Source organism: Myotis yumanensis, unplaced genomic scaffold, assembly GCF_028538775.1.
Source record: "Myotis yumanensis isolate MYYU_CA2020_CCGP unplaced genomic scaffold, mMyoYum1.0.hap1 SCAF_5, whole genome shotgun sequence".
Taxonomy (NCBI): Eukaryota; Metazoa; Chordata; class Mammalia; order Chiroptera; family Vespertilionidae; genus Myotis; species Myotis yumanensis.
Window position 1 is genome coordinate 81703215 of NW_027223756.1, and position 72089 is coordinate 81775303.

Here is a 72089-nt window from a genome sequence, read left to right on the forward strand (position 1 = left end):
TTGCCTCCTGCACGCACCCCAACCGGGGCAGGGTTCAAATCTGCAACCCTGTCACGTGCCTTGACCGGGAAACGAATCCGTGACACTTTGGTTCAAGTGTGGACGCTCTAACCACTGACCAGCACCAGCCAGGGCAGTTCCTAGGAATCTTACACAAGCATGCTGTTAGTCTACAAGCTACGTATTAGTCGGAGTCAGCATTTATAGAAACAATGCCAAAAGGATGGCGATACATGTGGGAAATTCAGTAGTGGTGGAGGTGAGACATGGAATTGGAATAAGAAGGTTAGACCCACCTATTGTGCAAAGAGAAGGCCAATTTAGAAAGAATCACTGAATCGAGATCCTTGGTGAAAAGGGAAACTTGCATGAAGAAAGGTCTCAGATCAGTGCCAGCCTGGATGCTCCAGGTGTGCCCAGCGGACACCTGAGGGCCTGTAGTCCTGGGCAGCTTCTGCTGTAAATGAGCGACAACTCCCCACCCTTCCCTTAGAAAACGCTCTTAAAGCCAATGATGTGACAAATGACAAAGAGCTTACAAAAGTCTTGATGATGTCTTACACAGTCAGAAATAGTTTTGATTTTGAAAGATAATTCCCACCATTACCCTGTTTAGGGGTCATATAATTGAGGAAACCTCATCTCAGGGATGTAGATAGAAATCAGAACCTACCAATGATCTGCCCCTGGGCTGAGCCTACCTGTCCCCAACCCTCCGCACTTCACATCTTCCCTCCCGATATGGAGAGCATGGGCGCCAGAGCCAGAGCTCTCAGGAGCAAGAGCGCCACTGGCCCGGAGAGGGGCACAGGTGGGGATGCCCACAAGGTAGGCGGCAGTTTTCCTTATTGGGCTGTTGGCGGAGGCGTAGGAATGGACTTGCCATGAGGGAAGAGATCCAATTCATTTTCCTCTACGGTAACTAGGCAACCATTTCAGGTACGTGAGAAATTCTATATTTGAAGAAACTGTACTTTAGAATTAATGAAAATGAAATTTTGGAAAAGACACAAAGTAAATGTTACTTTCTGCTTGTTATAAAGCACGGTGATTACTTTTAAAGATGAATTTGATAATAACTGTGTGGAGGGTGCCTTCCGATGACACCTAAGAGGGTGATGGTGACAGTCCAGAGTAACTTCCTAGCTTTTTTTTCCCAACCTCAACACACATGAAAGATGACGTATTTAGAACACTTCCACCTACAGAATTTCATAAAGTGAGAATTATTTATCAAATAGGAAGAGATTTGAATTTACTTTAAAAGGTAAAAAAATTGAAAAACATTGATGCTCTAGGAATTGTTAATGGCTAATGTCAGTGTACCTCCTCAGAATAGATGGCAACCCACCAATAGTGCTAATAACATGGTCAGAGAGTCCTGTTTAGGAAACTTTTGAACTCAAAATCCAGTTGAGGCCATGCTTCCCACTCCAAAAGTTTCAAGAGCAGAACTGCTCCCACTCCCAACAGTAGGATTCTGGATAGAATGCAGCAAGTTTGTTTTCTGAAAAGAAACACTTGGGGGTCATAACAGAGGATGGGACTCAAAACTACAGTTATACCTGTATGAAATGATGTCCAAGAATTCCCGCATGCACTGATGCAGACAGAGGTCCGAATGACCATGGGCTGGAACTCTAGTGTCCATACCAGGATGGAGGCCACAATGAGGGCTCACACCAGGCAAGTGGCCGGAACTCAGACCGCTGGTTAAGAGCAGCATCCTGGGAGAGCTGGCCCCGCTGTGACAAGAGCACTAGACAGTCCACATCCAGGGTCTAAAAGAGTTTGTGCCTTAGGAGCTTTGTGCATAAGAAGGGGTCTCCTCTGAGAAATTAAAACTCCATGCAAAGGTGTAAGATCTGAACCAGTACTGGTCATATGGTTTGAAATTCTGAAGGCCAGATATTAGTATAAAAACGGGAACTGAATGGGACAGAATTCCCAAGAGCTGTGACAGAAGCAGATGCACAATCTCTCTAGGGGACACTTTTATGAGTCAAGGCACATGGAATATCTAAAACACCAATGCACCTTGCTAAAGCTGTGCTCACAATGAAATCTATAGACTGCGTGAGGAAATGATCCACCATGAGGTACAGTCAGGACACAATAAATTGGAGATTGGCACCGGAGAACTTGAGATGATAGAGAATAAAATAATCAACAGACAATAAATGAGAAAACACAAAGAAGGTAAAGATGAAAGGAATTGGTTGCTCAGTAAAAGAAAGAGTTAGAATGTGATATAAATAGACATATTGGTACAACTCACTAATTTGTAATGGATTCGAATTGAAACAAAAAATTGCAGTTAAGTTTCAAGTTTTTTGATTGTTATCCTTTGGAATAAATTACCTGTAGGGGTGATGGGAACTGAATTATGCAACTCTCATAAGAGTATATTTAAAATGACCTGATAGATTTTGTTTAGATCATAAATGCATACACTTTTTGTAGATTTTTGAGCTTCTGTATGAATACATCTTTTATAGAAATGTTTTTCTAGTTTTTAACTTTTTTCTAATTCTCAAAATACCTCTTTCTTATTTGAGACAAATTCTTAAATATAGAAAAGAAGAAAAAATATGCATAGTCTCAGTACCCTGAATGACGATTAACATTTTAGTACATACCCTTCCACTTCTTGCTGTACAGTGTGTTCTTCTGGCGGTGAATTTACAGAGAAATACAATGTAGTGTACCCTTCACATTATAAATTTACATTTTGGCATAATTATTTCCCCATAACATTAAAACTTGTTCTAGATAAAATTTAAGTGATTACATAATATTTCTCATGGATATACCATTTACTTCATATTGCATGTTTAGATTGCTTCAATTTTTATTGTGAAAGCTATCTAGGAGATATTTTTTGCATACATTTTTATAGGGTTGATTATGTCCTTAGGCTTTATCTAGGGATTTGTATTTTATTTTTTATTAAATTTATTGGGGTGATATGGGTTACTAGGATCATGTAGATTTCATGTATATATCTCTATGATACATGATCTGTATATTTCATTGTGTGCCTACCACCCAATGTCAAATCATCTTTTGCCACCATGAAAAACCACAATGATGTACCACATTACACCTGCCAGAATGGCTACCATGAATAAATCAACAAACAAGTGTTGGTAGGGCTGTAGATAAGAGGGAACCCTTGTGAACTGTCAGAAGAAATGCAGACTGATGCAGTCACTGTGGAAAACATTTGGAGTTTCCTAAAAAAATTAAAAATGGAACTACCTCTTGACCCACTGATCCCACTTGTGGGAATATATCCTAAAACTCCTGAAACACCACTTCAAAAGAATACATGCCCCCTCTGTTCATAGCAGCGATGTTTGCAGTAGCCAAGATGTGGCAACAGCCCAGGTGCCCCTCAGTAGATGAGGGGATAAAAGTGTTTTGGTACATTTACACGATGGGACACTACATGCCATAAAAAGAAGGATGTCTTACCTTTTGCGACAGCATGGGTGGACCTGGAGATTAGTATGCTAGGTGAAATGAGCCAGTTAGAGGAAGACGAATACCATATGATCTCACTTACGTGTGGAATCTAATGAACAAAATGAACTGATGAACGAAATAGAAACAGAAGCATGGATACATGGAACAGACTGACAGCTGGCAGAGGGGTCGGGGGAGGGGGGACTGGGTGAAAGAAGGTGAAGGTATTAACCAAAGAACATATATGCATAACCCAATGGACACAGACAACAGTGTGGAGATGGCCAGAAGGAATGGGGGTTGGGGGCTGGGTGGAGGTGGGCAAAGAGGGGAGAATGGGGACAGCTGTAAAAGTGTCAACAATGAAATTAAAGTTAAAAAGTTACCATTTAGTCCTGTTAAGTGTACAATTCGGTGGCACTAAATATGTTTATAACGCCCTGACCTCACCACTGTCCATTTCCAGAACTTTTTATCATGCGAGTGTTGGCGAGGAAGCGGACAAAGCGAACCCATTTATTTTTCTTATTTTAGTGCCATTTTAAAGGGGAAGATGATTTTATATTTACCCGTCTAGTTATTGTTTCTGGAGACCTTCATTCTCTCGAGTAGCATCAGATTTCTCTGGGTCCCATCATTCTTCTGTGGGAGGGACTTCTTTTCACAATTTTGTGGTGCAGTTTTGCAGGGGAGGAATATTCTCAGGTTTTATATAACAGAAAAAGTCTGTATCATTGAAAGATTTCTATGTTGACAATATTTTTCCTTCAGCCCTTTGTAGGTGGGGTTCCACTGTCTTCTTTTTGGTTGATATTTTGAAAAACATTTGTATCACCATTTCCTCCTCCTCCGCCCTGCTTTGGGGATTCCAATTGTATATGCACTAGTGGCCCTGCACACGAATCCATGCACGAGTAGCTTGCTGCCACTTGCCTCAGCTAGCCGCCTCGCCCACTGCCACTCATAGCTTGCCGCTGCACATAGCTCGCTTCCCCACCCTCCCGTAGCTCTCAGCCCCTCAAAGCTCGCTGCCCAGCCATCCCGTAGCTCTCAGCCCCTCGAAGCTCGCTGCCCTGCCATCCCCTAGCTCTCCACCACTCGAAGCTCGCTGCCCTGTCCCTCCCGCTGATCGGTTGTTACGTGATGGTGTCCCGACAAATTTGCATACTACCCTATTTTAAGTATAGATTGGGCTGCTCTAAGTTGGCCCATAGTTCACTGATGCTCTGTTATTTTTCTTTGTCTTCTCTCTTATTTTGTGTAGTTTTCTGTTATGTATTTACGTTCACTAATCTTTTCTTTCTATGGTATTTAGTCGACTGTTAATCCCATTCTGTGTTTTCATCTCAAGCGTTCTTTCATCTCTGGGAGTTTGATTCATGTGTTTTTATTCCTTCCCTGTCCCACCTTAACATGCCCATACTTCCTTATTTTTTATTCTTTAATGTCCCTGTCTGCTGTCATCTTATTTCTGGGTCATGTCATGTTCAATTGGTTGATTTTTCTTTTCAATATAGATACTATTTTCCATGCTTCTTTGTCTGGTAGGTTTTCTTCTTTTTCCTTCCTTCCTTCCTTACTCTTTTCTTTTCTTTTCTTTCCTTTTCTTTCCTTTTCTTTCTTCCTTCCTTTCTATTTCTTTCTTTCTTCTTTTTATGTCTTTTTTTCAAAATAAGCATGTTGTTTATTTTTCAAAATTTATCTTTATTGCTGAAAATATCACAGGTGTCCCTCTTTTTCTTCCATTGATCTCCTCTACCCTGCTCCTGCTCCCTGCCTGGTTTTTTTTTTTTTTTTATTGGATGACAACCATTGTGAATCTCACATTATTGGCACTGGATATTTGTGTGTGTGTGTTTAATATGTTCTTAAGTTTTGTTCTAGGTCAATTATTTTTAACCGGTGTACTGCAAACAATTTTAAAACATGCAATACCTGACTATTTAGTTTTTCCCCTTAGATTGTCAAATAAAAAATGGCAACAGCCAACAAATCAATAGCCATTTGGGGTGAATGGATAAAGATTATACCTATTATTTTTGTCAGATAGGCAGGAAATACATTTTTTCGTATGCCGCAGAATTTTTGTAAGTAGTTTATGTGTTCCATGAGATGAAAATGGTTTTAAATCGCTGCTGTATATTTTAATTGTAATTCCAGTTTGGTCCTGGGAAGAGGTGGGCCACCACTTTGGATCGCCACCTCAGAGAACTATTTTTAAAAGAGAAGGACATTTCTATAAAAATGCGAGGTACAAAGTCTTAGTACAATTTAAGCTTTGGCTCTTGTAGAAGTATAAATGCTACTGATTTACAAAACATCATTTGAAAGTTTAAATTTCTTTTAAACTTATTTAATTTGATAAATTTTAAATATTAAACTTTTAATTTTAATTGTTTATTTCAGGCCCCCCTTGATGCAAATATTGGCCAAAACAAAATAGTTTACTATTAAAATCTTAATACTTTTTGGTCAATTGTGGCTGAAACAAAACATTTAATATTTAAAATTTTTGTTTGTTGGTTTCAGCCATGGAGGGATGAATCATAAAGGTTCAATATGTTTAATATTTAAATATTAAGCTATTTTGTTTCATCCAATGATGGCTGAAACAAATATAATGTTTAATATTTAAATATTAAACTTCTTTGTTTAAGCCAGTCTTTGCTATCTTCAAGAGGGGACTGAAATGGAAAATTAAAAGCTTATTATTTACAACTTACAAAACTAAATAAGTTTAAGAGAAGTGTAATTAAATTTTATTTTATTTTTAAAAATCTTTTTTGTTGAGAGTATTACAGATGTCCCCCTCCCCCATCCATGGCCCCCATCCACCTGGTTCCCACCCTGCCCCAGGCCTTCACCACCCTATTGTCAGCGTCCATAGGTCAGTGGTTCTCAACCTGTGGGTCCCGACCCCTTTGGCGGTAGAACGACCCTTTCATAGGGGTCGCCTAAGACCATCCTGCATATCAGGTATTTACATGACGATTCACAACAGTAGCAACATTACAGTTATGAAGTAGCAACGAAAATAATTTTATGGTTGGGTCACAACATGAGGAACTGTATTTAAAGGGCCAGGAGGTTGAGAACCACTGCCATAGGTAATGGATGTAGGCATGTAAGATCTTTGGTTCATCTCTGCCCACCTCCACGTTCCCCTAGCCTCTGAGATTCTTCAGTCTGTTCCATGTTTCCATTCTTCTGGTTCTATTTTATTCATTGGTTTATTTTGTTCATTGGAATCTTTTTTCTTTTATTTTGATTTTTAGATTTAATTGTGGATAGATATTAAATCTATATTTAAATTATATACAATTTTGATATAATTGTACAAGTCGGCGATTACCCACGTTTTCCTACACAGCCATCTTGGATCTTTCCCATAAAGTTTTCTAATTAAATTTTAAATGGTGTTTTATAATTCTGTAGCATTTATACTTCTGCAGGGGTGCCTTGGATGCCCAAGCACACAATAGCAAAGTTTAAAATTGCCCTAAGATTTGAGGTAAACCTCCTGTTTATTTATGTATTTTTTCCCCTACTAATCCTCACCCTAGGATATTTTTTTCCAATGATTTATAGAGAGAGGGGAAGAGAGGGATGGGAAGAGAGAAGGAGGGCAGAGGGAGGGAGAGAGAGAGAAACATCTATATGAGAGAGACATTAACTGTTGCCTCTTACATGGGCCCGGACTGGGGTCAGGGATCAAACCTGCAGCCCAGTTACACACTCTTGGCTGGGAATCGAACCCAGGACCCTGAGGTGAATGGGCTGATGCTCTAACCCCTGAGGGAAGCCGGCCAGGGACCTCCTTTATTTCTTTAACTGCTTGTTACCACTGCTTTTGAGAAGGAGAGGTGGCATTTCTGTAGTTTTTGTAGAGGAGGGTCTCATGATGTTTCAAGCCCTCATTCTCTTTAGAGAGCTTGGCTTTGGTGTGTTGCATGCCAAGAAGATTGTCGGCACTAAGAGATCTTTCTATAGCAGCTCTGCCCAGGTCTTTTTCTTGACCGCCTCTGGAAACAGCCTAGGAAAGGAAACCCAATACAAAGAAGGCACAATTAAAAAATAAAAGGGTTCCAACCTTTAAAAAAAGCATCATTGAGAGCCACACGTTCACACTCCTTCACATAGTGTATAGTTCCTGCCCCTTTGGGTAGCTGAGGTCTACACTGCCAGGTTCTGTGGATGCCTGTTTCTGCAAATTCACAAAGGGAAGTCCCTGAAGGGCTATAATTAGATTGCCAGAGCACGGGAATTTAGAATTATTTAAATGTTGGGTTCTCAGTGATGGCAAAGAACAGTATCATCTGTTGCCTGAACATTTGTTCCGTAAACATACTAAACAGACACTTGGACAATATCAGTGTTTTGTGAGCTATTCAAATTCTATCCAGTCTTCACTAGTTACTATCTACTCCAAGCAAACTGTAATGAATGGGCATGTGCTGAACTTCACTGGAAGGTAGGGAAGGTCTAATGACTGAAGCATCATAAGGACCGATTTCACTTGCACGTTAATTATGGTAGAAACACATCTTATTCTAAAGTGCCACCACGGTACCACAGACAGTGTCTGTGTTAAAAGTGTCCATTTCAGTTGTGAATAATTTTGTTGTATTCTCACCAGAATTCATAAGCCACAAATATTGCTTTATCCCATGTTCTTTACCATTTCCATTAAAACACCTTGTACTCTCTCTACAGCCAGTATTTGAAAGACACACTATACATTCTAAATATAGGTCCCTCAGGTTAGTCACTAATATTCTGCCTAATAAACTCATGGGACTGAACTGTGAAATGAATTTGCAAAGTAATTTACGAGTGGGAAATGGATTATGTTTGTCAACATGATTAGTTATACAATTATAAGAAATATGTGTTTAAAAGAAAGGGTAGGAGGCTACATGGAAAACCATTAACAGATTAAATGTGATTTAAAATATTCTGAATTAGGGTCAGAGAAGAGATGTATAAACCATATAGCACCAGCAATATGAAGCAAAAGGGTTCAGAAGCTCTTCTTTAATGTGTTAATTTTAAAAAGCTTTCCATTATCCTAATCATTGCTTCATAGAATTTGTCATCAGATGTTGGCTCAGGGAACAGACAGAAAACTCCACTTAGTGACTCCACAGCCTTACCTCTGTGCTCTGTGCTCTTTCTTTGCAAAGATTTTTAACTAGAGCAAGCGGGTTGTTTTCATGGGCTAAGTATCGAAGGTCAAAGTAATATTTGGCGTAGAGACTGGCAGGAACAGTAGTATCATAGTCAATGTAACTTAAAAAATGCATTTCTATCTCATTCCTAGGGGAGGAGGAGGAGACAAAACCAACATAGAACATTTTAGTCATCTGGGCTACCTTCAAAAATGTCACTCTGAGCTACGAGGATGACTCTAAATTGTGTTTTGAAACACGTAAAGGTTACCCAGCTGTACTAAGACTCTAACCATCAAACCAGGTGCAGCTCTTTGAGGTCCCTCCTGCATCCCAGCACTTGGAGTTGGGAGAAGTGTGAAGAGGTGACCGCCCCCTTTTGCTCTCCTGCTGCTGACTTGGGGGCTCAGAGTCCCTTGAGTGTGGCTGTGGATTCATGCTTCTGGCTCACTGACCAGGGCCCACTGTAGTGTTCAGATGAAAGGAGTGATATATGCTGCTTCTTGGCCCTAAAAAACTTGCAGGCATTTTCACCAGGCTCATCACAGGAAGGGGCTTGTGGAAGTAGAGAAGTACCCACAAATGAAGCGGGCACATCACCACCGCAGCGAAGGGACCCATGGGAAGCCACCACTACTATCTGAGGGGGCAACACTCTTGAGGCAACAAGGATTCATAGAAAATAAATAAATAAATATCCTATCTAATAATAGACAAACATGGTAATTGACCATACCTTCGCCATGCTTCCCATTGGCTAATCAGCGCAATATGCAAATTAACTGCCAACAAAGATGGTGGCTAATTTGCATACTGCAGGCAGATCCCGCTGCACCGCCCCACCTGGGGCTGGCGGCAACACGATCCCGAGCCGCCAGCCACCCCAGTGCGAGATCCTGACCTGCTGTGTGTAGGGCGGGGTGGGCGGAGTGGGGCGGGCAGCAGCACATCTGAGCAGCCACCCTCCCCAGCGCGGGATCCGGGCCTGCCATCTGTGACCGGGGGAGACGGGGCAGACACCGCAGGATTGGGCGTGCCATCTGCCATCAGGGGAGCGGGCCTAAGCCAGCAGGTGTTTATCTCCCGAGGGGTCCCAGACTGTGAGAGGGCACAGTTTGGGCTGAGGGGCCCCCCCCACCAGTGCACAAATTTTTGTGCACCGGGCTTCTAGTTCTATAATAAAAGCATAATAAGCAAATCAACCCATGCGATTGGTGGGGGAAGGGGGACCCACTATCGCTCCACAGAGGGAGGCCCAGGCCACCCATCGGCAGGTCAATCAATCCAGGGGCTCCATGGTCACCCCAAAGAGGGAGGCCCAGGCCAATGATCTGCGGGCTGCAGTGGGTGGGTGGGGCCTCCCTCTTCAGAGTGATCTCGGAGCTTCCAGACTGTGAGAGGGCGCAGGCCGGGCTAAGGGACCCCCGCCCCTCCCGAGTGCACAAGTTTTGTGCCCCAGGCCTCTAGTAAATAAATAAATAAATAAATAAGCCACATTTGATGGGAAAGGAAATCCCTCCCCTACCCAGTGCATGGGACTAACAGCAGAGGACAAAAGGGAAGTTTCTGTTCACCTTATTCCTCCTGACAGGACAGGCTGCACTTTTTAAACTATGAAAAGCAGAAACAGGAAACATAGATGACCTGGCTGGACTAAGTCCCCTTTAGGACTGGACCTCTGATGGGCACGGAGTCAGACTCCACCCCTGTTCTCCCACGTGGGGCTGCGTCCTGCCCTGCTCAGCACCCCTGTCCCTGCCCGAGCAGAGGGGAGCCTGCCCACAGGGGTGAGTTCAATAAAGTGCGAAAGGAAATTTGGGAGCAGTGCTTTGCTATGTGACAGACTCCTGTCATTTGCTGAATAAATAAATATAAAATTAGAGTAAATGTTCTACTTGCACAGCGCTCCTGTGATAGAGTTAGTTCTATAAAAATGACAAACACCAGAACAATCACGAGAGAGGCTTAAATTCTAACAAACCTGTTTTCTTAGGTTAAAGCTTTAATATGTTACCCACTGGACAGGTCGATGAAAGCGGATGTTCTCCTGTATGGAGAGTGGTCAGAATAGGAGCCGATAGGAGGTTTTTTTATTTGTTGAACTTTAAACCCAACAGAACCTATTTCCAAATTATTTTTCTATTCTTATGGCTATAAGCCTATAGACACATAAATCAGATCATATTTTGATAATCAGTTAATCAGGACTTATTTCTAACAGAAATAAATAAAATTTACTATCCCTTCTATATTTCCTCCAGTATTATCTTTTAATTGTGTACAAACACAGCACCTTCATAGGATTAACAGATGTCTATTAATAGACCTTTAATCATGGAAGAAAGGCATCAGTATAGAACAGACACCTTCTGTTTATTTGTATTTATTTATTCATTTAAAAACATATTTTTATTGATTTCTGAGAGGAAGGAAGAGGGAGAGAGAGAAACATTGATCAGCTGCCTCCTTCACGCCCCCCACTGGAGATTGAACCCACAACCCGGGCATGTGCCCTTGACAGGAATTGAACCTGGGACCCTTCAGTCTGCAGGCTGATGTTCTGTCCACTGAGCCAAACCGGCTAATAAGGGACCACTTGGAAGCCAATCAATGATTCTCTCTCATCATTGATGTTTCTATCTATGTCTCTCCCTTCCTCTCTGAAATCAATTTAAAAAAAAGAAAGAAAGGAAGCTACGAAGACAGTTACTGTACTGTTGTTCTGGTAGTTAGCTTGTGAAATGTTTGTAAAAAAAAACACCCAGAGAAACGCACTTCAAATTACCATGCACACTTTACAAAAACACATCAAGACCAACTAATTAATGACGAGGAATATGAATTAGTATATGAAAGGTGGATAGAAAGAAGTATGTAATTTTATGCCTATTTCAGTTCTCTGCACAATGTTACCTTTAAAAATATTTCTTAACATGTAAACTTTAGGGGGGGAATGAGGTATGGGAAAACAGTTAGGAAGTTTACCAAAAGCTTACAAACTCACATGTCCTCGACTGTAATGATGTTGTTGATGAGCTGGCAGTAGGGCACATCCCACAGAGCCTGTTTGTCCCACAACTCATAGGCAACAGTAGCAGCTCCCAAAAGCATTCTTTTCCAATTAATGGGACACAAGTCAATAGTTACATGCTGCCTAACCCTTTCCAGGTAAATCTGCAAAAGGAGATCGCGTAAGGGCCATGATAACAACTGTTGGAAATGACAGATTTCATCCCTTTTTGAAATTCCCTTTTCTTTTTGTTTTGTTACTCTTCCCCTGAGGATATTTTTCCATTGATTTTTATTTTATTTATTTTATTTTTTCCATTGATTTTTAGAAAGAGTGGAAGGGAGGGGGGTGGTGGCAGAGAGAGAGAGAGAGAGAGAGAGGCAGGGGGAGAAAAACATCAATATGAAAGACACACATTGATTGGTTGCCACCGCCCTTGCCTGTCTGGGACAGGGAATGGAGCCTGCCAGACAGGGAAGTGCCCTTGACCAGGAATGGAACCTGTGACCTGTGAGTGAGCGGGCTGATGCTCTAACTCCTGAGCCACATAGGCCAATGTTAAAGACCTTTTATACTTAGGTTCTACAGACACTGCTTGGTCAGCCAAAGCCAGAGGCCATGCCATAGTTGTAAACCAGATACTTCTGTGGCCTACTTTGTCCATGTGAACTTTCAGCCCAATTTTTGGTCACAGGAATGAATAGACATGTTAGGAAAGGCCGTCCTGAAGCAATGCATCGGGCTATTATTACCTTTCCTCTTGTAAAGGGAGCATAGAGAGGCCCAGTACCGATTCGTTGTTCAACAAATACTTGAGTGCCTACCAGGTGCAATGCTTCCTGCCTGGCTTGTATTTAGATGTGATCTCACATACACTGGAATATGTAAGTTCCTAGTGATGCTGGAATTATGTCTATCTCTTCACAGTCACTAGCCCTTTTGTGGCACAAGCTGGAGATAAAAACTGGTGCCCCAGGTCGCCTCCCAGTGGCTGCTGTGGGGGCAGCAGGACAGGCAGTGCAAACAGATGAGCTTCAGGCTGGTCTGTGCACTGCCCGTGTTCCTGTCTTAGTGCCTCTGTGAGGAACACGTGCAAACCAAGGACAGTCCTCCTCATGCCCCTCATGCTCACATCTCCACGGTCATGGTGGGCACTGCGTCTCTGTCTCACATAATCTGAGGGGCACTCAATGCTGCTGGTCTCAAGGGGGTGACAGAGCTGCCAGGCTCTGTGTCCCTGGGGCTCCTCCAACCCTGCCAGGCAGCTGGGGAGGCTCATGATGCCTTTGACACGCACTCAATGTCTCCTCTACAAAGAACTGGGCAAGGTAACAGCCCAGTAGGTTATAGAGCTAAGCTGTGATTTCTTGTTACTCAGAGCAGGCCTTTCAGAAGAGTGTATGAAATAAAAGTTCAGTTTTAAAAAGTGTGTTTACTGCCTGAAGATTTTTGACAGCAGAGATTTGCCAAACTCAACTGTGTGTTCAAAAACAAATGCTTATGGAACATGATGTGTTCTGAGGGAAATGCTGCACCCATTCCTCAAAACTCAGCATTCTCAGCTGTCCTAAGAAGGAGCTACCTGCAAGTTCAACTCTAGTTAATGGGCATCATTAGAGGCCCTTGTTCAACACCGACCACCTCCCAACTTCTGTCCCCTTTACTGGCAGATGCAGTATGCGCCATTACTCCTTCATTCATTCCACCTGCCCTCCTGCGTCAGTGGAATTGGGATTCTCTTCTCGCCGAAGCTGACCTTCTACCAGTGAAGTCGGTCCCAGCCCACTTCTGCAGAACACTGTTCCACACTCGCCTTTTCTTGAAGAATCCCCCCTGTCTGCCCAGATTCCCCCAATAGGAATGTGTTTACCTAGGTCCCCTCCTGCCACACCAAATCCCTAGAATGCGTCCTCTCATCTGGCTCAGGGTAAACGCCCTGATGCTGCTTCTCACCTCCCATTCTCTCCTTCACCCTCTTTAGTCTGCCCCTGGCGCTGTCCCTCCACTGAAACTGCTATTGCTAAGGGCCTTGGAGCCTTCGCAATACAAACAGAGCTCTTCATCTCACTGCCCACTCCCCCGCCATCCCTAACAGCATAGAGGGCACGGCCACTTGCCTAGTTGCTGGGACCACAAACCTCCACTTGAGCCAGCCTGCTCCGATCTGCCAGCAAGTCTTGCCTCCCCTTCTCCGTGGGAACCTGAGCGCTTTCCAGTGCATTGGGCACCTCTCACCTGCATGACTCTCACTGACTCCTGACTTTACTGCCTCCACTCGGACTTCCAACAACAGTCCCTTCTCCCCAGGAGCCAGAGGAGCCTCTTTCCTTAAGAGCACTTCACCCCCAACTCAATGTCTGCCGAAGGTTTCCCATCAGGCAAATCTAATGTAACTTCTTCCCATGGCCTGCAAGCCTCCAGGCCTATGAGACAGGATCCTGCCCGTGTGTGACTCATCTTCTTTCCTCATCCCACACTCTGACCACACGGCCACACCGCACTGTTCCCTGAACACACCAACCCTGTGCCCGTCTCAGCAGCGTGCCTCAGCCCCTGCCCACAATGCCAGAGCTCATCTTCCTCAGCTCAGCCAGGTCACGGTTCCAATGTTTCCTCTTTAAAGAGGCTCCTCTGACCTTTCTGCCGAAAAGAGTAAACCCCTGTGGTCACCTCGTCGCTTCATCCTGCTTTATCTTCTTGGTGCTCACACCACCTGAAGTGTTCATCTCTTTAAAAACACTCACTAAAAAACTACCTATGTCTTCCCCACTAGAATATAAGCTCTTGGGGTTGGGAGGGAAGTTGGGGGAAGAAACTGAAATCTCCCCTCATGTCTTTAATAGCAATTGTTTGCGATGGATACAGCAATGGTAACACTTTCAATCCCAACGATTATTTAGCTCCACTGTGTGGCTTACTCCCTTTCATAGCTTCTCTTAATAAAGTTCTGAGGATCATGTCGGGAACCTACTTTGAAGTGCAAAGCAGGACCATCACCTGTGCACAGGACAGAGAAGCAGCCTCTGGAAGAGCTGTCTTACCAAGGTCACAATCGCACATTCAGCGGTGAGGTGTTCAGCTCTGAAAAGAGTACAGACAAATCTGTAGACACTCTTCAGTTCAGGGTCACGCAGAAAGTGGTTCTTTGTAATTACTTCGTGCTGAAAAGAAAAAAAGGCAATATACACTGAGTGGCCATATTATTATGACCACCCCATCAGTACTTTGTTGGGCCACCTTTTGCCTTCAAACCTGCGGCAATTCTTTTTGGCATTGACTCCACGAGATGTTGAAAGGTGATGCGAGCAACCTGACACCATGCCTGATGAATAGCACTGTTCACTGTGAGATTTGATGGTTGTAGAACCAGCTACCTGATGACTCTTTTAACTTTGTCCCACAAATGCTCAACTGGATTGAGATCTGGTGATTGTGGGGGCCACCTAAGCAAGGTAAAGTCTCCCTCATGTTCTTGAAACCACTCCTGCACAATATGAGCACCATGGCATGGTGCATTGTCTTGTTGGAAGAAGCCATCTCCATTGGGATATGCCATCAACATGATGGGATGAACCTGATCAGCAACCATACTTAGGTATGTTGTGCTATTCAGATGTTTATAATGAGCTGGCCCTCTAGCAACTTCAGCGGGAAATTATAGCTAATTTGCCTATAAACGTCAGGTGGTCATAATATCTGGCCACTCAGTGTAAGTACCCAGTGAAGGAAAATATACATAAGAACTCTCATGCTAGCAGCCTTCTACTTTGCCCACCTGTCCCTAAAATGATTTCGATTGGGTGACATATCTTTTAGTCTTTTTTAAAAATAATGACTCTTTTTTATTTTTTTATTTCAGAGCGTAAGGGAGAAGGAGAGCGAGGTAGAAACATCAACAATGAGAGAGAATCTTTGATCAGCTGCCTCCTGTACACCCCTTACTGGGGATGGAACCCACAACCCAGGCATGTGCCCTTGACCGGAATTGAACCCGGAACCCTTCAGTCCTCAGGCCAGCGCTCTATCCACTGAGCCAAACCGGCTAGGGCTCTTTTAGTCTTTGAAGTATAAGCAATGGATCTTAAACAACACTGATTCTATACTCACCAGATATTGAACACAGATACAGGTACAACCTGCATACAGTTATGTATGTTTCTCCTCCCCCCCCCCTCCCCCCCGCCCACAGAAGTCTACCGAAATGTAAACCATGTGTAGGCTCACAGGCATGTTGACCCCTATGTCACTCTTCTCTGCAACCAGCTCTGAAAACACATGTTCATGTTCCTGTGACCCCGAGACTCTGGCTGTGCCGTGCTCCACAGGAGGCACCAGCTACATGTCGCTGCAGAGCTTCAGAGGAGGGAAGTAGGAAATTCCTCTCATTTTAATTGGTTTAAAATTTAAGTTGCTGTCTCAGTTTTTTCAAAGAGTCTTAACATACCTAAAGGTCTATTTACAGACGTTTATATTGTTTGGTGCTCCTGAAATTTTTCTTTAAGAACGATACACTTACTCATTTGGGGCACATCTACTCACTTTAGCTCCCTGACTATACAAAGCTGTGGCTCAGTTCTTACTGACGTGGCCCTCACACAGGACTCCCTTTGTAAAATCGTTAGAGACAACATGCAGTGGGAAGAAGACTGTAAAGAAGATGTTTTGACTTCAAGCTGGAGGGAGTCATTTTCTTCTAATAATTCATTTCAAAGCAGATCAGTATGAAAGAAACACCACAGTATGAGAGACAAATAGAACCTCAATAAAACTGACACTTACTCTGAACGGGTGCTTTCTCTCATCGAAAATATCGAACGATTTATTTCCAACTCTATGAAACAAGAAGATGCATTTAAAAACCGTACTCAGGAAATGTTAGTATCTCAGGAACACATCATCTAGGAGAGGGGGTTCGGGGGAAGCTTAACTTTCAACAAAAGAGTTTTAAAAACTGTTGTCTTGGACTCTGTAAGAGGGTTTCCTGACTTCTTTTAACTCAGTACATCTAATTCTGTGGAATGTTTTCTGCACTGACCAGCTAGAGTTGCCTTCAAAAACACTGACCCTCCCTGACAGGCAATGCTGGCAAACCAAATGTATTTCCATCCCTCCCGCTCACACTGGAATACACAAGAACACTTTATAAAGCAGTAGTGCTGGGCTACAATGTGTTTAGAATTTTAATTCATGTGGATATGACATTCATGTTTATTTTTTCCTGGTTTTCCACTTGTTATTTTCCTGTATTACATTCTTATTGTGCATTTTTCTTGTATCTGTTAAAAGTTTGAATTAAAAAGGTGCCTTTCTGTTTTAAAAGTGACCAGTCTTTTGACTGAAGTGTTCTCCGCACTAAAACACTCTGCTCATTGGAACAAGTGAGCTCTGCAGGCCACTGGGGTTAGGTTCCTCCTACACCATTTTTCAGGAGGCCCATGCGGTCAACACTAATGCTATAGGAATAGTGAGGCATTGCCTGAGTCGTCACTGACTTTTGAAATGTTGTATAAAAGCAAAGATGAGCAAAACTGGTTTGTGAGCGTGGATGAAGGCAGTGGTAGCACACCGTGCTAGCAGTCAGTGTATTGATCACTGCCACTTGCAGTTGCAAACTAATTCTGCCGCACTTCAGGACATCGTTGATACAAAGGAATAGTATTATGAAACGTTGATCCTGTTTTCACATTCTCAACAGGGAGAGAGTGTGCATTAAGCACTTCTGCATACCGAAATGTGGTTGTGTTAAGGAAAAGCGCTTGTGCCTTAGCTGTGAGCAGAAGTAGTCACTTTTTCCTTAGAATTACATCTTTATTTGAAATTACAACTGCCATTCTGTCAAAAATAAACAGTGAGCCTGTCACTTCAAGGAAAATAAATTGTGTATTTATTTTCAATGATACAATTAAAGCCATATAACCTAAAAAAATCAGAATTTGGTAAAACGTGTACTGACTGTCATTTACATTCTTTCTCTCTTTTTGTTTGAAATAAAGGAAGAGGGTGAGGAGGGAAGAGAGAGAGGGAGAGAGAGATATCAATTTATTGATCCTCTTAATTTTATACATTCATTGGTTGTTTCTTGTATGTGCCCTGACCAGGGACTGAACCCATAATTTTGACATAATGGAACAATGCTAAAACCAACTGGGCTATTCGAACAGGGCAAAACTGTGTGCTTGGCTTTGTGAGCTTGGCAGCTTTTCAATACTTAAAAAATTTTCTGGCAAGATTGATGGTGATACTAACAAAAGGGCGTATCGGACACTGTCCAAAGAAAGTAAACCAATACTCTCCAAATGACCAACACATAACATTATCATAACATAATGCACAAGTGAAAGATCCATTCAGTGTACAAGATAGATCAATTAGTGTTAACAGAGTACTGACGATAAGTTCATGGATATTATTCAAATTTCCATTGTAAATAATTGAAAAAACCAGCACTTATGGACTTTTGGTCCAATATCAATGAATATCCACAACTATCTGAGGCTTTGTAAATACAACTTTTTCTAGCCAGATAGCTACATGAGGCTGGGTCTTCATACTACTACTTCAAAGCAAAGGATGAAAAGGATTGAGGCAATTGCAAATGATTGAAGACAGAATATACATGAGAATCAGGTGTCTTCTATTAAGCCAGACATTAAAGAGATCTGAAAAAATGTAAGTTAATGACACACTGTCCACTCAAATTTTGGTGTGGAAAATAATTCTTTTTTTACATTGTCTTGTGCATTATATCCTATAGTGGGCAAGACAATCCGCCACAACAAAGGACTATCTAGCTTAGCATTTCAGTAATGCTATAAAAACTCTTAAACATACAATAGACTTATTTCTTAAATCTCAATTTTTTAAAAAAATATATTTTATTGATTTTTTACAGAGGAAGGGAAAGGGATAGAGAATTAGAAACATTGATGAAAGAGAAACATAGATCAGGTGCCTCCTGCACACCCCCTACTGGGGATGTGCCCACAACCAAGGTACATGCCCTTGACTGGAATCAAAGCCGGGACCCTTGAATCCGCAGGCCGACGCTCTATCCACTGAGCCAAACTGGTTAGGGCTTAAATCTCAATTTTAATTTCTAATAGAATAAACAGCAATGTAACCTACATAAAAAAATACTCTTTGGGATCCTCAATAACTCAATTGTTATGGGTCCTTAAGACAGAAACAAATAATTCACTTCCATCCTATCTAATAAAGAGGGAATATGCTAATTGACCCTCACGCTATTGCAAAGATGGTGGTGCCCACAGCCAATTAGGAGGGAATATGCTAATTGACTGCCCCACTCTCAAAGATGGCGGCGCCCACAGCCACAAGATGTTGGTGCCCAGTCCCCTCAGTCCCGCTGGGGCGGCAGCAGTGTACCTGCCTCTGGAGTCCCCTAGTCCCCTCAGAACTTAGCTGCCCAGGGCCGCCCAAGGTTCAGGTAACCAGGGCTGGCCGAGGCTTGCGCTGCCGGCAGTGGCAGCAGCAGAGGTGTGAGGGGGCATTGCCTTCCCCCGATCGCCAGGTCTCCTCCAGTCCCTGAGGGCTCCCGGACTGTGAGAAGGGGCAGGCCGGGCTGAGGAAGCCCCCTCCAGGGCATGAATTTTCACGCACTGGACCTCTAGTAATAGAATAAAAAGCACTCTGTAGCTTGCTCCAAAAATGTCTGCAGTTACTACCTAACACTCAACTTGCTATGTTATACTAGTACATTTACTAGCTAGAATAACAATACAGGTTTTAAAACTCACCTGTACTTGATGTTGTTATATATGGCCATAGACACGCTGTGGAAGAAAAAAACAATTGTAACAATTGATTTTATTGTGTTAGGTTTGAGGACAATTTTTAATGGGTTGGGGGGAGTGGGAAGACCATCCCAGCTGCCCAGTGGCCTTGAAATCCTCATTCCCATCAGTATCATATGGGCACTGTGCTCCTTGTTTTAGCTATTTTGCTTTTCAGCACAAATAGGCGAACCAAAATGCTAGGTAACATGCTGTTAGGAGACATGTGTCGATTGATGATTATCATACAGGGTGGGCCAAAGCAGGTGTACAGTTGTTTGTATGGAAAATGACATAGTAACTAATAAATAATAATACAAGAATCAACTTTCACATACTCGACACTGTACACCCACTTTGGCCCACCTTGTACATGTTAGCACACACTCCCCCATCATTTGCCCTTGTACCCATAGGACCTTTCATCCTGTACATGTTATATGTATTTGTGCACGTGGTTAAAATTAAGCCATGCAGCAGTCTTTGTGCTTTTAAAAAAGTTGTTAGGCCCTGCATTTCAGTTGGCTTAGTTCACTATCCACCTACACACCCATTTTCCTAAAAGTAAATAAAATGCACTGTACCAAAAAAAAAAGTTTAAGATCACTTTTACATAATTATTAGGAAATTGAGTAGCAAGTATAATAGCCCGCATCAGTAGGTCTAGCTATCCTGACACAAGCAATGCTAATAACGCAGCATAATGCTTCACAGTGTAATATTAATAACATTTATTTCCTAATTAGATTACATGAAATTTTCATGGTCGGATGTAAGTCCTCAGATCCTGTGTAAGTGACTGGATTTTTAAGTTATTCACAGAAGTGGTGTCATTGTTAACAAAGGGGTCCTCGTAGTTAAGTAATAAGCTTCTCCCCTTTGGCCTCTGTGTCTAAAAGGAGCTCAAATTAACTGAGAGAAGGTAAATCTGAATTTCATAACTAGGTTTGTGGAATATGAGTCGCTGTAAAAAGGCCTGTAACACCACGAGCATCCAAGAGAGATACTTCTATTGGGCTTTAAACAGCTTCATCTTCAAACTGACTTTAAAGTCACAAAATTCGAAGCACAGAAGCTAAAAAGGACCACTGAACCTTATTTGACATTTAATTCAACAACCTATTTTACAGGTGAGAAAACCAAGGCTGAAGCTGACTTGCTCAAGGTCCTGCCCACAGCGAGGAGCCCCTCTCTCCCCTCCGCTCTAACCAGGCAGTGGCTCCCAAGCTTGGCTGTTCCCTAGGATCCCCTGAGGAGCTAGAGAAACTGCCCATCTCCACCTAGAGACGTCCAGCCTTCACTGGCATTGGGAAGACACGGGGTTGTTTATAAAGCTCCCAGGTGCTGCAATGTGCCCCAGAGTTGGAAACACATGACTTAGGGTAAGGTCAGAACCTCCCTGGGTGCTTTTGCCCATGTAATCATGCCTCGCAGTTTTCCTCAGCTCGTCAAAGGTTGTGACATTGAGACTGTGTTGGGGCGGGGGGTGAAATGCATGTATTTAGAGACATTGTTTTGAAATAAATTGCATAAGTGATTCTAGTAAAGACTACACCCCATTGAGAACAATGTACCATGATGAACATTTTTCAAAATCATTCCTAACATTCAATGAGCTCTATGAATTTCCTCAACAAACCCTTATTTCACCAAAAGTGCATGTACTGATGATCATTTTGAAAACTTAAGGAGAGGAAATTAAAATTTACTGTACTTCCAAAATTAGATTAATTTGGAGAAAGAAGCATGAAACCTACTTGTCTGAGCAAGGCTAACCTTTACAACTACGTTTGAATTATTCTGTGACATCAGAATCTTTTGAATTCAAAAGAAGCTACAGAATGCATCCAAAGTTGAGTGGTGTTATTCTTTACTCCAGGATTTAGTGTTGGCTGAATACAAACATTCAGTGATTACTCAATAGGTCCCAAAGCTCAGGAGTTGAGAGAGAGATGGGGCTCAGCTTTTGCTGAAACACAATTTGATCTCAACTACTGTTATAAGTGTGAGAAGAGAGTTATATTATTATAATAAAAGGCATGCAAATCGACAGAACGGTAGAATGACCAGTGGCTATGACGTGCACTGACCACCAGGGGGCAGATGCTCAATGCAGGAGCTGCCCCCTGGTGGTCAGTGCACTCCCACAGGGGGAGTGCCACTCAGGCAGAAGCCTTGAGCTGGGCTGATGGCTGGCGAGTGCAGCGGTGATGGCGGGAGCCTCTCCTGCCTCCACAGCAGCACTAAGAATGTCTGACTGATGGCTTAGGCCTACTTGGGAGCCAGCCTAAGCCATCAGTTGAACATCCCCTGAGGGCTCCCGGACTGCAAGAGGGTACAGGCCAGACTGAGGGACCCCCCAAGTGCACAAATTTTGTGCACTGGGCCCCTAGTATTATTATAATTGTGAACTTGCTGTTTTAACGAAAGTAGAAGTTACTATTAATTTAATTAGCAAAAAGTTTGTACATTATAAAAATGACAATTTAAAGCTAATTATGTTTTTCAGGCTGAAAAATACAATTAAAGGTGAATATATTAATACTGTCAGGGAGCATTTCCCAAACCGTGTTCTGGAGAATCAGCCTCATATTCCAGACACTGAGAATGTACCTTGGACAACACCATGGGAGCCAGGAAGCTGGACAGTATATGTATTTTCTCTCTTAAATAAGCTTGGAGGTTTCATCTTAGGGTGTCTTTAAAGTTCATCTCTCATGGTAGACTATGGGGCAACTAATAAACACTTTTCATCATCATACACTGTTTATGGTTGCTTAAGTATAAACCTGCCTATGGCTATGTTTCCAAAAATTACCTCTTTCATTTTTTTCTGTGGTGATTTATATATATATGGAATGATATAGTGTCTTGAAGATATATTTGTATATGTATATCTATACATATATAATTAAATTTTATATATCTATTAAATTAAAACTTCAGTTGAACAAATTTTACCCATATAGGAATTACCTTGAAAAGTTGTTCTTTTTTAAAAAACATATTTTACTGATTTTTTTACAGAGAGAAAGGGAGAGGAATAGAGAGTTAGAAACATCGATGAGAGAGAAACACAAATCCTCTGCCTCCTGCATACCCCCCACTGGGGATGTGCCCGCAACTAAGGTACTTGCCCTTGACCGGAATTGAACCTGGGACCCTTCAGTCCACAGGCCGACGCTCTATCCACTGAGCCAAGCTGGTTAGGGCTGAAAAGTTGTTCTTTAAGATTGATGTGATACATCCTACTCTGGGGGGTATGAAAGGTAAATTTCCATACAGAAATAGTGTAAAAAAATGTACGATGGGAAAAAATCTGATAAAAATCTAATTAAATTTTAATGCAGATACACTCTGGTGCCAGTAGGGGACAAGCTGTTCCTTTTTCCAAGAGTAGCTTCCAAAGTGAGGTGCACTGTTCTGTGCCCATGTCTCATAAAGAAATACTTTTTATTTTTATTTTTTCCATACAGATTTATATACTTATAGACCTTCCAAGTCAAGAGGAAAATGGTGCCCCAAGCTTCTCTTCCTACCAAAAGAAATACTCTTTAACAGAAACACTCAATAAAAAGCAACTCTCCTTTTCATTATGGTCAACAATGTCTTAAAAACAGAAATGCATCAGGAAATATCAATACTTTTGGGGGGATTTCTTATTTGCTAACTGGCTTTCCCTTCTTCCATTCACTTTAAGAATAAAGTGGAAATTGAAAATTCATATGTAGGCCCTTGAAATCAATAGATATTGACACCAGTTTCTTAACCTGGTCACTGAGAAGGACAATGAAGTGACTGTAATTATGTATAAATAGGATGCTTTCAACAGAAGTGATCTGTCACTCAGCCCATGGCATCCTAGTAGTACTCACGCTTGGATGATGGTGCTGAAATTCGGCTGGCTCACAGTGTCATCATAGAGAAACACCGTGGGGCAAGACCCATAGCGCTTAGTAAGGCGCCCTGGAAATTCCTACCAAAGAGGGAAAGAGAAGAAAATGTCACAGTACGCACGTTAAACCTATAAAAGCGTGTTTTTCCTCTCGGTTAAAATGTCAAACAGAGAAACCAAGATGGCGGCATAGGTAAACACCGGAGTTTGCTGCCTCGAACAACCACTTTAAAAATACAACTAAAAGACGGAACGAACATCACCCAGAACCACAGGAAGGCTGGCTGAGGAGAGACTCTTCAACTAGAAGGAAAAACAACAGCATTACGAGGCCCAGAGGAGGCGCAGTGTGGAAAATTTAAAGGTATGGTGGTGCGGCGGTGCGCGCGCAAAGCGGGCTGGTGGCTGAGGGCGTGGTTGTCGTTTTCAATCAGGAGTGAGTCTCAGACTCTGGGCTACAGATCCGGGCGAGTCTCTAGGGACCCAGACTCAAACGGGAGAAGCGGGACTGTCTGGCTACGGTCCCTCCGAGGTTTGCAGCGGTTGTGGGGACAGAGAGGCAGAGCCCCTGGAGACGGACTGAGAGCAGTCATAGCTGCTCCCTCCCCCCGCCCTGTTGAGCCCACCCCGCCCAAACTCTGCGCACAGCCATTTGCCGATCGCCTCAGGCAAAGGCTGGACTAGCGCCTCCCCAGAGGACTGAAGTTTTCCACGCAGCAGATTCCAACAGCCAGTCGGCCTGGTGGTCAAATCCCTCTAGTGTTAACTACAACAATTAAGGCTTGGCTAGAACAAGACTGCGCACAGAGACCACAAGGGGGTGCACCAAGAAAGCATAAAAGATGCGGAGACAAAAAAACATGACAGAAATGGAGGATATGGAGCTAAGAATCGCAATTTTGAGGGCTTGCTATAAACTTGAGCAGAGCCTCACGAAAACTAATGAGACCCTCGATGCTACGATAAAGAAATTAGAAAGTAAGCATACACGGACTGAAATAAAGAATATTATACCCAATAGCAGACCAGAGGAGCACAAGAATCAAACCAAAGATTTGACAAAAAACACCCAACTGGAAAAGCAAAATGAAAAAAGAATCCGAAAGTGTGAAGATAGTGTAAGGAGCCTCTGGGACAGTTTCAAGCGTACCAACATCAGAATAATAGGGGTGCCAGAAGATGAAAGACAGCAAGATATTGAAAACCTATTTCAAGAAATAATGGCAGAAAACTTCCCCCACCTGGTGAAAGAAATGGACTTACAGGTCCAAGAAGCGCAGAGAACCCCAAACAAAAGGAATCCAAAGAGGACCACACCAAGACACATCATCATTAAAATGCCAAGAGCAAAAGACAAAGAGAGAATCTTAAAAGCAGCAAGAGAAAGAGACTCAATTACCTACAAGGGAATACCCATACGACTGTCAGCTGATTTCTCAACAGAAACTTTGCAGGCCAGAAGGGAATGGCAAGAAATATTCAAAGTGCTGAATACCAAGAACCTACAACCAAGATTACTTTATCCAGCAAAGCTATCATTCAGAACTGAAGGTCAGATAAAGAGCTTCACAGACAAGGAAAAGCTAAAGGAGTTCATCACCACTAAACCAGTATTATACGAAATACTGAAAGGTATCCTTTAAGAAGAGGAAGAAGAAAAAGGTAAAGATACAAATTGTGAACAACAAACATGCATCTATCAACAAGTGAATCTAAGAATCAAGTGAATAAATAATTTGATGTACAGAATGAACTGGTGATTATAATGAATCAGGGACATAGAAAGGGAATGGACTGACTATTCTTGGGGGGGTAAGGGGAATGGGAGATTCGGGAAGAGACTGGACAAAAATCGTGCACCTATGGATGAGGACAGTGGGTGGGGAGTGAGGGCGGAGGGTGGGGCGGGAACTGGAAGGAGGGGAGTTATGGGGGGGGGAAGAGGAACAAATGTAATCTGAACAATAAAAATTTAATAAAAAAAAATAATAAAGTAACCAATACAAAGTAACAAAAAAAAAAAAAGTCAAACAATTAAGCATGAAGGTTTTTCTTACAGTCCATGAACTGCTTGAGTGTGATATCATGTGCAGCTCTATGTAAACCCAGTAGATAGTCTAACTTCCACAGTGGAGATTGGAGGAATGAGTTATAAAATGCAGCCTTTCATAAGTACCTATAATCAAACCTGGCAAACCCCTGTTATAAATCCCCTTTGTAATAGTGTAAAACGTTTAGAATTAGACTTCAGGGCTGTTGTTCTTTTTTCCTTAAAAGATGAAAAGCAGCTGAGATTTTTCTATTTCTACTGTTCATTTGCTATAAATAAATGCAATTCATTATATAATAATAAATCAAGATCATTTTATTGCAGTAAATGAAAGCCAATAACGAATATTAATTCAGGAGACAGAGAGACAAACAAGCATGTTTGGTCAGAGGTGTGTGTGCGCCAGGGCTGCCCATTTGCTAACAAGCTGGGGGCCACAGGTCTCTCTGAGCCTCACTTTCCCAAAAACCAGATAAAACAACTTTCAGAATTCAACTCTCACTTCATGTTTAAGGAAGATTATTATTACATTTCTCAAGTGAGAACCCCAGAGAATAGTTTCCATTCATTTCTAGATGTTGTTAATTCTGTTCTCTTGGTCATCGGACACTCACCCCCATCCTGCCTCACTCAGCTGCGCTCTCTGCTTACAAGGCCTCTTCTTCCTTGTCCAGCAAGTTCAACTCCTCCCCATCTGCCTCCAGGATACCCTCACCAGCAGCCACACCACCCAACCTCTCTCCTGCACACGCCCACATCTGAGTGACCTCTTGTCACATGGCATCAACTGCCTCCAGGGTGCCCCTCTCATAGAAACCTAAGCTTCTCTAGGGAAGGGAGGACTCGGACTTCTCTCCTGCCTCCAGCTGCTGAGCACAGAACCTGGGACAGGTTAGCAGTTCGAGTACTTGACAAGTTTTTAAAATCATTTACATCTGGGTGGTAAATCCTACTGCGGATAACAATTTAGAATTTATCTGCAGTGGTACTGGGAAGGAGACAATAAAAATTTTGAGAATCTTTAGAGAACAAACTATCCTTAACACACTTTAGAAGTATTCATTTATTTGAGAAGTATCCATTGATTTGTAAAGAGCCCAACAATTCAGCAATAATCAAATACTGAACTATGTTTTGACAATTATCTTCCTTAAATTTATGACTATAACCAATCACTGTAAATAATTTAAAGTAATGGTAGTGTTTTTGAATATAGAAAATATGAATAACTTTAATATGCTTGGTTTTGTTGTTTTTAAAAACTAATTCAGATGAGCCACCCTTCCTCATTTCATAGAAAATAGCTTTCTTCATGCTGTCATACTTCCCCATCAGCATCACCCACAAATGCACAAGAGATTGGGCAGGGGAATAATCTACTTGATGCCTTTTAAAATACAGAGCCTTTTAACATTGCCAGTAGCCTATAATCAGAAAGATCCATATATTGTATAAAACACCATTTTGCTTGTTTCAATTATTTCACTGCAAAGCCACTTTTCCCTTATTAATCAGAAGTTCTAGATGGTATATTTTTGAAAAGCTTCAGCATTTGGAGAAAAAATTCTTCTTCAAGCTAGAATAATTAGTATTGAGAAAACCTACAAAAAGATGTTCATGCTAATGGTATTGGTCCATTACATTTTTTTAGAAATCATGGCAGACAACTTTCATATCAAACTATTAATATCTTTCTTAACTTTTCAACTGTTTACTTACATCATTGCTCTTCTCGTCTTGTTCTAAGAATAAAAAAAATGAACTGATCAATTCTGATACAAATGCCATAGAAAAATAACAGTAGCTGATTATCTGACAGACTACAACATACAAAATGAAACGTTTTATTCCATTTTAAATACTTTACAACAAAATTTACAAATAGAAATACCTGGAAAGATGAGCACTCTAAAGTAAAATCTAAAAACTTAGTTTTCTTTTTTGACCTAACGTATCACTTATATTAGGCACAAACGAAAGGCTCTCCATGTACAGAAAAAAAGGGCAAATCAATTCAGACCAGGTGAGAAACAAAGCTGATGAGAAAGTTCACCAGTAGTGGTGTCTGATTGTACATTTATACCAACCTCACTTGAACCACCAGGATCTAGGAGTTGACGCTCTGAGAACCAGTTTCTGGCCAGGCACTAGTCCCCAGGCTCATGAGCTTCCCTGGAAATGTCCAGAACCACTTATTGGTAATCAACTAAAATACCTCACTAAAAATTAATGGGTCTATACTCAATTGAAAAGTAACCTATTTAGCCCTGACTGGTTTGGCTCAGTGGATAGAGCGTCGGCCTGCGGACTTAAGGGTCCCGGGTTCGATCCCGGTCAAGGGCATGTACCTTGGTTGTGGGCACATCCCCAGGAGACAGCTGATCGATGTTTCTAACTCTCTATCCTTCTCCCTTCCTCTCTGTAAAAAATCAATAAAATGTATTTTTTTTTAAAAAGAAAAGTAACCTATTTAAATTTATATTTTAAAATGAGTGTGCTGCCCTAGCTGTTTTAGCTCAGTGAATAGAGCATCAGCCTGTGTCCTGTGTTTCTCACACTGGTGTTTCTCTTTGTCTCCCTTTCTCTTCCACTCTCTCTCTCTAAAAAAAAAAAAAAAAAAAAAAAAAAAAAAAAAAAAAAAAAAAAAAAAAAAAAAAAAATCAAGGAAAAAATATCCTCGGGTGAGACTCAACAACAAAAATAGTGTGCTAACTCTAGCTTGGTCCAGGCTGGTGTTGCTCTGTTTTTTGGGCATCATCCTGTGCACCAAAAGGTTGCCAGTTCCATTTTCCAGTCAAGGGCACATGCCTGTGATTTGGGCTTGATCCCTGGTAGGAGGAAGTGTGCAGGATGCAGCAGATCAATGTTATTCTCTCATTCAATGTTTCTCTCTTTCTCTCGCTCTCCCTCCATCTCTCTCCAAAAATCAATAAACTATTCTTTAAAAAATATCTAAAAAATAAAACGATTATGCTAACCTAATAGTACATGTCTACAGCACACAACATCATTTTGCTCTCACAAAGGCCAGGAGAAGAATAAAAGCTCTGAATAGGGTCTTGGCTGTGCTGTTCCCCACACTGTCTCCTCTGGTGTGGGGTGGGCACCACAGAAACAGTCCCTTATGAGTGAAGAGAGGGCCAGGGCATAGCTTTTCCTTTACTGTCTCCACTCTACTGTGAGGCACCCATGGCTCTGGAAGCAACTGAGAAACACAGCAATCCTAACCAAAAGCGATTAGCCTAAAACAAGAAAAACACACACACAGGACACCCCATGCTTTATTGTGCGGCATTACTTCAAATACAATGGAACCCTCATTTCTTGTACTTCTATCCTAATCAACTGAAACACCTGCTCACGTGTGGCATTCCCAGCAGGTAAACTCAATCGAACAAAGCACTGAGGAAGGTCAGCAGGCAAGCAGGAGAGTCAAAATGCTACCTTGCTGCTCAGGTAGTAAAGAGGGAAAAGATCCGGCCGCAAGGGCGAGAGCAGCAGGGGTGGGGGACCAGGTGCCCATCCCTAGGAAAGCTGGCTCCTGCTGGAAGGAGCCCCAGGCAGTGAGTCCCTCCCAGGGGACTGGGGGCAGCGGAGGACAGAGGTACCCCAAAGAGCAGAAGGGAATTGCTGCCTCTTACCTTGGGCCATCGCTGGGGCGCTGATGTTCTTCCGGTGGTAGCCCTTGAGGGCTAAGGAATTCAACCTCTTAGACTTCCGGGTAGCAGGCACTGTTTCTACTGTCCCTGTGTCCTCGGCAGCTTCTTCATGAACCTTAGACTTACACTTTGACTTAACGTGCCTGGAGCCCCGATCCAGCTTAGGGCTGGGTACGGGGGTGGATCTGGGTCCTGGAGGAACCCCATCCAGCTCGGAGTTGGGTACGGGGGTGGGTCTGGGTCCTGGGGGGACCCCATCCAGCTCGGAGCTGGATACGGGGGTGGGTCTGGGTCTTGGGGGAACCCCATCCAGCTCGGAGCTGGGTACGGGGGTGGGTCTGGGTCCTGGGAGAACCCCATCCAGCTCGGAGCTGGGTACGGGGGTGGGTCTGGGTCCTGGGGGAACCCCATCCAGCTCGGAGCTGGATACGGGGGTGGGTCTGGGTCCGGGGCTGGAACTGGGGCTGGAACTGGGGCTGGAACTGGGGCTGGAACTAGGGCTGGAACTGGGGCTGGAACTGGGGCTGGAACTGGGGCTGGAACTAGGGCTGTCGCTGTCACTGGGCTTCACACAGCAAGTGCACCAGTTGCCCATGGTTCACCTCCTCTCCTCCCTGGTGTTGCTGATTCACTCACACCCCGCTCCCCGCCACCCCCCACCCACAACCCTCAGCAGTCCCTCCCCCCAAGGAAGGCTAGGCCTGCAAGCAGCCCCAAGGCTTCACCGCACAAGCAGGTAGGGCTCACCCACTGTTTGCTTGGCCTCTGGGCTGCCTGGCCCCAGGTGGGGCTCAGGGCCCAGCCACCACCCGAAACTGCACCTCTCTGGATGACTCGTTTGTGAGGACAGCAACCAACACGACTTGTTGAAAACGGATCTGGATCCGACAAGCTCTGAGAGCTACAACCACAGTGGGAAGAGAGCACAGCCAAAGCTCCTTCTCCCTCCACAGTTGCTTCTCAACTGAAGTCTGTTGTCCTGGCTGCTGCCAGCCAATCAGAACACATTCCGCAGTTACCTGGTTACAAGGGACCAATCAGACCCAATGTTCCACCATGCTGGAACCCACAAAGAAGTCAGGGATTTAATTTACAATCCTTCCCCTAGACTTGGGTTTACATTCATTGCATACATCCTGGAGCTCTCCATTCCTGAGGGAAGTGCAAGCAGGCCAGTGTCATTAGCTCCTGGGTTTCACCAGGTCTGACAGCCGACTCACTGATGCATTGCTCTCTGGACTTAGTTACACCTTCATTGTTGACCATTTTTGTAACGAAGTTCTCCTTCTCTATCTACATGTTAGCTTTTGCCTGCACCTTGCCCTGGTCCTACTCTCAGTACAGAGCTATGATTGTGTGTCTTAAATGGGACTCAAGGAAACATCACCCCTCTCCTTCCTCATAAGTGAAATAGGAACCAACCCATCCATCCAGCTCAGCAACACAGGGCTTCACCACATCCTGTGGATCCCCGAAGACACTTCCTCACGTTTATCAGAAAATAATGGCAGAAGTAAAACATGGGAGGTAGTGACATTATGTCAGGAAATTGTTAAGGAAGAACAATTTTTTTGTTGTTGTTGTTGTTGTGGATTTTTAATATATTTTTCTTCATTCAACATTAAGTCTCTTCAATATGCCAGGCTCTGTATGTGTGAAACACTTTTGCCCTCTCTGAGGCTGGAGGAAGGACACGTTTTTCATGGACACAAAGAGAGAACCAATTCCACAGGAATTGCTCTATGCAGTTGGATATTAGCTCCCTTCCAGGAGAACTTTCTTGACCTTAAAAGCTCACCCAACCTTGCAGGGGCTGACTGACATGAGTGAGCTCCCTGTGACCCAAAGGAACCCAGCAGAGCTGAGATTGTCATTGGTCAAGGAGACTGCTGAAGCTGATGGGGGTGTTGGGGCTCAGTCCATCTGGGCTGTCTCTGAGGAAGACTGATTTTCTGTGTCCTCATCCCCTGCTGACTGTTTCACAAGAATTTTTGCCCCCATCTCACCTTGGTCCATTAGAGCTTCCTCTGTGGGCACAGGAAGGTTCAGCCCAGACCTCTATGTCTTCTCTAAAGAAACTCGAGCAGCAGAACTAGCTACTGTACCACCTGCCCCTAGGTTCCTATGGATGCCTGGGGAGTAGTGGTTAGGAGGAACTCAGGCCAAGCCACAGAGAGGAGAGACCTGGGCAGGGACACTCAGCCTGTCCCTTCTCTCTCTGACCTTCAGACCACATTTGGTATTATTCCTGGTGCATTTTCTGATTTTCTCTTGGACTTGAAGGACTCCTGGGTTGAGTTCCTTGCATTACAGCCCAGAGGGCCCCTGGTTCAGTCATCTCTAGGCTGGGTCACAGTGGGTTTTCCTAGGCCTGGGGTAAAAAGAGAGCAAAAGACGGCCTGAAATATGACCTCCAGAATCCAGGGAGGCCCCTGTGGCCCCAGTCTGTAGCTGAGGTGAGGTGCTGGGGCCAAGGTGGAGGCCTCACTGTGGAAGAAAGGGCCCTGTAGGTTGTCTGTACCCCACCCCAGCCCCATTCTAGACCAAACAACTGAGCTAACTATTCACCCCAGGCCTTCAGCACTCACTGAGTTTCCTGCTGGTTGAGAACCAAATCATCTTATTCCCAAGCATCCCTCCTAGTCACCTGACTTCTGTTGCTCAAATCTGAGAGGCATTTCCATGTAATATAGGACACCAGGATGAGCCCAGAGAGGGAGACCCCCACCTTGGCCTGACTCAGAAGCACCTTTGTTGGGAGTGGTTCAAGAAATGGCGGTCTGGACCCCTCCAGGGTCAGTTGCAGGTCCTGGAGGGGAGCCCAGGAGTAAACTAAGGGGGCAGGACTTTTAGTTTCTTAGCAGTGCTTTCCCGAGCAGGCATCAGAGGCTGAGCTAAACTTGGCCTGGAACGTGCTGGAGCCAGACACTGAGTGAATGCCTCACCGCGCAGGGCCAAGCTTAGGGAGCACAGAGAGGCACATAGAGGGATAGATGGAGACCCTGGCCAGGTCAGCGCTTGTGTCCTATAGCTGCTGGCCTTTCCCACGTTCCAGCTCTTGGTCTGCAGTGGGTCTCCACAGGGCCCGAGGGCCTGGGCAGGGTAGCTGGGCCAGCTGTGCTTCTGCACCTCTTGGCACACAGTGCAGACCTCCTTTCCAGAGACCTAGCTTCCACAAGCTGGCATGGGGTTGGGGCCTGGCCAAGCCAAGGGCCCTCTCATCTTGAAATGCATAGACTGCAGAGTACACACTGGGGCTCAATGTGGTTTTACACCTCAATCCTTTGGGAGCCCTGGAGTTAGGGACCCCCTTACTTGTTGCCCACCACCATGCTTCCTACAGCACTGCAGGCCCAGGTGTGTTGGTATTTGGGCCTCTTGGGAAGGCCTCTGGGTGAAAGCCAAGGTCAGGGTATTCCTGTACTGGGCCTGGGGCTACATGGTGGGAGCTAAAAAGCAATCTACAGTTGGTAGCTGCCTGAGCTGCACTCGGATTTGCTTGGGCGAGGTTCTGCTGCAAATTGAGGGCAGCTGCCACTTGTGCCCCAAGCTTGGGACCACTTAGCAGGACATACAGTGCACTGTGAGGCCAGCAGCTGCTTGTTTGGGCTTTATGACCTTTCAGAGGTCTTAGGAAAGCCCACAGCACAGGCAGAGGCCAGCTGTGTCTGAGGAAGAGCTGGTGAAGGAGGTTCTGGCCTGTGTGAGTTGCATGGAGCCCAGTCTCATGGAATCACCAGGTGAGGCAAATGGTGTTACCAGGTTGATGGAGACTCAGACTTGGCACTGCCTGTGCCTGCAGGCAGGGTGGGGAGAGAGCTCAACAAGGAAACCATGGCCTCCACCAGCACTTCTGTCCCAGACAGAGCCATCCGTCCAGCTCTCACTCTGAAGCCAGACAATTCAGTTCCTCCCTGTTTGTCCCTGATGCTCTTTTCAATCTACTGTCCCCTTGGTGCTGTTTAGGACTTGGTGTGGGAGCCAGTGAAACTGTGCTCTGGCCCTTTAAGAGGACACCTAAGCCTCTAGCAGCCTCCACCTCATCCACACAGAATCCCTGCTGATTTTCACAGCAGGAGGTTGTGGGGACTCCTCTTCCTGGCACTGGTGCTCCAGGATGGGGAACCTATTGTGGGGAATTGAACCACGACCACCTGGTTCATAGGTCAATGCTCTACCACTGAGCCAGACAGGCCAGGCAACAACTTGGAGATTTTAAAAAGAAACCTTCTCAACCTGATAAACAACATCTAAAAAACAACCCCACCCCCAGCAGATATTACAATGGTAGTCAGTGGTAAAAGTCAGAAAAATTTCCCTAAGACCAAGGACAAGACAATGATGTTTGCTCTCATCGCATATGCTAATTGTACTAGAGGTTCTAATGAGAGCATTAAGCAAGAAAAAGAAATAAAAGGCAGCTAGATTGGAAAAGAAGATGTAAAACTATTTATTTTTGCAGATGATGTGATACTGTATATGAAAAATTCTGAGAAATAAATTCACGTACTAGTATGTGAATGATATCTCGATAGGTGTATAAAATGTTAACTGCCACATGGGGTTACTGGCCACTCTACTGGACAACAGGATTAGACTGCTGGATTTTAAGTCATCTGTTGATAGCCACCATCTTGTGTGGATTGTGGATTCAGGAACTGGTTGCTTAAGACATGTTTTCTACTAACCATATCCCATGGACTCCAGAACCAGTCATCTCCATCTCTACTGAGGCTTTTTTTTTTTTTTTTTAAGTAATAGTTCTATATTCCTAGGGCTCTCTTCTGTAACGACACATTGATTGGTTGCCTCCTGAACGCACCCCCACTGGGCTGGGGATCAAACCTACAACCCAGGTATATGCCCTCGACCGGGAATCAAACCCACGACTCTGGTGGGCACGCTGATGCTCTAACCACTGAGTCACACCAACCAGGGCCAATAAGATATTTTGAGAGAGAAAAATACCACATCCACATAACTTAGTATAGTATACTAGAGGCCTGGTGCATGAAATTCATGCATGGGTAGGGTCCCTAGGCCTGGCCGGTGATCAGGGTCTATCTGTGGGGTGACTGGCAGGGTGATAGGGGCCCCCCGCTGGCACCTGCCTTGGCCAGCCTGGCACTGCCTGCTCAACAGCCCCACTGCCATTGCTGCTGGTCACCTCCCTGTGTGGGGCGACCGGCGGGGTCACTGGGGGGCCCCTGCTGGCACCCACCTTGGCTGGCCTGGGGGTTGAGGGCTCAGGGCAGATGCTCCTTGCATCAACCTATGAACCAGGAGGTTGTGGTTCAAGTCCCCACAATATGCTCCCCATCCTGGAGCACCAGTGCCAGAAAGAGGAGTCCCCATAACCTCCTGATGTGAAAATCAGCAGGAATTCTGTGTGGTCAGTGCACATCCATAAAGGTCCATAAAACACTGTGTGGTCAGTGTGCATCATAGCAACCAGTTGTTCTGCTATTCAGTCGATTTGCATATTAGGCTTTTTTTATACAGGATTGTTATAATTATTCTATTTTATTATAAGTTAACTAGAGGCCCGGTGCACAAATTCGTGCACGGGTGGGGTCTGGCTGGCCCACCCCAATGGGGGCTGGTTGGGGGAGGGGCCGGCCATGGGCAGTTGGCTGGCTGGCCCTGTGCTCAATCTGGCCTGGCCAGAGTGGCCGGGGGGAAGGGCTGCTCCCCAATCGGACTGGTTGGCTAGCCACAGTGCACGTCATAGTAACTGGTCTGACGGTCACTTGGCTTATATATATATATATATATATATATATATATATATATAGATTGTTGTTAATCTTTTATTGTGCCTGATTTATAAATTACACATTGTCATGATATATATATATATATATATATATATATATATATATATATATATGAAAAAAATAGTATATATAGGGTTTGGTGCTATTCATAGTTTCAGGCATCTATTGCAGGTCTCGGAACATATCCCCTGTGGATTAGGGGGGAACCACTATATTCCATCGTATAGCTATAGCACAGTGTATTATCCATTCATTGATGACGAATAGTTGTTTTTAAATATACACCTTTTCTTTTTGGTTAAAAATAAACCTGATATGGAAAATGATACATGCTTGCAAAGACATTGAACATTACAAAGAGTGAACCTCTTTCTAATCCCAGGCCCCAGAGGGAGTCATTGTGAAAAGTTTGGTGTATAATCTAGAACTTTCTTTGTCTACTATTGGAACTTGGGAGATAATCAATGGCATATCTTAATTTCCCTGCCAAGTTTAAGACCAGTCACAGGAATCACAGATGATTTCATCAGCTTTATGACTGATAAAAGCAGGAACAGAGCATGTGACTTCAATATGAGGCTCCAGAGGGGTTTCTGATGATTTTACTCCTGAATTTGCTAAACCTACTTGGGCATGGCACAGCTGGTCAGCCACAGGCTCCTTGGGGTGATGACTGCCTGGCCTCAGCTGATCAAAATACCCTCTCTCTGGGCTCCAACAGACTCCCAAAGGGAGACGAAAAGGGTGGGAACCAAAGAAGCTCCGTTCCTCTTTTCAAGCCCACTAGTCAGATAAAGTATGTGGTTGTGTATGTGCAGAGCGCTCAGGACTGTCACTTCAGCTGAAATTCCCAATACTTGGATGCAGGAAGCCAGAGGAATGGCGGGCATTTCCTCCCTAACTCAGGCTAAAGCAGATTGCACCCCTGGTTTGTGTAGTTTTCAGCCTACTGATAGTGATGTTGTTAGCTACCACCGCCTAGGATACTCCCGTGGCCCCCTACAACTTGTGGTGAGAGCCCCCAGACATTTCCCCTGACCAAAAGCCAATATTGTGCCTCCACCTGCCCTTGTAGTTCCTATTATGATTGCAAGACACACCTTAGCAACAACTGTCAGTGAACTTTGAAAAGGCAAGGTTTATTACTCACAGGTCCTGGAGCAGCGGTTCTGAACCTGTGGGTCGCGACCCCTTTGGCAGTCAAACGACCCTTTCACAGGGGTCGCCTAAGACCATCCTGCATATCAGATATTTACATTATGATTCATAACAATAGCAACATTACAGTTATGAAGTAGCAATGAAAATATTTTTATGGTTGGGTCACAACAGGAGGAACTGTATTTAAAGGGCCAGAAGGTTGAGAACCACTGTCCTGGAGGGTACATAGCAGCAAGAAGCCATACAGTGAGGTCACGGGTAGAGAGAGAGGGAGGGAGAGTGTGGACCTAGAGCTCTACCTTTATTGGGGTCAAGGGTGCGGGCCTAGGGTTTCGAGGGTTGACTCTTTGTTGGTGAATTTAGCTAGTAAGTGATTCATGCAGTGGCAATATGTTTATTTAAAATGGGTGTCTCTGAAATGGATGCCTCAGCGATCAAAAGCTTAATGTCAGGCTTCCACACTGCACCTCCTTAAACACAGACATTCCCTGAGCTTTGCTTACTCCTCTCTACAAAAGAATTTTTTCCTGCCTACCTTTTTAGATGCACGCAGAATCTTATGGTCTCCTCACTGCAGTAGGCTTTTCTTCCTGCTGCAATAATCTTTTGAATGAAGTCTCTCTTTATTCATGTCCAGAATCATTTTTGACAGTGGAAAACAATCAATCCTTGGAGTCATTCTTGACTCCTTGCCCCAAACTACACATCAAAGTCATCAGCAGATAGCCATCTGCTCTGCCTTAATAACCCAAGTCCCATTCCTTCCATTCTCCCCTCCACCCTCGTCCAGCCACCTCCATCTTTCCTCCTTGATTTGATCTTTACCTCCTTAGAGACCCACAAAAGACAAAGATATCTTTAAAAAATACATATCATATATATATATCCTATATAATAAAAGGGTAATATGCAATTTGTCTCCTCCACTGGGAGTTCAACAGGAGTTTGACCAGGGGGCAGGGTCAACCTGCCAACCTCCCATGTCCCCCTCCTCCCCCAAGCCAGATCTCACCCATGCACGAATTCATGCCTTAAGCCTCTAATAGATATATATATTAGAGGGGCATGAATATATACTAGAGGCCTGGTGCATAAAAATTCATACACTGGAGGGGGTGTCCCTCAGCCCAGCATGCTCACAGTCTGGGAGCCCTCAGGGTTGGGAGGTGACCCGGCAATCAGGGGAAGATGATGCCCCCATCACACCTCTGCTGCTGCCACTGCCGGCAGCGCAAGCCTCGGCCAGCCCTAGTTACCTGAGCTTTGGGCGGCTGCGCAGCTGCCATCCAAGGCTTGCCTGCACCTCGGTCTTGCCCTGGGTGGCTGGGCAGCCAACATCTGAGGCTTGCCTGTGCCTCAGGCTGGCCCTGGGAGGCTGGGGGGCTGAGGGCAGGTCCAGCCGCACCACAGGCCTGCCACCCCTGGAGGGGCTGTAAGGACTGGGGGACTCCAGTGGGGCTGAGGGGACTGGGTGCTGCCATCTTGTGGCTATAGGTGCCACCATCTTTGTGATGTTGTGATGGTCAAATTGCATATTCCATCTTTATTAGATAGGATATATATATATATATATATATATATATATATATATATATATTCAGATAATGCTGTTTCTGTAGTTCAAAACCCTTCATGGGCTCCCCATTTCACTCAGAGACAAACCCCAAGTTCTTATAATTGTCCAAGTGGCCATTATAATTTGATTGTTACTTTTTTTACTTCATTTCCTTCTACTCTCCATCCTACCCAACTCACTTCAACCCTTTCAGACACCAGGCTTCTGCTATTGGTTAAAGAGGCCAAACACTCAGGGCCTTTGCACTTGCTGTTCACCCTCTCCCCAGAAATCTGCAGACATCCTTCAGCCTAGTTGCTGGGGATGAAGTGTGAGAAATTCTGTGTCCAGATGATGCTGGGCCTCAGTTCTTTCATCTGTCAAATTGTCACTCCTCTCCTACCACCGCTCCTTTCTGCCCAGGCCAAACACTAGGCAAATGTTATAACCCAAAGGTATAGTGGGACTGGAAGGTGCTTTATTTAATTTTTAAATTTTATTTTTGAAAACACTTTTAAAAAATAGGACCTTTCCAATAGGGAAAGAAAGTGACTGGTTTCAAGAACAGCTGCTTGAGATAGCATGTAATACAGGTAATTTCCAGAAGAGGGCAGCTCTTTACTAGATTTGCATGCAAATTATGTTTTCATAACACAGGAACTGAGAAATTTCTAACACTTGTAGACCTTTTCACCCTTCAGAAGCGGGACAGCACCTGCTGTATCAGCTGGATGCTCTGATTTATATTTGTGATTTAAGTCAGAGCATGTCCCTCATCTCTCAGTACTCCCCAACAATGATAAAATGGGAAATGAAACAAAAAATTAAATATACATAAATATATATGTATATATAGTGTCTAGTTAACCTAGCTGAAAGATACAATCTACTGAAGAAAATGAAAACTCTTCAAAGAACCTAAAGAAGGAACGGGATGAATGGAGAGGGGACCCACCTTGTGGACTGGCTGATAACTTTTGTAAGCCTGCTGCTCTCCTGTACAGTCTTCGGACGTAGAGAAGAAGAGCAAGAACAGCCCTTCTGGGCATCCCGGGGACTGGGCAACTAGAAGCGAGGTCCCGCCCAAGCCCCGCCCTCACACCAGCCCGCCCCCGGGTCCCGTCCTCTGATCGCTGAGCTGCTGAAGCCCCGCCCCGGGTAAGGTAGTTTGCTTCTTCCTTTCCAACCTCTGGGGCACCGCCCTTTCTGCACTCAAAACCGGAAGTGGGCGTGTACCTCAGCCGGAAGGCAGCCGAGGGCGGTGTCCCCCTCAGTGGGCCCCGCCCAGCTACAGTGTACACAGGAATATGCATCCATCTCAGAGTGTTCAGTGAAATGAACTAAATTAAAAAAAAAAAAACTGCATGAGTCCATAAAACTCAAAAAGAGACGAAATTACGCTGCGGTATTAGGATGAATACTCAGGTGGTAAAACATAAAGGAAGTAATTACCATAAAAGGCAGGATAGTGCTCCTTTTCCGGCGGGGAGCGGGGTTTGTGATACAGAAAGGACACGGGATGGATAAGGCCGTGGATTTTAAAAGTATTCGTCGCACTACAAATCCGTTTCCTGTCCTCTTCGGGTGTTCTAGTTTTTGAAAAGGCTTTAAAGAGAAATGATTGAATCCTCACAGAATGAAGCTCGGAAATGGACTAGAAATAATCTGATGTGGCATTGCACGACGTTTCCTTGTGTATTTCCCCCACCACCTGTCCTCTTCCCCGATTGAAATAAAAGTTCTGTGAAGGCAAGACTCAAGGTTTTGTTGAACGAATAAAAGGGAAAGCATTAAATCCTTTTACTTTTTATTTTCTTTAGAGAGGGATTGGAAGGGAGAGAGAGGAACATTGACGTGAGAAATGTCCACTGGTTGCCTCCGGGGACCAAGCCCACACCCGGGCCTGTGCCCCGAGGAAAGCGCCCCGAGCCGCTCGGCCCGGGAGCAAAGGCAGGTCCGGATCCCGCCCCGTCCTCTCGCCCGGTTCTGCCCTCAAGGTCCCTAGAGGGGCCTGCAGGCCGGGCCCTGCCCGCACTCGCGCGGGGGGGGGGGGGGGGGGGGGCGGGCTCTGGGATGCGCCCGAGTTAAGGCCCCACCGGTCTCACCGCTGCCGCCCCCCCCCGCCCCCCAACAGCCCCACCGGCCGCGGTCCCCCCTGTAACGGCCCCACCGGCCGCGGTTCCCCTGTAACGGCCCCACCGGCCGCAGTTCCCCCTGTAACGGCCCCACCGGCCGCGGTCCCCCCTGTAACGGCCCCACCGGCCGCGGTTCCCCCTGTAACGGCCCCACCGGCCGCGGTTCCCCTGTAACGGCCCCACCGGCCGCGGTTCCCCTGTAACGGCCCCACCGGCCGCGGTTCCCCCTGTAACGGTGGGGCCGTCGTTCCCCGCCTAACGATCCCACCGGGCGCCACCCAGCTCCCCTGTAATGGCGCCACCGGCCGCAGTCCCCCCCTGTAACGGCCCCACCGGCCGCAGTCCCCCCCGTAACGGCCCCACCGGCCGCAGTCCCCCCCCCCCCCCGTAACGGCCCCACCGGCCGCAGTCCCCCCCCTGTAACGGCCCCACCGGCCGCAGTCCCCCCGTAACGGCCCCACCGGCCGCAGTACCCCCCGTAACGGCCCCACCGGCCGCAGTCCCCCCTGTAACGGCCCCACCGGCCGCAGTCCCCCCTGTAACGGCCCCAACGCTCCGGAGGTGGGAGGCGAGCTGACCGCCGGTCCGGCCTCGGCCCTGTGACCTGGGACAGCGGGGTTTGGGGGTGAGGAGGCGCAGGTGAGATTGACCCCAAGGGGCTCCCTCTCTGCCTCCGTCTGAAGGAGACTTTCGCCTGTGACTTGCTTTTTCCAGCGTCATTACAGTGAGATCGTGTAACGTTTTCTCAGTTGTTTATGCCTGACAAGTTCATTGGGGAGAATGCTTTCTCGGGGGCCTAGGGTGAGTGTTAGTAAATAAGTGTAATAAAGAAAAGAAAATGAAGTAGAATAAGGGAGAGTGAAAAAAACAGGCTTGCCATTAAAGTAGGATTACTGAGCTCTGCACGCCCCGGAGGCTATGGTCCCTGCAGAATGGTAACTTTCATATTTTGACTTGATCTATTATTAAAAATATTTTAATATTTTACTATTATTAAAAATATTTACTATTATTAAAAATATTTTATTGACGAGAGAGAGGAACATCCATTTACGTATGCATCCCCGGCTGTGCCCTGTTTGTGCCCTGACCAGGGATTTGAACCCGAAACCTTGGCTTATCTGGGCGATGCCCCGCCGCTGAGCTGGCCTCCGGGACTCCCCCCCCCCCCCCCCCCCCCCCTCCGCCTCCTGCGGAATTTTCAGTCCAGGGCTTGTCTAATGCCGCTATTATTATATTAAAGTGGATTTTGGTGGTATATGCTTGTGCCCAAACAGAAGTCTAAAGCATAAGATAATGGTTTATATTAGAAATATAGGGCTTCCCACGGGAAGGGAGGAGCCCTAAGAATATCGGCAGCAGAAAATGGACTTTAACCCTCAGAGAGAGGTTGTTTTTCTCAGGGAGGTTAAAAACTCAGCTGAGACATTGGAGGAAAAATAATTTGAGGAAATCCAGCAGCACAGGTTACTTGTTTCTAAAAATATTACTCACACTTTGCCCTTGTCTTTTTCTTTTATATCCTCACCCTAGGATATGTTGCTCTTGTTTTTAATTGATTTTTTTTTTTTTTTTTGAGAGGAGAGAGGGAGAGACAGAGAGACAAACATCTATGTGGAGAGAAACCCTGGATCCAACCCACAGCCCAGGCAGGTGCGGTTCCGGGGAACTGAACCAGCAACCTTCAGGTGCACTGGATGGCGCTCAACCCACTGAGCCGCACGGGCCAGGCAAGAGTGACAAGTTCTTAGTACAACAAGGGAAGGTGAGAACAATAGGTGGGGTGGGAGGGCTCTGAGGGAGAGGCTTTTGAATCTGAGACCTGAAGGACAAAATGTAGGAGCGCTCCTGTCAGAAAGGGAGGGATGGGGGGCGGGCGGTGAAAGGATCGTGCCCACCACGATCCTTGGAACATTTCTTTGATTAGATCTGTGGGAGCGCACAGCCAAGTCTCCATCCCAGTTGGCCATTTACTGGGATGGGGGCCAAGTGCGGTGGGAAGGAAGCACCGCAGGCAAAGTAACCGATGTCTATGGAAAGATGGGGCGGAGGAGGGCGATGAACGTGCACCACTGCGGTAATTGCAGGGTCTAGAACACAAGGTGAGGAGTTAGAGGCTCGGTGGCCCCGGGACAGAAAACACATTATTCATGAGAATCCTCCAGGGAGCGGCGTCGGCTGTCTGGAGTGTGTGTGTTTAAAGGGTCGGGTCTAGGGGTGATTTTGTAGCCACCCCACGGCCTCTCCTGAGCCCCCAGCCAGACAGCCCCTCCACCCTGCCCAGTGCTTCAGAGGGTGTCCTGTGCAAATGGACTGGCAGGGCTGAGTTTTTCCTCCATCTCCAACCCGGGGAACCCCCACCCAACCTGGGGAATCCACACCCAACCCGGGGAACCCCCACCCAACACGATTTGGCACGAAGGGCTCCAGTGTTCCTTCCACATCTCAGCAGCTGGGCTTGACCTAATGATGCAAATTGGGTCCCTAATGGAGGGAAAGCAGAGAACCTTTGGGTGGAGAAGGTCAGGTGGCTTGGAGAACATGTCAGTCAGTCAGGCCTCTTGGAAGATTCCCGGGGAGGGCTCTGGCAGCAGGCCCTGAGGACACCTGGGAACTGGGATCAGGTCCTGGAGGTTGACAGGGGAGGTGGTGCCAGCTGGGGGCTATTTCTGGCTGGGAAAGGCTGGGGGGAGTTTTGCATTGACAAAGGATAGCTTAGGGGGGCGTTCCAGGGGAAGACCGAGAGCCCAACTCCCTGCCGGAAACCAGCTCCTTCTCCCAAGTCCCCTTTTCTCTGGAGGCTGAAGATCCAGGGATTAGGGATGATTTTGGTGCCTGATAGTCTGGAAAGGGTCTCACAGGCAACAGCCATGCTAATTAATGATCTGTTTATGATCTTGGTTGCTCTGCCTTGCTGATCCCACCCTTGCTTTTACATGAACCTGCCTTTGGCTGCAGGGAGGACACTGGGTATTGAGGTTGGGAGTTGGGCTTTTTACTGTATCCTATAGGAGGCATTCTAGAAGTTCTTAAGCAGGGAAGGGGCATAATCCGTTCTGTAGGCTTTTTTCCTCCCCAAGAGAATTCTGTGGACCTCATGGAGCATTAACTATTAGGCACAGAGATACAAGGAGGCCAAGGAACCAATCTGGAAAACAATAGCATCTTTCAGGACGAGGTGACAGTGAAACCAAGTGTCCTGATTTAATGTATAATTTTGATTTAATATGTACCCCCAGAGCTCTATTCAGTTTCTTCACTGCATGGGCTGTAATAGCTCTTTCTCTTACTAGTCATTAACCCCTTAACACAGCTAGAAACAATGGCCATACCTTAACTAAACCCCAAGGTATGGGTTTCTGTTAAGCTAAAGATAACATCATGGCCTAAATTGAGTTTTAGCTCCCGAGGCATAAAGCAGAACAACTACTGGCCATATCCCCATAAAACTGGATGGAGGGACTCTGAAGCTGACCTAAGTCTTCAAATTAAGATTTACTAAAAAATAAAAAAAATAAATAAATAAAAATTATTTCCTTACCTCACTCTTGACCAACCAGCAGGAAACACATCCCCAAAACCCTCACTTAAGATGACTCATAATTTTGTTCTATAAAATCTCTTGTCTGTAAACCATGGAGGTGTTTGGGATTTTGAGCAGTAGTTTCCCGTTCTCTTGGATGGCACCATTCACAATAGTCAATATATTCCTACTGCAATTTTTGGTGTTTAGTGATTGGCTCTGCTAGCACCAGGTGGACGAATTCTTTCTGTTTGGTAACAATAAAAGCCACAATAACTTGGGCACATTACATGTAACTTACAATAATATGTTTGTCACACGACTTCTAAAGATAATGAATATGGATACATTTCATAGGACTATAGATGTTTTATTTAAAAAGCTCTTCTTTTGGTTGGAAAGGTGGAAAGTAAATGAAATATGAATCTGCACTCAGGTCTGGAGTATGTTGTCACCAGGGCTCCAAGTGGAAGGCACTTGGGGTGTGCACACACCCATGCGTGTGTGTGTGTGTGTGTGTGATGGCAAAAGTCATCTTTTTTTTAAAAAAAAAATTTTATTGACATTTTTTTTTCTTAGAGGAAGGGAGAGAGAAAAACATTGATGAGAGAGAGAAACATCCGAACCTGAAACCTGGGCATGTACCTTGACCAGGAATTGAACTTGTGACCTTTTGGTGCACGAGGGGATGCTCAACCAACTGAGCCACACCAGCCAGAGCATAAAAGTCATCTTGATCAGTGAGATTAGCCATGTGTAGAGGTGAGGCTTCAGCTATATACATTATTTTTGTTTTGTTAAAAAACCAAATTGGGGGGTGGAGGTGGGCAAAAGGGGTCAATGGTAGGAAAAGGGGACGTATGTAATAATTTCAACAATAAATATATATTTTTTTAATATATTTTATTGATTTTTTACAGAGAGGAAGGGAGAGAGATAGAGAGTTAGAAACATCGATGAGAGAGAAACATCGACCAGCTGCCTCCTGTACATCTCCCACTGGGGATGTGCCCGCAACCCAGGTACATGCCCTTGACCGGAATCGAACCTGGGACCTTTCAGTCCGCAGGCCGACGCTCTATCCACTGAGCCAAACCGGTTTCGGCTCAACAATAAATATTTTAAAAAATAAAATTGAACAATTTGAAGATCTAATTTGGCTTAATTAAGTGATTCATGAATCAGGCTGCATCCCATATAGCAAGTAAGGGTGCTAGGAGGGTGGGGAAGGGGAGCTATTGACAAAAGAAAATAAAAGATTATGTTTGGGCCTGGACATCTTTTCTATAAGGGAAGCGAAGGGTGTTGATATAAGAAATGTCCAAAAGTGTAGAGAATTTTTGAGAGTTTGAGCCAAACTGAGGACATATGCCAAGATGCAATATCTCAAATGCCCAGGAGAATAAAATTTGCAGGTGTTGTTTTTCTTGATCAACTTTTAAAATTTTATTTTTAAATCATATTTTATTTCTCAATTACAGTTGACATACATTATTATATTAGTTTCACACCCCAGTGATTAAACATAACTTACTAAGTGATTGTCCTGATAAATCTCACACCCTCACACCCATCTGACATCATACATAGTTATGAGAATATTACTGACTCTATTCCCTATGCTTTACTTACATCCCCATGACTATTCTGTAATAACTAATCCCTTCACCTTTTCCACCTATCCCACCAACCCCCCTCCTATAAGGCAATTATCAAAATGTTCTTTGTATCTGAGTCTGTTTCTGTTCTGCTTGTTCATTTGTGGGTGTTGTGTTTTTTTTTTTTAGATTCAATTGTTGATATGTATTTATTGCCACTTATTGTTCATATATATTTTTTCTTTTTTTCATATATTTTTTATATAGGTGATCCTTTAAAAAAATGTTTTAATTGATTTCAGAGAGGAAGAGAGAGAGAGAGAGAAATATCAATAATGAGAGTTATCGACCAGCTACCTCCTGCACACTCCTTACTGGGGATTGAGCCCACAATCCAGGTATTTGCCCTGACTGGGAATAGAACCATCACCTCCTGGTTTATGGGTCAACACTCAACAACTGACCCACACTGGTCAGGCTTGTTCATATTTTAAAATATTATTATTTCTTCTTCTTCTTCTTCTTCTTCTTCTTCTTCTTCTTCTTCTTCTTCTTCTTCTTCTTCTTCTTCTCCTTCTTCTCCTCCTTCTCCTCCTCCTCCTCCTCCTCCTCCTCCTCCTCCTCCTCCTCCTCCTCCTCCTCCTCCTCCTCCTCCTCCTCCTCCTCCTTCTTCTTCTTCTTCTTCTTCTTCTTCTTCTTCTTCTTCTTCTTCTTCCAGAAGACCTTTTAACATTTCATATAATACTGGTTTGGTGGTGATTAACTCTAGCTTTTCCTTGTCTGGGAAGTTCTTTACCTGTTCTTCAATGCTAAATTAGCTTTGGTGGGTAAAGTAATCTTGTTTGTAGGTCCTGCTTTTCATCACTTTGAGAATTTCTTGCTAATTCCTTCTAGCCCACAAAGTTTGTCTTGAGAAAACAGCTGACAGTCTTATGGGAGCCCCCTTGTAAGTAAGTAACTACTTTTTTCTTGCTGCTTTTAATATTCTCTCTTTGTCTTTAGTCTTTTGCATTTTAATTGTGATGTGTCTTGGTGTTGGCCTCTTTGGGTTCATCTTGTTTGGGACTCTGTGCTTCCTGGACTTGTATATCTATTTTCTTCACCAAAACTTAGGGAAGTTTTCTGTCATTATTTTTCAAATAGGTTTCCAAATCTTGCTCTCTCTTCTCCTTCCAGCACACCCATGATGAAAATGTTGGTACACTTGAAGTTTTCCTGAGGCTCCTTACACTGTCTTCATATTTTTATATTCTTTTTGCTGTTCTGATTGGGTGTTTTTTTCTTCCTTATATTACAAATTGCAGATTTGATTCTCTGCTTCATCTACTCTACTGTTGATTCCCTGTAAATTTTTTTTTTTGTTAATACTCACCTGAGGATATTTTTTCCCATTGTTTTTCAGATAGAGAGTGGGAAAGAAGGAAGGAAGGAGAGAGAGAGAGAGAAAGAGAGAGAGAGAGAGAATAAGAAAGAGACAGAGACATCTATGTGAGATTTCACATTGACTGGTTGCCTCATGCACGCACCCCAACTGGGGATGGGGAGTAGACCTGCAATCCAGGTATGTCCCCTTGACCAGGAATCGAACCTGTGACTCTTCAGTGCATGGGCTGAGGCTCTAACCACTTAGTGACACTGGCCATGGCCCTTGTGAATTACTCTTTATTTCTGATTAGTCCTTTTTTATGCTGTTGAGGTTCTTACTAAGTTCATTGAGCATTCTTACTAGTATAACTAGTGTTTTGAACTCTGCATCTAGTAGATTGCTTGTTTCCATTTTGTTTAGTATGATTTCTAGAGTTTTACTCTCTTCTTTCATTCTGGACACATTGCTTTGTCTCCTCTTTTTGGCAGTCTTCAAGTGTTGGTTTCTATGTATGAGGTAGAGCTGGTACATCTCCTAGGCTGGGTAGAGTGGCCTAATGGAGTAGGTGTCCTGTGGGGTTCAGTGGCACAGCCTCCCTAGTCATCACAGCTGGGTATTCAATGTGCACCTTTCCCTGCCCCGTGTCAGCTGTGTATACCCTCTTCTTGCAGCTGAACCTGGATTGCTGTTGACACATCAATGGGAGGGAGTTGCTCTCAGGCTGATCAGCTGCAAGGACTGCCTGCAGCCATTGACCTCCAGCCCCTGTGGGGAACCAGCTGTGCAGGGTCCCACTCCACAGAGTTGCAAAGCAATCTGCAGATGGCTGCTACTTGTGCTGGGCCTGGAGGAGCCCAGTTTTGCAGGATTTTTTTTTAATGTATTTTAAATTCAGGAGGAAACTGAGGAAGATTGGGGAAAGCAAGGTCAGGATTTAATTATAGGCTAGTTAACAAGATTGTGTGCTCTCTTGAGGGTTAATACCTCCTTCAACTGCATGATTTCTGGTATTTTAGAGGTGTGTTAACTAGATGCACAAGGAAAATGGACAGGGCTTGCTTAAGGCCAAGGTAAATCTTTTAAAAAAAATATATGTTATTGATTTCAGACAGGAAGGAAGAGGAAGAGAGAGATAGAAACATCAATGATGAGAGAGAATCATTGATTGGCTGCCTCTTGCACGTTGGACTGAGACCGCAACCCAGGCATGTGCCCTTGACTGGAATCGAACCTGGGACCCTTCGGTCTGCAGGCCAACACTCTATCTACTGAGCCAAACTGTCCAGGGCCATGGTAAATCTTTTATTAAGAAGTTACTGGCGTGGGGCATGACTACTTACCATGATCTGCCCAGTTAGGAATTTATGATCAGCTCACGCTGTGAGGTACTTTCTGTGCAATCCCCTTTTGTTCACAGTACTTGACAGTTTAATACATGGATATACTTTTTGTTGTTGTTGTTGTTTAACATTTAAATAATTAGGGAAATTATAGATTAAAAATATCAGTTTCCCCTCACATCACCCTGCCAAATGTACATAAAACACAATGTCTTGCCTAGCTGGTATGGTTGAACATCAACCCAGGAACTAGGAGGTCACAGTTTGATTTCTGGTTAAGACACATGCCTGGGTTGTGGGCTTGATCTCCAGAGGGGGGCATGCAGGAAGCAGCTGATGGGTAATTCTAATCATTGATGTTTCTCTCTCTCCCCTCCTCTCTCTGAAGTCAATGTAAACATATTTTAAAAACAACAACAAAAACACAGTGTCTTGTTTTTCTCCAGAGACCTTTGTGTTACCAATGGCTGTATGGCCTTGCAGCCATTTTGTGTGTGTGTGTGTGTGTGTGTGTGGCAAAATACACATAACATAAAAATTACCTTTTAACCTTTTCTGGTATTAAGTACTTTAACATTGCTGTGTAACCATTACCACTACCCATTTCCAGAACTTTTTAATTTTCCCAACTAAAACTGTACCCATTAAACAAAAACTCGCCCAAACCCTAATTTCCTGTTCTTGTTAACCTCTATTCTACTTTATTTCTCTATGAATTTGATAGTTGTAGGTACCTCACATAAGTAGAATCACACAATATTTATCCTTTTGTGTGTAGCTTATTTCACTTAACATTTTCAAAATTCATCCATGCTGGAGAATTAGAATTTATGTCTATAAGAATGTTAACTACTTCTATATCTTCAATCAGCAACTCACAGGATTGTAGCCAAGAGACACCCTTGTACCTGTGCAGATAGATGATGGATAGATAGATGGGCAGGTCATGGTGAATAGTCACACCCCAGACCTATAACATTTTAGTAAAAGGGTTATCTTTGCTTTATGCAAGCCCTATCCATTGTTTCTGTGCATGTAGATTAACATAGTTTTGAAATAAGACATAATCACCCTCAAAAAAAGCACATAATGTTAACTATCTGTATAGCAATTCCTGCCTTGCTTTCCCCCCTCCATGTAATCTTCCGCACAGTCCTTCCTTTATTTTACATTTCCTAAAAGAAGCTGTAAAACTGTTATTCTGTGGAGCATTTGAGATCTTGTTCCCTGGCATGTATTGTCAGTTTGGCCCAGATAAAGTCTTACAAAAGTCTCCTACAGGTTAGGACGGTCTTTGCATCAACAGAGTTATATACTTTCTGTTTATCCATTCATCTGTTGATAGGCACTGCTCAGAAAATGCCCGACAGACGTGGTGCTGGAGAACTATAGGAGCCTCGCCTCAGTGGGTAAGGCCAGCCTTATGTCTTCAGTGGTAGATTTTTGCTGCAAATATGTCTTAAGTACCTGACATGTTCCATGAATGATTCTTGGTCTTGGGAAGAGAATGGTGAATAAAGATATGTGGCTCACACTTTGAGGAGTGACAGTGTAGAGCAGGGCCAGGTACACTTTTCCTTAAAGAGCCAGAGAAGAAATATTTTTGTTTGGTGGCCCATAGGGTCTCTGTTGCAACTACTTAACACTGCCAATGTAGTGCCAAAGCAGCCACAGATGGTGCTTCCAGAAATAGACAGGGGTGAGTTCTAATAAAACTTTATTTATAAAAATCGATGGCTCACCTTTGGGCTGTAGTCTCCAACCCCTAGTCTAATGCTTTCTCTTGAGAAGGAAGATTCCTCCATTATGATGACTTTATTCTCTTCGTGATAAGAAGCTTAGTTCTCCTGAAGAGTCTGTCTGTGCTTGGATCCGAGGGGCCCCGATTCCTGGAGGGTGTGACATTAGCTAGTTTGAGTTTTGTGTCCTGGGTACCATCAAGCACTGCTCATGGGGTCACACATGCCCGACTCCTGAAAATGTTGGCTCTGGGGGGAGTTCCCCGTTCACGCCTTCACATTCCTTCTACGTGTGCAGGGTATAATTTCTCTAAGTCCAATGTGCTTACCCAGGCGGAGCAGGAGTTGCTGAGGAACAAGGAGAATTCTCCAACACCCCAGTGCAGGCGAGCCCTGGGTGAAAGGAGCCCCTTCAGGGAATTTCTCACGTGTTATTTTGTCTGAGAGAGAATCTCAGCCCACCTGGGGTGAGTTTCCTCTGGAAGCCTCAGCTTTCCTTGCTCTCCTCCTCTCTTTTCTCTCCTGCTGTTCTTTTGCTCAGTGAAAGCTTTGTCCTGTTTCCAGGACATGTCCACTTTTGTAAATGAAGTGTTACTTGAATATAACCTTGTCTACTTGTTTGTCCATTTCTCCCCATTCCCAAACCTTGCTTGCCTGATAGTACCCTCTACCAGACTACTATCTCCCATCTCATTTTCGACAAAATTATTTCTTAGCAAGTCACCTGCCATTTTCCACCCCTTGTTCCTGTCATTGTCAAATTCTTCACTTTGCTAAAATCCTTGAAGTCTGCCTTTAACTGCTTGTCTATTATTCCCTGTCATATTGACTTCTCATGCTTAGGGTCAATATCTGAAAAAAAATTAGCATGGACCCAGTTATTTCTTTAAAAAAATATTTGTATTGATTTCAGAGAGGAAGGGAGAGAGAGAGAGAAGCATCAATGATGAGAGAGAAACATTGATTGGCTGTCTTCTGCATGCCCCCCATTGGGGATCAAGGCCATGGCCCAGGTATGTGCCCTGACTGGGAATCTAACTGTGACCTCCTGGTTCATAGGTTGATACTCAACCACTGAGCCATGCCAGTAGGGCTAGCTTATTTTAAAAATTACCTCTATCTCATTTATTTCTTCAATAACTTTTTTTTCTATTAATTTCAGACTAGAAGTCTTCACTTAGATTTAAAACCAAAGAGACTACTGCAAAGCAGAATAGAGTTTGGGGAAACCCATGTACTAGTAGGAAAAGGGTAAGGCTGTCCATGGCCCATTGCTGGTTTTCTGCAGGGAATTCTGGGATTGCCTTGAGGTAGAAGAACAGTACAGCCACAAGGAGAGAAAGTTGGAGCCAGTTACCTTCACCTGAGAGAAGTTATTTCTTAGGAGAAGTGTCTCTGAGTTATGAGCTTGGGAACATTCTATACCAACATCAATATTTATTCGTAGGGAATTCTCACAAGTAAGCATATCCACAAATATGACTAGATAGTGAATAGTAACATGTAATTCAGTTTTTGTTTAAATATCAGAAAAAAGTCTGTACATAATAAGCTGTATGTATGTCATGATTGTGATAGAACCTTGTGGCAGAGTATTCACCTTAATTTGAAAGAATTCAAAGAGGGTGGAAGCAGTAGGCATGCTCTGAAAATGGTACCAACTTCTAATTGGGATTTTTCTTTCTTGACACATCAGACTTTCTCTGGGGAAGAATCCTGTGAGTGGAATGGAAGTGAGAAAGCCTTTAGTTACCGCTATCCCTTAACTAACAGGCATCAACTCAACCTGGAGAGAAACTCCATGAATGTACTCTATGTGGAAAAGGCATCAGAAGAAATGGACATTTTTTCCCCAAGAGAAATTACACAAGAGAGAAATGCAATGAATGTAAAGAATGTTGTTACGCTTCATCCCTTAAAATCTATGCTCAATATCATGCTGGTGAGAAATCATATAACTGTTTTCAGTATGGGAAAGCTTCATCCTTTAGGACACACTTTGGAACTCATACTGTAGGGAAACTATAGGAATATTAACCAGTGTGGGAAATTCTTCAGATCTAGCTCAAGCTGTCATACACCAGAGGGTACACACACTTGGGAGAAACTGTATGAATGCTATGACTGCAGAAAGGCCTTCACCAGGAGCAGTGACCAGGCTGGGGAGAAACTATTGGTGCAGTGACTGCAGTTCCATCCCATGGCACACTTGAGAAACCATACTGGGGAGAAGCTCTACCAATGCTGTGACTATGGAAAAACTTCAATAGGAACTCTAACCTGAATGCCCACAAAAGGGTTCATATAGGGGAGAAGATGTACCACAGATGACTGTGGGAAACTTCAGTAGTCACTCATGCCATAGGAACATGTGAAAACTCACAGTGAAGAGAAGCCCTAGGAATGTAGCATGTGGGAAAGCCCTGTTGATCTCACATGTGAGTATCTTCAGCCTGGGGAAGACTTCTGCTGGGACTTCACCTTTGCACAAGGAAATCCAGAGTGGGGGAGAGAGAAATTTTATAAATGTTGCAAATGTGGGATTGCATTTTTTTTAAGTTCTTAAAAAACTTTTTTGAGGCAGGAATCACCAAGTTTTCTCATGGAGCAGAATTTCTATTGGGTACATAACTCTTAGAATTTCCAAACAAAAGGTGTCTCCAGGACTGGCCTCACATTAGGAGTGCTGAGTAAAGATTTGTTCTGGTGCTTCTGCAGGAAAAGTTTGGTTCTGACCTCTGCTAGCCTCTCGTTAGTCTCAGGTAGTTTATTTTCCAATGACTTTCTACATTTTGATACTTCTATGTAGAGTTGTTTATATTTTTCCAATTTACCGTCTTGAGTTGTCATGTTGGAAAGTTTAGATTCCAGCTCTTTAATTCTGAGTTCAAACTACTTCTTATTAAAAAGCATTATGGTTCTCTTAATTGCTCTGGAGCTTCTTGAGATAATGCTGTGTCTTCTGTTTTAACATATTAGCCTGAATTTCCATTTCAATTATATTTGATTTTAAATCTCCATGGAAGCTCAGCTCTTCATTTTCACATTCATTTAACTTCCTTTTTGTAATTTTTAAGATTTCCTTAAATCTGGTCATCTCTTTTTCTAATTCACCAATTTTCTTCATTTCTTGATGCAAGCTACATTGCAGAGATAAGTTAACTCAATATATCTCAACTGTTTCTTGTCATGCTGAGACTCTGGATGGTCCCAGCAGAGGCAGCGAAGGGGGCAGAGCAGGAAGTCCGGGTGGCCCAGCAGCTCCCCACGCACAGTGGCTACCGCAGTGCCTTCCACCTCATTGTTTTGGATTGCTTATTTTTCAATCAAGTGTCTTATCCTTAAGCTAGAAGTCACATTAATTTTCAGTTGGTGGTTTTTAATATTAGCATTTAAGGCCATAGATAGCCCTTTAAATACTCCTTTAGCAACATTACATGGTGATATAAAATAATTTTCATTTATTTTTTTGGTACCTCCTTTCCATATTTATAAATGCTCTAGAGTCTAGACACACAGGCACAGAGTGAGAATGGTTTACATTACATTTTCCAGATTTTTATAAAATACTTTTTTAAAATAAATTTTAGAGAGAGAAGGAGGAAGAGGGAGAAGGGAGAGAGATATAAATCCATTGAACACCTCCTACATGCCTCTATTGGGGACCCATCCCACAACTGGGGCATGTGACCTGACCAGAAATCAAACCAGTGACCTCTTGGTGGATGGGTCGACGTTCAACCATTGAGTCACACTGATGGGGCTCCAATGTGTTCTCTGATATTTTTAACTTTTTGAGTACTTGATGCCTCAAGCTGCCCCCAGGGAGTTATTGAGTTTGCCCAGGTGGAGCTGACACATGGCGGCATTGTTGGCCACCGCATTTGTTGGGTCAAATCCTTAAAATTTCTGTGAGCTTTTGCAAAGTTATTCTGACTGTGGTGAAGGAATGCTCTGGTGTGTTTTTTTTTGTTGTTTTTTTTTAATCATTATCTTCCCCTACAGTCCATCTAGTTTCTGTGTTACTTTCCCATGTCTTGATAATACTTTTCAGTCATGTTTAGGTCTCTAGTTTGAAGGAAAATTCAGGGATTCACTGAGAAGCTTCTTCTTGGGGTGGTCCTGAGTGACATAAATTTGGGGTTAGGATCATGCTGAAAGGATCCTCTGGAATCATTTCTTGTGTGAAGGATGTGTTTTTTCATCAAATATATCCACCAGCACATAGTCCCAGGGAGTACACGCCTCACCCGGCTCGCACAGCTGACCTGAAACAGGTCTGTCCCTCAGTGGAATAGGTCCCTAAGTGGAATAAGTAATTCCTCCAGCCACGGAGGCTATCCGATGTGCCTCTGGTGCTTATTTCGGCCTGAAGTTATTTCTGCTTCCACCTTCTAAGTAGCAATGAGTATTGCACCTTGACTGTCTCTAACTAACACTTCCTTCTTCAGACGCAGGCAGTTTGGCATGGAGCACCTCACCAGGCCCAGTTGGGACCTCCGCAGATTGACAGAGGTGTACTCTGACCTGCCTGCTTCCTGAATGTGCTTCCATGGCCAGGACTTATGGTCAATTTTGAGATGATGATCACCTAGAAATTATGCTTGTTCTTGGAGTGATGAACGCCTGGGATTATCTGGTGCAGGCGGGTCTTCTCCGCCAGGCTTTGTTTTGTAGGCATAATGTATGTCTCCATCTGGAATTATGTCCTTGAGGACCTGGCAGTAGTCCACCTTCTATATAGCCCAACTGTCCCAAACCTTGTAGGCAAGAATAATGGCTCCCAAAGCAATCCTCTTCCAGATAGTGGGACAAACGTCAATCTTGGCAAAACTCAAATGCCTTCCCAAGTAAATCAGTCTATTGCACAGTTAGCTGTTAGCTGCGTGGTTCTGAAAACAATATGAAAATATTCTGTATATAAATTTGGGTTTAGGATTATGCTTAAAGGATCCCCTGGAATCATTTCTCGTATGAATGGGTGTGTTCTTTCATCAAATATATCCTATGATCTACTTCCAGCTCTGTTCTTTTCTTCTTTTTTGTTCCCGAGGGGTTGCACCATTCCTGGCCAGGTGGATGCACAGCATGGATGGACCAAGCTCCAATTCCATCTCCCCGCTCCCAAAACCCATTCAGATAGAGAATGGATCAGATGTTAAACTGATAAGAACAGATATCGATGCTTGATCTTAGGCAAAAGGCCAAAAACCGATCCATTTCTGTTTTTTATGAGGGAATATATTTCTAAGGCCACACATTGGACTATGGTTCTAAAATTAGGCTGGCTGATTGTGCTGTCATGTAGGAATATTGTTGAGCATGAGCTAGCTATACTTTTTAGTAAGACGCACTGGACATACATCATTTAAGTAGTTCCTCTTTTCTTGCTCATCCATTTCAGATTTGTTCAGAAAAATTGTGCTTGCCTTTGGGTGGTCAGAAGGTTTTGATTCTTAAGGTAACTCTTGCATCTCATGGTTGTTCAGATGCTGCACGTAGTGGCCCCGGAAGGCTCCCAAACCTAACTTGGCAGGCTCCCGGGCAGCTGGGGCTGGTAGAACTGCCACTGAGTTCTGGTCTCCACCTCATAGACCTCAGACTCATTGTCAGACTTCACTAGTCCACGTGTGGGCCCAGATTGGGGCTGGCATTGGACTTCAGACAAGTCAGTTTGTTCCCCATGACGTGCCTCTGCTCCTCTCTGCTGTCACGACCTTCACTCAGCAGTTTCCCCCTCTCCCAACAATGGCAAAGCTTTGTGCTGCACAGGGACCCTTGAACTGTGGGCCCTGGTCAGGGATTAAGGCCCAGCTATACCCCTCTGCAACGCTGCTACTGTTTCTCTTGAGTTGACTAGTCTGTAGTTAATTATTTTTTCATTAATCCTCACCCGAGGATATTTTTCACCTGAGAGTATTTTTCCATTGACATTTAGGGAGAGTAGAAGGGATGGAGTGGTGGGTATGGGGTGGGGAGAGAGAGAGAGAAACATCTATGTGAGAGACGAATCAATTGGTTGCCTTCTTCATGAGTCCCTAGAGGGCTGGGGATCAAACCTGCAAACCAGGTATGTCCCCTTGACCAACCAGGAATTGAACCCACGACCCTTCGGTGGGTGGGCCATTGAGCACTACTGGCCAGGGCTGCGACCTTTATTTCTTTATATGCATTTAACAGTAAGCTTGCAGAGGTCCAGAAAAAATCATTCTGGTATATCTGAAATTTAATTGATCAGTACTGGTAGAGTCAACATCTTTATGTTATTAAATCTTTCAGGCCATCAACTCAGTATCTGCATTTATTTAGGCATTCTTTAATGTATTTCAGTAAAGTTTTATATATTTTTCTATGAAGGTTTGGCACATTTATTGTCATATATTTTCCTAGGAATGCCATATTCATGTTTTTCCTAAAATTATTTTTTCTAAAAGCTATACAACTGAACAATGTGGACGTTAGGGGCACTGACACCCATCTTGCAAGTTCAAAATCTAGGTCAAGATTGCCTGATATACTTCTTATAACTTTGGACTCCTCAAAAACTTAACTCCAGTTGTACCTCAGCATCTGGAGGAGATTGGTTCCAGGACCCCCACTAGATACCAAAATCCATAGATGCATAAGTCCCTTATATAAATTGGCAAAGATCAGTGCATACAATTGGCCCATGGATTGAAAATGGTGTTTTGGTTGAATCTGCAGATGTGAAATGGGGATATAGAGAGCTGACTCTATATTTATTGAAAAACTATTGAAATGTTCAAACACAGAAGCAGAGGATACAATAGAAGGTTTCCAGAGGTTGGGCATTTGGAGAGTTATTGTCCAATGGGTATTAAGTTTAGTTATGTTAGATGAGTAATTTCTAGAGATCTGCTGTACAACATAGTGTCTATAGTTTACAATATAGGATTGTCCATTTCAAGACTTAAGAGGGCAAATCTCATGTTAAGTGGTCTTCTCCCCCCAACACAAAAGAGACACGAGGAAACTTTGGGAGGTGTTGGATATGTCTATTACCCAGATTATGGTAATAGTTTCATGGGTGTTTTCATATGTCCAAACCTATCAAATTGTATACCCTAAATATTTGCAGTTTTTTGTATATTTCAATAAAATTATCTTTAAAAGTATTTGTGTGTAAGTGGACTCATGCAGTTCAACTGTATAGTAAAATGTAATTTACTTTGTATACATATATTCTTTTTTAAAAATATGTTTTTAATTTATTTCAGAGAGGAAGGGAGAGGGAGAGGTAGAGACAGAAACATCAATGATGAGAGAGAACCATTGATCGGCTGCCTCCTACACTCCTCACACTAGGGATTGAGTCCACTGTCCGGGCATGTGTCCCACCTGGGAAATTGAACTGTGTCCTCCTGGTTCATAGACGCTCAACCACTGAGCCACAAACTGGACAACCGAGAAGAAAAGATTAATTTTTTAGAAACATACAGCCTACCAAGACTGAATCATGAAGAAATAGAAATTCTGAACAGATCAATAATATGCAGATTGAATGAGTAATCAGAAACCTCCCAACAGCCTGGCTGGTATGGCTCAGTGGTTGAGCATTGACCTATGAACCAGGAGGTCATGGTATAATTCCAGTCAAGGCACATGCCTGAGTTGCAGGTTCAATCCCTAATAGGAGGTGTGCAGGAAGCAGCCAATCAATGATTCTCTCTCATCTTTGATGTTTCTATCTCTCCTCTCCCCTCCTCTCTGAAATCAATAAAAATATATTAAAAACAAAGCAAAAGGAAAAACAAAAAATCTCCCAACAAAGAAAAGCTCAGGACCAGATGGCTTCATAGGTGAACTCTACCAAACATTTAAAGAAGAATTAACAGCAGACCTTCTCAAACTCTCAAGAATTAAAGAGGAAAGAACACTTAACAAATTCATATTATGACGCTAGCATTATCCGATACCAAAGTCAAACAGCACATAGCAGTATAGGCGAAAGTGCAATTGCCCCAGCAGGCAATGGTGCCTTCCAAGCCTATGACATCTAGTGAATCCAGTTAGTAAACCAGGAGCAGCCCAGTAGCATCTTTCTCATTTGGGGCCAAACAATCCTGCTCACTCTCCCAGTTATTTTTATTTTGTTAATCCTCACTGGAGGATATTTTTCCATTGATTTTTAGAGAGAGAGAGGAAGAGAGGGAGGGAGGGGGAAGGGAGAAAGTGAGAGGGGCGGGGAGAGAGAGAGAGAGACAATGTGAGAGAGACAAATGGATTGCCCTGTACCAGGGCAGGGATGGAACCTGCAACCCAGATGTGTGCCAGGGCTGTTCCAGTTACTTTAGTTACTTTGGGTGAAGCATGGTGAAGCCAGTTTCAGATCAAGGGAGAAACCAGAGCTCGGCCAGTTGATTAAACATCATCCATGAACTCTTGTTCAATTCCTGGTCAGGGCACATGCCCTGGTTGTGGTCTCCATCCCCAGGGGGGAGCATGCAGGTGGCAGCCAATTGATGATTCTCATCATTGATGTTTCTATCTTTCTCTCCCTCTCCCTTATTTTCTCTGAAATCAATAAAAACATACTTTTAAAAAATCATAGGCAACAAAATAAGATAAACTAAACCTTATTAAAATTACACACTTTTTGCCCTAACCAGTTTGGCTCAGTGGATAGAGCGTCGGCCTGTGGACTGAAGGGTCCCAGGTTCGATTCCGGTCAAGGGCATGTACCTTGGTTGCGGGCACATCCCCAGTAGGGGGTGTGCAGGAGGCAGCTGATGGATGTTTCTCTCTCATTGATGCTTCTAACTCTCTATCTTTCTCCCTTCCTCTCTGTAAAAAAAATAAAGTATATTTTAAAAAAATAAATAAATTATACACTTTTGTGCACCACAAGAAAACAGAGTGAAAATACAACCCACAAAATGGGAGATATATTTGCAAACCATATATCTGATAAGGTATTAATATCTAGAATCTTTATGGAACTCTCATAACTCAACAACAAAACCCAATAAAAAAAATGGGCAAAAGACTTGAATACCATAGGCATTTCTTCAAAGAAGATATACAAATGGCCAATAATATGAAAAGATGTTCATCACGAATCATTATGGAAATGCAAATAAAAACCACATTGAGATGTCACTTCACATCTAGTAGGATAGCTATTATCCAAAAGACAGAAAATAACACATGCTGGTGAGGATGTGAAGAAACTGGAACTCTTGTACATTGTTGGTGGGAATGTGAAATGGTGTGACTACTGTGGAAAACTGTTCTTCAAATACTTACGCAGAGAATTAGCATATAATTCAGCAATTCCACTTTGGGGTATGTATCAAACTGAGGGCAGGGACTCAAATAGACATTTTTTCCCCTTTGTATGGAGGGCCAACTTTCAATAGATCACAATGAGGGAGCTGCTCTCGAAACGCCAGCCCAGAAGCATGTCGTCTAGGAATGGTTTAGCACCAGGTTCCCACCAATGTGTGTTGCGTGATGGGAGAGGGGCAGCCCCCTTAATAGACATTTGCACACCAATGTGCATGGCAGAATTATTCATAGTAGTGTACCAGTGCCAAACTCACAATTCTACACATTTGTTTTAAACGTAGCCAAAACATGAATACGTCATAGCATTATTCACAATGGCCAAAAAGTGGAAACAACCCAAATGACCATCGACTGATATTATCACATCAAAGTAATAAAATACTGATTCACACTACAACATAGATGAACCTTGGAAAATTTAGGCTACGTGAAAGAACCAGTCAATGAAGGCCAAGTAGTATTTTTTCCTTTAACTTATATGAACTGCTCAGAGTAAACCAATCCATTGAGATGATAAATAGATTATTGGCAGTTTAGGGCTGAGTTGAGGAGTTGCGGGTAATGAAATTGTTCTAAAATTTATTGTAGTGGTGATTGCACAAGTCTGAATAGAAGCACTGAATATTTTATTTTTCAAACTGTTAACGTAAGAAACATTCAAACCTGTGAAGAATTTTTGTGAGTTTCTTTGAGCCAAACTGTGGATCAAATGCAGAGAGGTCTTTACCGAGACGTGATATTGGAGAATTATAAGAATGTCATTACTCTAGGTAAGGCTGGCATTGTTTCTTTACTGAATCCTTTATGAAGTGAAAGTTTCTTAAGTACTTTTGCTGTCAAATGGGAATACTGTGATTAAAAAGACAGACATAGTCCCTGGCTTCATGGGCCTGCGGTCCGAAGGGTCACAGGTTCAATTCCCAGCCAAGGGCACATACCTTGGTTGCATGTTCCCCAGCCTTGGTTGGGGCGCATGCATGCGGCAACCAATCGATGTGTCTCATGTCATGTTTCTCTCTCTCTCCCCTTCCTCCCTCCACTCTCTCTAGAAATCATCGAAAAAAATATCCTCAGATGAGGATTTAAAAAAACAAAACACAGTGGAGAGATGCCCTTTATATGTAGGACATCTGGGAAAGCCTTCAGAGATTTCTGAATGCTTCAGTGAGCAAGAAGTCTCACAAATGTAAGAAATATTAAAAATTGTCTAGTTGTTAATAAGTTATAATATGCAGTGAAGGGAAACCTTATGAAGATAGTATATGTGAGAAAGTTTTAATTTTGTCTTATCTATAATAATAAAAGGGTAATATGCTAATTAGACTGGACGACCTTCCGGATGAAGCCAGGGCTGTGAGGGAAGCCCAGGTCCCAGGTGCCAGAGGGAAGCCGGTGCCGGCAGCCTGGGAAAGGAAGGCCTACTCTTGCATGAATTTTGTACATTGGGCCTCTAGTATGTTAATATTCTTTGGTAATCTCACAGAGGCAGAAAATGTTATGAATGTTAGAATATAGGAAGAACTTTGTGTGTATGTGTGTGTGTGTGTGTGTGCTGGCTTTCAAGCTTTAGTAACATGATAATTCACTCTAGAGAGAAATTGTGATTGTTTGGTACATGGGAAATGGTGTATCTATTTTACACTACATGTGAAAATGTACCCCAGAAAGAAGCTACATGAATATGAAAGTGTGGGAATGTCTTTTAGTACATACACATCCCTTTAGAGACTTGTAAAATACTCCTTGGAGGGATAAGCTATGAATGTGAGGAATTTTAGAAAGCTCTCAGGTACCATTCATATTGTACACAAGAGAAATCTTCCTGGAGGAGAAGTTGAAATAGATGACATAAAAATGAGATTGTTGCCAGGCTGGTGTGGCTCAGTGGTTGAGAGTCGACTTATGAATCAGGATGCCATGGTTTGATTCCAGGTAAGGGCATATGCTCAGGTTGCGGGACCGATCTCCAGTTTGGGGTGTGCAGGAGGCAGCTGATCAATGATTCTCATCGTTAATGTTTTTTTTATCTCTTTCTCCCTCTCCCTTCCTCTCTGAAATCAATAAAAATCTATTAAAAAAGAAAAGGAGATTGTCTTTTTGTGTGTCTGATTCTCAAGGAAAGTACCCAGTCCTTTAATTCTCTGGTGGTTTTGTATTACAAAGTTTAATTGTTTTTAAAAAACACTCTTGAATAGAATGTCTACTATATTTTACTCATTTCATATACTGTAATGGTGTTTTCATTATGGTTTAACTTTAGAGACTTCCTCATAGTATGTCTTCATTGAACTATAAAATATTTGGACATTTAATTGGTGATGTAGGGGCATTTTATAATTTTTTGGGGGGTACTTCTTTCTAATGTATTTGCAAGTGAGTCATAAAATGAACTATCTATGATATTCTTTTTTGTTTATAGGAAACTTATCTCTGGCTTTGAATGGCAATTAGTATCTAGTTGTTCTTTGGTACCTTATAAATAGAGTCCAGATTATCTTTAGGCAGTTAAAAAATATCCTACTTCTCAGGTTTTCTCGGATTAATAGGAGTCTGTATTTCATAGTTATGGCTAATGAGAAGTAGGCAGAAGTCATTAGTATGGATCCTGGAGAAGCTGTTAAAAAGGGGCCCACCTCATTCAGCTATTTGTCCTTAATTATTGCCCTTCACCCAACTCCACCCTACTGGGAAATGGGATACATTCTGGAGTTTGGATGATAAATTTTGGGCTATAGGGACAGAAACCACAGACAAATTGGTTTGGTTAAAAAGCACAGGGTCACTTTCCCTGCATTGGTATCTTTGCTCAAGCGATTGGACTGCCTGTTCCTAGACTTCTTGGTACATGGGAAAAACCAGCTCCTTATCAGGATGAGCACTTACATTCGAGAGTCACCGGTGTATAGATGGCACTTAAAACCATGAGATGATTTCACTTGAGGATTGCAAGCCCCAGGGAAATTCTAATTTTAGCAGGTGGGGTCATGGGAGGAAGTAGCAAATGGATTGAGAAGTAGTGGCCTGTGAAATAGGAATAGAATTAAGGTTGGTGCCCATGACTGGGATTTGATCATGAATGTCATTGGGGGCATTTTCAAAAGCTAACTTTGTGGAACCGAGTGTGCAAAGCTCTCAGTAAAGATAGCTACTCATCTCTGATCTTAAAGTCTTTACCCCAATATTCTAGCTTTACATTGAGTATTAGATGTCTATTGCTGTTTTAATAAATTTCCGCAAAGTTAATGACATAAAAGAAGAAAACTTAATGTCTGGACATCAAAAGTCCAAAAAAGGTCTCACTGAGCTAAAATCAAGATGTCAGTAGGACTATGCTTAGGGGCAACTGCTTACTTGCTTTTTCCAGCTCCTTGATCCCTCTTGTCTCATTCATCCTTCTATCATCAAAGCCAGCAACATCAGTCAAAGTCCTTCCCATACTGCCATGTCAACCTTCTTCTACTTTTAAGGACCCTTGAAATTGCTTTGGGCCTCGCTACATAATCCAGGATACACTCCCTGTTTTAAAGTCAGCTGCTGTACAACCTTAATTTCCCTTTGCCATGTAAACTGGTATTGTTTTAAGGGGTCCTGGGATTTGTCTTAATCAGGTATGATAAAGCAAACACACCTGGAAATGACTGCCATGAAGGAAGAAGTTTATCATACGGTTCCATAGAAACAGGAGGCACAGCGGGCCATGCAGTGGGGTCTACGTAGGGAAGCAGCAGGGCTGGTGCAGAGGCCCTGTGAGCAAGGAAGGGCAGGTGGCCATAGAAGGAATGGGTGAGGCAGGGTAAGCAGGTTTAGGATTCTCTAGTTCAAGTCATTTCAACAGGCTCTTGGGCACAGGGGGCTGTCCCTGGGTGGTCCCTGACTCTGGGATGATTAATGCAGGTTGATGCTTGGAGTTTGGGAGCCCGGAAAAGGAAGGGGGTTGGGTTATTGGCTTTGGATTGTTTGGTTTGCATGTTCAAGGGGCGTTCTTGGGTGAGTTTTCTGTAACTGTCTCTAAGAGTTGGTTAACCCTCCAATGTCAGCAAGTCACCAATTTATCAAAGCATCAGAATAGAGAAAATTAAAGATGTGGTTAATACACCTTTACAGGCCCCAGAATCAGGCCGTAGCTATCCTTTGGAGACCATTGTTCTGTCGACCACACATCATTCAATGTTATTTTTTACTACTTTCGTTTCCAACTTTTTTGCTTTTAGTTACTTTGATCGTGAACATTTTAACAGGATTTAAAAGTCCAATCTGGAACATCAGCTACAGGTTAAATGATTCTATTACAAAGGCAGTGTTTTTGTTTCTGCTACCCTATTTCTATGCTGCTGTTCTGTGAGTTTTCCCATCTTAAAGATTTATAATTAACAGCATACATACAGAAAATAGTGTGAAAGTCCATGTGTACCAATTATAACAGAATAACAAGCCCCTAGGTACCCACTTTCCAGACCAAGAAATGGAAGGCTGCCTTACCCCAGGCAGTGTGGGAGAAACTCCCTTGCTAGAGGCTATATAGGACAGGGACGTGGATGTCCTGTGGGAAGTGCTTGCTATCATCAAAAACAATGAAGGGAGAGCGCTCTCATGAGATAAAAATTGGCTGCCTCCTCCAGGGGACACAGCAGTGGAGACTGCAGGATTGCCCGCTGTGAACAAAACTTAGTGACAAAGGTGGCACACGTGCTCTCCCACTATTCTCCAGCTTTGCTTGCATCATATAGACTTCACATTGTCCTATTCCACCCAGATGAGTTTGGTCTTACCTCCCTCAGCCTCCAGTAGTGCTATTCATTGAAGGTGCCATGGGAATTGTCCCTTGGTCTTTTGGTGGCTACTGCAGTCAGTGCAGCTCGGCCCTTTCTTCACTCTCAGCCCAAACCTGCCTGTCTCGCAGGCCATTCTTCCCACCTTTTCTCTTTCCTTGACTCCTCTGCTACTTCTCACATAAGTGGGTCCTGGGGAGGGGGACTTTACAAAGGAAATTGCTGCTACTAAGCAGTGTGTCTTTCCACAGGATATAACAGTGGAAAGGCATCCCTTTAGGAGAAGAGCCTTGAGGCGGGACAGAATTTTGTTCGTTAGAGGTGAGGAGAGCGGCTCAGCTTTTGTATTTGTGTTCAATCATGGAGGACATACTCTTCACGTTGAACTTGTGCACCAGGTAACTTTGATCCACTGGCACATATCTCCTTTTACCGTTACCCATGGATTGAGACCTGTCCCATCCAGTCAGAACTACACCAATTGTATCCTCATTTGCATCTATACCAACCAATCAAAGCATGATTTGGACCAATCAGAACCGTAGAATTTGTAAACTTTCCTGACATAAAATTGGGAACACAGGCAGGAACTTTCTCTATAAAAGACAGCCTCCTCTTTGTTTTAGTGGAGCACAATTTCAGTTACTAAATCAGTGCCTCCTGGGCTACAACTCCTTTGGCTCAAATAAATGCTTTATTTTTATTACAGTCTGATATTAACTTGGTTTATAATATACAGAAATATGCCTTTGGCACCTAAGAAAGTATTTGATCTTTCTACCTGTATATGAAAAAATAAAGACGAGGTAAAGGTAAAGCCAAATTTTCAGATGACAGTATTCTCAAATGAGAACTTTCTTATGCAGACAAAGCAGAGGCTGCGATCAGTTTCCCCTCTATGTTCAGCAGAACTCCCTCCATGTCCGTGAGAACTGGTGGCCTGGGGGGTGGAGCAGCGTGCCTCACACAGTGCACATTCTTTTCCTTCTGGAGAGAACTCACAAAGGTGACTAAAGGTTTCTGCAGAGGGAAGCACAGAGGATGAAAACACCTCACAGACGCATCCTTACCGTACTTCCCAACCCAACTCAGCACAGGAGACTGAGAGCCTGGCTGTCTACAAGTGGGGGAGATGCGGGGGGGGGGGGGCGGGCAGGCCTCTGGAAGACTGAGACCAAACCTGTCCTTCAATGCCCTCCTGTACCCCAGGGCACCCCCTTTCTGCAGGCCTCACTCAGGATGGGCTCAACCACAGGGGAATCAACATGAATTCTCTCCAAGGGGCTGATTCTACTTCCAATCCTTGATTTCTAGACCTAGGATTTCTATAAACTAAAGATACAGCACATGATCATTGTCATTGATTGAAGATGAATGCCTTATCCTGAATTATGTGGCCAGACTTCCTGTGTATACTTTTTTTTTAAAATATATTTTATTGATTTCTTACAGAGAGGAAGGGAGAGAGATAGAGAGAAACATCGATGAGAGAGAAACATAGATCAGCTGCCTCTTGCACATCTCCTACTGGGGATGTGCCCGCAACCCAGGTACATGCCCTTGACCGGAATCGAACCTGGGACCTTACAGTCCATAGGCCGATGCTCCATCCACTGAGCCAAACCGGTTTCGGCATCCTGTGTATTCTAATACCTGCACTAAATATGATCTTCCGCCTTGAAATTACATATTGGTATGGTCCCATATTGTCTATTAAAACTTTTTAACTCTCCCACACTTCATACTTCCTTTAGGCTGTGTTTTACCTCTGTTCTTCCCTTTGCTGACAAATTGTATAGGTGATTTATGTTTGGAACCTATATTTCCCCAATACTCACTGTTCCACCCACTTCAGCTAAGTTATTTCTGCCCCTACTCCTGGATGTAGAGGTAATAAATGGGGCTTCCCCAATATCATCAAAGGCTTCCATGACACTAGCAAATGTTAAGGGAAGTTTTTCAGTCCCCATTTTGTTAGTCCTTTCCACAGAACCCAATGTGAAAGGGTTCTTTTGATTGTAATGTATAAAACAAGGTGAAAATTGCTGTTCTCTAAACTATTAACCACTTTTCAGAAAGGACCTCTTTCTCTGCACGACACTGTGAACACCAACTGACTCTTAAAATCTCTGATTCTTCAAGGCAAGAACATCATAGAAAGTTGCTTCCTGAGGAAATTAGACATTCCTTAGGGGACACCTTGTCACTTTTAAGTTTAAACAAGAAAAGAAAAATTCCTCCTGTTGAAAAATTCCCCACTGTTGCCTCAGCAGACACAATACTGGCTGAAAATTTTCCATTCTGCTATCTTTGTGCCCCAATGGAGCTATGTTGTTTGGAGAAAGTAAAGTCAATAGAATAATTTTTTTAATAAGGAGCTCTGAGAATTCAACCCTTGAGACGATAATAACATGTCCCTGTGGCCCATCTCCTATAATTACTTGACCCAGCCTATGTGAAAACCCAATGAACTTCCCTGGGACAGACCCCAGAGAACAGACAGAGGGTCCTCGTGTCCGAGTGAGGGCTGCCTAGTCAGAAGAAAAAGAGGAGAGAGAGTATTGGGCTTTACTCAAGAATAATGAGACTAGGAAAGTCTACGAAGGTGAAGTCCCTGTGGCTTTAAGGTACTTTAGTTTCTACTGAAACCAGTCTTTTCCAGCTCTTATTCTGTTTCCTTCTCTCTCTTTTTTGGAATATAGAGCTTCTCTCCAATAATAGTTATTTCCCAGAGGACCTCCAACTCTTTCCCATCATTGTAGGCTCTTCTTGGATATACTGTGTCCAATTATTTATTTATTAACTATTCATGGAGATCTGCTGTGCACGAGGTATTGTTTGTGCTGTTCCTCATGTGACTGGATTTTTCTCTTATAGTCCCTAATGTTATGCCTAGATTTCAGGATCCCCAAGAAACCACATCAGGGAGCCAGCCATGTCCAATGCAAAAGCATAAGAGTCTTTATTCGAGCTAGCTCGGCTCCCCCACCTTGCCGACACAGCAGCAGGAAGCAGAGAGAGAGATAACTCTGTGTGGAGACGGGTTATATAGGGGGAGTTGGAGTAAGGGGAGGAGAAAGGACTGTGCTCTGCCGATTGGCCAGGCAGGCAAGAGTCGGTGTCTTGTTCCTGGGTGTGGCTAGCAGAGGCTTAGACTTCCGGGAAGAAGCTCCTTGCCAAGCACGTGGCCAAGGTAAGATGGAACACTTACCCTGGGGCAAGGTGGAGGGCGTAGCCCTTACCCTGGGGCAAGGTGGAGGGCCTAGCCCTTACCCTGGGGCAAGGTGGAGGGCCTAGCCCTCGCCCTTTCACCTAACTCGTTTTGCAGCAGAGTGGACTTACTCATAGCACTTAATAGTTTTTATTCTCGTTGTTTAGTGCCCACAATATTTTCTCTAAATGATGTAGTTGTTTCTGACCTTCAGTACTCAGACTAATTTCTTTTCCTTATTTTACCGATCTCTTGGAATATTCAGGAGACTGTTGACATTGGAATGGTTGATGTTGGAGACTATTGATTCAGGAGTGGTTGATGCTGGAGGAGACTGCCTTGGTCTGAGTTAAATTCATGAATTTAACTCAAATATTTTAGTGTTTTTCTGTAGAATATATTGTTTGCTGCAGTTTAAGAACAATTATTCTTTACTGGGCTAAGAAATTGTCCTCAGTTTCCTCTAGTTGTGAGAGGCTCTGTCCTGGCTGCTAACACAGTAATGGCTGTTATGTTTTCTCAAATGCATTTTCTATTGCCATTATGGTTATGATTCCTCTTTACTGACCTATTTTTTGTTTTAGTGTTAAACAGTCTTTTCATACCTAGAGTGGTTACTAGTTGTTCATGATATATTATTCTTTAAAATCGATATGAAATCATTTTATTTAATTTTTCTATTTTGTGTCTATATGCAGGCATTTGATGCCCTTGAAGATTGCTTTCTTTTATGTTATAGTTGATGCTTTTGGTCTCAGTCTTTATTAGACATCTAACGTTTGTACGTGTTGAGCTCCTGCTATGTACCAGGCACTATGCAAGTCCCTGGAAGGTGGTGGTAAGCAAAATAGTCATGACATCTGATCCACGAATTGCCAGCATGAGAGGCACTTGAAGGAATACTTCAGGATGCTTGATATGTGGCCTCACACTCTGTCCTCCTGAGCCTCACCCGCTGTTCTCTATCTCAATGGCCTCTCAAATCCTTTTCATTCCCAACCTCACTGACTCCCAGGGCAAACATGAATTCTGTTCTTGCAGCCCCCAAAGCTGGCCCTTTCCCTATTTCCTCTGATTAACAATTACCCATCCTCCCTTTCACAGTTCAAATATTTACACTTCAGAGAAGCCTTTTCTACCCACCTCCCCAGACTAACTGGGTCCTCAATATTTTTCTCTCTGTAATTAACTGCATTCTCCAGATATTTCTTTTTTTTCTAGGTATTTATAATGCCCATCTTTTTTTTTTCTCTCACAGAGAATGTAAATATTTTCATCTTAAATTTGCCATTTAAAAATTTTTAAAAATATGTTTTTTTTTTATTTCAGAGAGGAAAGGAGAGGGAAAGAGAGATAAAAATATCTATGATGAGAGGATCATTGATCGTCTGCCTCCTGCACGTCCCCTACTGGGGATGGAGCCTGCAACCCAGGCATGTACCCTGACCGGGAATCGAACTGTGATCTCCTGATTCATGGTTCAATGCTCAATCATGGAACCTCTCCAGCTGGGCTGCCTTTTAATCTTATAGGCATTGTGGATGAAAGGGGCCACATGCCAACCTGACTAATTCAGGGAAGGCCTTCGTGGCAGCCTTGCAAACTCAGAGACCCAAAGTAACCACAAAGGATGGTCTAAAATGAAAACTTTTTAAATTAAAAAGCAGTGTATGGTGGGTAGTCATGTCCTAGGCCAGTATCTTCTGAAAGATCAACTTTGACCTTAACTGAGCCTATTGTCTTTCTGCATCTAGGATAACATACCTTTGGATGTCAGGGTAACTTCCCTTTCTTAGGACCCCTCAGGGCACAATCAATGCACCAGGGTGGGGACCACAAATTCCCTCATTGTTATTTTTATCATGTTAATTATTGACTGTTAGCTATGCTATACCCACCTCATAAAGAAGCATGTGTCTATCATTTTACTTTTTATCCAATCTGAGATTCTCCCCTGCTTTGCTTTCTCTCGCCTCCCTAATATATCACCAATGGATTTCAAGTAACCCATTTACATCTCCTCTTTTGACTGTAATGTATAAAACAAAGTGAAAAACTGCCATTCTCTAAAGCATTATATTAATTCCTTGAGATTCTGCTGTCTGGCAATTGTCGACAGTTTGGCTCAAATAAACTCACAAAAAATTCTTACAGGTTTGAATGTTTCTTACATTAATAGGATGGTTTGATATATAGGAATTTTGAACATTGTAAATCAAATCTATCAATGCCCTTTTTTACAATAACTGCTGATATTTAATGCAACACATCTTTACTCAAGAGCATGTACACACTCACACACACTCACACACATGCTTTGTATTGTATTTCACTGGTTTTGTGAATTTTTGTATACCAACCTTATTTATACATACTTTCCCCCTTACCTGACAGGCAGTATCTGAAAGAGGAGCCATAAGGATTGTCACTAATTAGAAGTGTGTGGTGAGCAAAAGAGGTGACAGATCTCTTGTGTTTAGAATGGTCAGAATTCCATCTTTGTTGGCTGGCCCTGTTTAAGGGGAGTATTGACTAACGATGGCCATTCAAGGCAGATTCATTGTGATGTTAAGAACAGAAGTTCACATTTATCAGGTGTCCACTTGTATGTCACTAGAAAATTACATGCATCATCTCATTTACATCACTCATTAGTCTTACAATGTGGGAAATATTGATGACTCCCATTATAGAGGGGAGGTACGTGCAGCTAAGAGAGATTAAATAACCTTGTCAAGGTCACAGATAGGAAGTTGATGGACCAAAATTCTATTCTAGGAAGTCTCACTCAAGTTCCCGTTTTCTGAATCACTGCACTTTGGGATAGTTATATATCAATGATCATTGTAATAAAAGTAGATTATTATTAATACTAATAGGTATAATTTATTGAGATCCTATTGTGCAAAAAGGCATTTTTAATACTCACAAAAGAGGTAATAGTAGTAACAACATTTTAAGAATTAATATAAGGTACTTGAGAGTTAACTGTCTCTTCAATAGGAAGCATCAATTGAGAATCCAGGAATTCATGTCTGTTATAGAGCTATTTAATGAAACAAGTATGAAGATTATAAAAAAAAAAAGATATTCAATGTCTTCAATTATTTTGGAAGGCTCATATCTTAGAAGAAATTGGTTTATGTCCATAGCTTAAAGTAGAATTAGAACAAGAGATAAAAAAGATTTCTATAAATTTAAAACAGGCTAAACCAGGGGTGAGCAACCCCTAGCACACGTGCCAAACTGGCACACCAGTAACTTTTGCTGGCATGCGAAATCCTCTCTTATAATCTTCCATTTACAATTTTTTTTCTTAATATTGACTTTTTTATTTTTCAGATAAATTCAGTGTAGGTGCATCTTAAATAACTAATTTTACATAACAAGTTATCTTTTTTTAAATTAAACCTTTATTGTTCAGATTATTACATTGGTTCCTCTTTTTTCCCACCATAACTCCCCTCCACCCAGTTCCCACTCCACCCTCTGCCCTTACTCCCCACCCACTGTCCTCATCCATAGGTGCACGATTTTTGTCCAATCTCTTCCTGCACCCACCACACCCCTTTCCCCCCCAAGAATAGTCAGTCCATTCCCTTTCTATGTCCCTGATTCTATTATAATCACCAGTTCATACTGTTCATCAGATTATTTATTCACTTGATTTTTAGATTCACTTGTTGATAGATGTGCATTTGTTGTTCATAATTGTATCTTTACCTTTTTCTTCTTCTTCCTCTTCTTAAAGGATACCTTTCAGCATTTCATATAATACTGGTTTGGTGATGATGAACTCCTTTAGCTTTTTCTTATCTGTGAAGCTCTTTATCTGACTTTCACTTCTGAACGACAGCTTTGCTGGATAAAGTAGTCTTGGTTGTAGGTTCTTGGTATTCATCACTTTGAATATTTCTTGCCACTCCCTTCTGGCCTGCAAAGTTTCTGTTGAGAAATCAGCTGACAGTTGTATGGGTACTCCCTTGTAGGTAACTGATTTTCTTTCTCTTGCTGCTTTTAGGATTCTCTCTTTGTCTTTTGCTCTTGGCATTTTAATTATGATGTGTCTTGGTGTGGTCCTCTTGGATTCCTTTTGTTTGGGGTTCTATGTGCTTCCTGGACTTGTAAGTCTATTTCTTTCACCAGGTAGGGGAAGTTTTCTGTCATTATTTCTTCAAATAGGTTTTCAACATCTTGCTCTCTCTCTTTTTCTGGCACCCGTATAATTTGGATGTTGGTATGCTTGAAGCTGTCCCAGAGGGTCCTTAGACTATCTTCGTATTTTTGGATTCTTTTTTCATTTTGCTTTTCCGGTTGGGTGTTTTTTGCTTCTTCGTATTTCAAATTTTTGACTTGAATCTTGCGATCCTCTGGTCTGCTGTTGGGAGTCTGTATAATATTCTTTATTTCAGTCAGTGTATGCTTAATTTCTAGTTGGTCCTTTATCACAACATCGAGGGTCTCACTAGATTTCTTGAGGATCTTACTACATTTATTGGCAGTTTCTAGAAAATTCTTGAAAAACCTAAAAAGTGTGGTTTTGAACTCTATATCCAGTAGTTTGCTTTCCTCCATTTCTGTCATTTGTGTCCTGTTTCTTTGTCTCGGCATTTTTTATGCTTCACTGTGTCGATAGAGTGGCTTTCTGTGCTAAGTGTCCCAATTACCTGAGGTAGACACTCTTGGTGCACCCTCTTGTGGGCTTTGTGCATAGTCTTGTTGTAGTTAAGCCTTGATTGTTGTAGGTAAAACTGGGAGGATTTGACCTCCAGGCCAATTGGCTGTGAGAATCAGCTGTGTCTATGGTGGGAGAACTTCTGTGCTGAAGACACCCTTATGGGTCAAGACTTGCTTCAGTGGGGCTTTGGTGCTCACTGAGTCTGCCCCCTGAGTGTGTCCCTTATAGATCTGAGGAGCTGTAATTGGAAGGTCCCACTCTGACCACTGGGTACACTGGCTCTTGGATCTAAGGAGGTGCTGATCTAGCCTCTGCCTGTGGCTACCCAGCAGAAGCCAGCTGTAAAGCAATGCAAGTTGCCCTGGGGCCTTGGGGCAGCTGCAGTTTGTTAAGTTATTTTCAGATTACAAAGGGCTGGGCCTTTCATATGCAAAAGCCTCCGTGCAAGGCTTGGGCGGGGCGGGTCCCAGGGGATCAACAGGGTGGGCGGAGCGAGCAGTATGGCTGCTCTCAGTCCTGCCTTCAGAGATCCTGGCTATCGCTGTGAGTGCCTCCGAGAGAAAGCTGCCCTCGAGGTCTGACCGATGCCATACAGTCCTGTTTCTCCCCTATGAGTCTGGGTCCCCAGAGACTCGCCTCGAACTGGAGCTCAGAGCCTGAGACTCCCTCCCAATTGAAAAAGACAATCGTGTCCTCAGCTGCCAGCCCTCTCCGCATGCACCTCCGCACCTTTGTATTTTACTTCGGCACCGCACCTCCTCTGAGTCTCAGTATGCTTTTCTCTTTCCTTCTAGTTGTAGACATTCCAGTCAGCCAGCCTTCCTGTGGTTCTGGATGATGTCTGTTATGTCTTTTAGTTGTATTTTTGAAGTGGTTGTGTGAGGC

The 72089-nt window shown here is 43.4% G+C and overlaps 2 pseudogenes; both read right to left on the bottom strand.

Annotated features, from left to right (window-relative positions):
* Positions 1-6338: 6338 nt before the first annotated feature.
* LOC139010914 (cyclin-Y-like protein 1) lies at positions 6339-54922 on the bottom strand (annotated as a pseudogene).
* On the bottom strand, positions 54289-54453 carry LOC139011967 (U2 spliceosomal RNA; annotated as a pseudogene).
* Positions 54923-72089: the final 17167 nt, after the last annotated feature.